Source organism: Callospermophilus lateralis, chromosome 18 (genome assembly GCF_048772815.1).
Source record: "Callospermophilus lateralis isolate mCalLat2 chromosome 18, mCalLat2.hap1, whole genome shotgun sequence".
Taxonomy (NCBI): domain Eukaryota; kingdom Metazoa; phylum Chordata; class Mammalia; order Rodentia; family Sciuridae; genus Callospermophilus; species Callospermophilus lateralis.
In genome coordinates, this window is record NC_135322.1 from 65,990,500 (window position 1) to 66,059,302 (window position 68,803).

Sequence of the window (68,803 nt, forward strand, 5' to 3'; positions counted from 1 at the left end):
TCCTTCCTTCCTTCCTTCCTCCCTCCCTTCCTCCCTCCCTCCTTCCTTCCTTCCTTCCTTCCTCCTTTCTTCCTTCCTTCCTTCCTTCCTGCCTCCTTCCTTCCTTCCTTCCTCCTTCCTTCCTTCCTTCCTCCTTCCTTCCTTCTTTCCTTTCTCCTTCCTTCCTTCCTTCCTCCTTCCTTCCTTCCTTCCTCCCTTCCTTCCTCCTTCCTTCCTTCTTTCCTTTCTCCTTCCTTCCTTCCTCCTTCCTTCCTTCCTTCCTTCTTTCCTTCCTCCTTCCTTCCTTCCTTCCTCCTTCCTTCCTTCCTTCCTTCCTTCCTTCCTTCCTCCCTCCCTCCCTCCCTCCCTCCTTCCTCCTTCCTTCCTTCCTTCCTTCCTCCTTCCTTCCTTCCTTCCTTCCTCCCTCCCTCCCTCCCTCCCTCCTTCCTCCCCCCTTCCTTCCTTCCTTCCTTCTTTCTACAGTCTTGCTAGGTTGCCCAGCCAGGTCCAGCTTGCAGTCCTCCTGATTTAGCCTCTGAGTCTCTGGGATCACAGGTGTGCACCACCATCCCTAGCACAAATAGTTTTGACTGCAGCTTTATAATCTGCACTTTCACCAGGCCGTGGTCCCAGCTCCTCAGGAGGCTGAGGCAGGAGAATTACTTGAGTCCAGGAGTTTGAGATCCTGCCTGTGTGTTCTCCCCACAAGCACTCAGGCATGTAGACGCAGCCTTCTCTTCCGTCCACTCTGACGGCTCCTGGCCTATGCAGCATCCCAGTTGTCTAACAGCCCCACTGCTGAGCGCCATCCCCTCGTCTTCTTTTAGTAAGGCAACCTTAGAGTGCACACACTCCTGGAGGTCTGAAGGCTGTCTTCACAGCAGGGGATGTGTTCCAAGTACCACATGCCTGGCTCAAGACCACGCCCACCCTCCTGGCCTGGACTGCTTGGCCATGCGCCTCGCCCTCTGTGGAAGTGCAGGAGCCTACCCGCCAGTGCTGGCAGCACGATCCTGTCTCCTGCCAGGAGTGGTGGTGGCCGTGACTGTCATCCCAGCTACTCCTGGGGGAGAGGCAAGAGGACCACTAGTCTGAGGCCAGCCTGGACAGTTTGAGACCCTGCCTCTAAGGTTTGTTAAAAGAGGCTTAGAGCTTGTGCAGGAGGGCTCAGTCCCCAGTCCCAAAAACCCTAAAACAACAACAACAAACCAGCCAAGTCTAGTGACAGTGTCCAAATAAGGGCCAGAATAAAAGGTGGCACAGAGAAGAAGCAGTGAGAGGTGAAGACAGCCCCAGGCACACAGCACCCCAGATCCCCCGAGGAGCTGGCTCTGCAGACACTGGCCTCGCTTCCGGAACTGCAGGAAGATGCATCTCTGCTGCTTGTCTGTGCTGGGAGCCCCAGGAACCCACATGACCCCCTGTTTCTGCACCCTGTTGGGTCAGCGTGGTATGAAGGGGAGAATGCACCCGGCGTCATGATAGGAACCTTGACAGAGGGCCCCTGGGACCTCTGAGCTCCTGAGCAGCACTCTGGAGGTCCACTGCCGCCCGTACAGTCTGCGTGCCCCGTGCAAAGGGCAGAGAGAGCGAGTACTTCAGCTCCGAGGGCTCACAGTCTCCGTCACAGCCTCTCAGCTCCAGCACAGCAGCATGACAGCAACCACAGATGACAGGTCACAGCTGGAGATGCCTTTGTGCCCATCACACTTTATTCACCAAAACAGAGTGGGCCAGTGTGGCCTGTGGGCATGGCCTCCAGAGAGATCCCTGTATTGAGAATGAGGAAAGCTGGAACTCACAGGTAGCCAAAAGGTCGATCTCCACCTCATGTCTCATCTGGGAATAGAGATCATGGTGCCTGTTCTACCTCCCTGGTGGGATTCTGTGAGGGTGAATGAAGTGAGAGCAGCAGAGTGCTCACCAGGCGGTCGAGGGCTGCGCACATGCACGCGGGCAGGAGGAGCGCTCCCTCTGCTCCCAGTCGGCACGCCCCTCCCTGGCATCCCGTCCGCCCCTCCCTTGGGCCCGTCTCAGCACCAGCGTGTTCCAGGCCTGAGGATGCTGCCGCAATAAAAGCAAAACAGGCCACAGCTCTGCCCTCCTGAAGTGACCAGGCCCCTGGGAGTGGACCCACAAGTAGGACATGGTTGTCTGAGGACATGCGGCCAGTGCCATGGGGGACTGAGAAGTGCAGGTGCTGAGAGCTGGGGTGGAGGGCGGGGCCATCTGGGCTCCATGTCAACCACAGGCTGAGGGCGACCAGCAGGAGCAGGGACAACCAGGGTCTGCCAATTCTCAGAAGCTCTTTGTTTTGGAGGTTGATCTGGCCAGATGAGAGAGTCTGGGAGCTTTTTTTCTTTTGCCATTTTTATTTTATTTTACATTGAGACAGGGTCTCACTAAGTTTTCCAGGCTGGCCTTGAACTTGAGATCCGCCTGCCTCAACCCCCAGAGTTGCCAGGATCCCAAGCTGAGAGTTTTGATCCTGAGCTGCAGGGAGGGTGGAGATGCCGGGAATGGAGGAAGAAGACCCTCCACCCCCATCCGAAGTGTGTCCACTGTTCCACTTCATCTTGGCTCTGTCCTGGACCCTCGTAGTGGCAACAGTTCGTCCTCTTCTCTGGCTCTTCCCTCTGCTCAGGTGCACTCCCTCCACCAGCCCAGGAACCCTGCAGCCCTGGCTCCCACAGCCCTTCCTCCCAGCTGTCCTGGGTGTCCTTCCAGAAACCAAGCACAGCCTGGCTTTACCTGGCATCCCTTGGGATTCACAGCTTTTATCATTATCCCAAAATAAACCTCCAGCACAAAACCCCAGTTCTCACATTTCAGCTTTTCCTCTCAGACCCCTGAACTCTGGCCCTGCCTGGCTGCAGGGAGCATGACAAAGAATGCATTCAGGGCCTCTGAGTCCTGGCAAAAGCTGGGCTGCTCACTGCATGGTGTGCACAGAATCCCTGGGGAGGAGCCGACCTGCTTTTGAATCTGAACTTGACTTCATGAGGTGCGGGCCCAAGGATCTCTGCCTCTACTCCCCACAGGCGAAGCAATCCCACCTGTGTCTGGGCCTGTGCACAAGGTCTTTGCTCTGGAATTGTCTCTGCCTGGCTCACTCTGACATTTGTGCCCAGGCACTGTGGGTGTTCTTGCTACACCAGGAGTCTTACACTCCTGAATTCAGTGCCCCAGAACTGTCACACCTGGGGACCTAGTCCCCACATCACCTTTTGGCCTCCAGCCTCTATATCTGCGAAGATGCTCATAGGAAAACCCCCAGAGCTTTCCAACCTGTGCCAGCACAGTGGTCAGCTCATAGCCTTCCCCTGGCAATGCCCCCCAGGGGCCAAGATTGACAGTTTCCTCGGAGAAGACGGGCAGTATTTTCTCGAAGCTCTGCGTAGAGCGTGCAAAAAGGCAACTAGCACTGGGCCTATGTCCCCACGGCGGCCCCCCCCAGGAACAGCTCTTTCTCCAGGCTTTCCGGGGTACCTGGTGCTGTGAACAGTGTGAGCAGAACAGCTCACACCAAAGGTGACTATTTTGGGAGTGTATTTGCAAATAAGAAACTCAGCAAAGTGATGATCCAGTTCCAAGCACTAAGAGATTCTAGTGTGTCCCCAGACAGAGTCATGGATACCACCATATTTTCTAATTTACTGGAAATGAAGTAAGCTACAAGTGACCCTATAAATATAGGAATAGCTTTCCAAGTTGGGTTAATGATTGACCTACACCAATTTTTATTATACTCTCAGTTAACCTTTTTTTTTTGTACTGGGGCTTGAGCAGGGAGCTTTACTACTGAGCTACATACCAACTCTTTAACTCTTTTTATTTTTTAAATTTTTTCCCTTAGTTGTTGATAGATCTTTATTTTATTTATTTATATGTGGTGCTGAGAATTGAACCCAGTGGCTCACACATGCAAGGCAAGTGGGCTGCCGCTGAGCCCCAGTCCCAGCCCCACACACCAACTCTTTTTATTTTTGATTTTGAGACAAAGTCTCACAAGTTGCCCAGGCTGGCCTTGCTTGCAACCCTCTTGCTTCAGTCACTGGGGGTGCTAGGATTCCATCTATGTGCCACTGCACCCAGCTCAGTCCTGTCTTTTTTTTTTTTTAATATATTTTTAGTTGTAGAAAGATCCCCAATGCGGGCTGGGGATGTGGCTCAAGCGGTAGCGCGCTCACCTGGCATGCATGCGGCCTGGGTTCGATCCTCAGCACCACGTACAGACAAAGATGTTGTGTCCGCCAAAAACTAAAAAGTAAATATTAAAATTCTCTCTCTCTCTCTCTCAAAAAAAAAAAAAAAAAAAAGACACAACGCTTCATTTTACTTATTTATTTATTTTTATGTGGTGCTGAGGTTCGAACCCAGGGCCTAGGCAAGCGCTCTACCACTGAGCCCCAGCCCCAGTCTCTCTCTCTCTCTCTCTCTCTCTCTGTCTCTCTCAGTACTGGGGAGTGAATTCAGGGGCACTTAGGGCCTTGCTAATTTGTTGAGGCTGGCTTTGAACTCGCGATCCTCCTGCTTCAGCCTCCTGAGCTGCCGGGATTACAGGCATATGCCCTGTGCCCATCCCCAATCTCTATTTAATAGCTGGAAATAAATTGATTTATTTCTAAAATCCAGATGGCAAGTAAAAGCTATGGAAGAACTGATATTTCTTTGATTCTGAGATCCTGTGTTTCTTTCTTGATGGGCAAAAATGAATATTTTAGCTCTAATGCTTCTCCCAGCTGGAGAAAATGGCTAACTTTGACTCAGAGACTAACTGTGGAACTCATCACAGTATCGAGCGCTCACCACAGGACATAATTCAGTTGCATCTAGTTGCTGGAGCCATGGGCCAATTACTCTGGTTTTGAGTAGATTTACTCTTCAGTTCTGATCATCGGCTTAAAAGTCGCTCTCAGAGTTGAGCATGGTGGCCACTCAGGAGGCTAAGGAAGGAGGATCACAAGTTTAAGACAAGCCTGGGCACTTTATCGAGACCCCATCTCAAAATAAAAAACAAAAATAGGGATGTAGCTCAGGGGTAGAGCCCTTGCCTAGCATGCACAAGAACCTGGGTTCAATCCTCAGTACCACAAAAGAAAAAAGTCACCCTCAGCTTCCCACTCTACAAGATTGAAATATTTCTTGCTGCAAACCCACAATTAAGAGTCAGAAGACAGGCCGCATGTGGTAGCACACGTCTGTGACCCCAGCAGCTCCGGAGGCAGAGGCAGGAGGATCACTAGTTGAAAGCCAGCCTCAGCAATTTAGCCAGGCACTAAGCAACTCAGGGGGACTCTGTCTCAAATAGAATACAAAATAGGGCTGGGGATGCGGTCAGTGGTTGAGTGCCCCTGATTTCAATCCCCTGTGGAAGGAAGGAAGGAAGGAAGGAAGGAAGGAAGGAACTTGTTCATCTATAACAACAAAACAAAAAAAAGAAAAAAGAAGAAGTCGTCAGAGATGCGCTGGGCTGTGGCTCAGTGGTGGAGTGCTTGCCTAACACGTGTGATGCACTGAGTTCAAACTTCAACACCACATACAAATAAATGATTAAATAAATAAAGGTAGCCGGGCTCAGTGGCACACACCTGTAATTCCAGTGGCTCGGGAGGCTGAGGCAGGAGGATCATGTGTTCAAAGCCAGCCTCAGCAAAAGCGAGGTGCTAAACAACTCAGTGAGACCCTGTCTCTAAATAAAATACAAAATGGGGCTGGGGGTATGGCCCAGTGGTCAAGTGCTCCTGAGTTCAATTCCTGGAGAAAGAAAGAAAAAAGAAAAGAGAGAGAGAGAGAGAGAGAGAGAGAGAGAGAGAGAAAGAGAAAGGAAGAAAGAAAGGTGCTCTGTTCATTTACAACTAAAAAAAAAAAAAAGAAGACTTCTCACCTTGGGCCAATTTCTGGGTCTCATCTGGTCCTTTTGGGGGATGTGTCTGTAGCGTCTCCAGCACTGGCCAACACTTCTGCTACCTCATTTGGTCATGCACAGGGGGATAAACTTTTAGATAACTAACAAATCCTCAGGACATAAGTAAGAAGAACCTAAGTCTCCCTTTTTTTCCTTAGTTCTGAATCTTGCTGGCTGGTGTCTGAGGAAGTGCCCAGGGGTCCCTGAAGCCGTGATGGAAGCTGGGTGAGAAAGGGTCACAGTACTCTTATAAGTAGGTGGCCTCCAGGGCCCCTGAGGAAGCCAGGCGTGAGTCCTACCAGGCCCTGGCCAAGTGAGGAAGCTGCTGGAGGCTCCTGTTCATCCAACGAAACCCTGAAGTCTGTGGTCAGCTAGGGACATTCAAACCTCCAAGAAAGGGGGCAGGTGTCCCTCTCGCCCCCTAGGGAAATCACCATCTCCACCCTTTCCCATGCCTGTGGCTGCACCTCCAGGGTGCTCCTGCCACCAGGAAGACGGGAGCAGCACAGCTACAGCAGCCACACCCAGCTTCCACTGAGGTGGGGAGAGGTGAGGCCATCCCAAGTCTTGATTCCCGTGGAGCCACCTGACATGGTGTGGGCATTCTCTTCTACACAAGACGCCTCTCAGAAGCTATGTGGCCTACCTTCACAAGCAACCCTTGAAATTTCTTCCTGTCATGGGTGCAGGATTGGGGAAGCTGAGCCTGAGCCCCAGGCTGTGCCATCTCTCTCTCCCTTCTCTCATCTCCACTTTCCTTCTACAAAGTACCAGTGCTCCTGCATCTCATGTCTCATAAGCTTGGGGAACAGGGAAAGATGTGAAAGTCACCCCACAATTGATTATAAAAACTCTAATCACACTTACATGTATCAGGCTGGGGAGGTGGCTCAGTGGTAAAGCACTTGCCTAGCCTGCATGAAGCCCTGGGTTCAATCCCCAGAACTACATAAAAAATAAATAAAACAGGGCTGGGGCTCAGTGGTAGAGTACTTGCCAGGCATGTGTGAGGTATTGGGTTCGATTCTCAGAACAGCGTGTAAATAAACAAAATAAATATCTATCAACAACTAATAAATAAATAAATAAATAAACCAAACAAAAAGATTTTAAAAATATGATTCACATGTAACAAAATCCTTTCTGCTTTGAGATTAAAAATACAGAAGGGATGATCCGACAGTGGGGCCCCAGGGGAAAACCTATCCTCCGTAAGTTCCCTTCAAACAAGGTGAGATTGCCTTGTTGCTGAGGTTTTTAAACCCAGCTGCCCAGAGTCACCAGGAACTTCAGAGGCCCGGGATTCACCTGGTCAGATCTCCAGTCCCGGGAACCTGGGTTTGTGCTCCCTGGTGATTTCCCACTTGCATTTCCTGGCCGACTACCACTGAGAGGTCCCTGGCTTGCCCACCACCTGACTCGTGGGTAGCGGACCTGGAACAGAGTGGGTGGGTGCTCTTATCTCTGGCCAGCCCTGTGTCTTCATGCGTCTACTGTCTCAGGGACAGTGGAGAGATGGAAGCAGACACACTTTCCCTCCTAGAAAGGGTCCTCTATCAAGTGTTTCATGCCCGAAGCCCGGGTCACCTTCACCCTGACCAACCCCAGCAGTCTCCTGGGGTCACCTTGCTTCGGGCCCTCCAAAGAGTTCACAGCGGTATTACTCGCTTCTCAGTGTGGGAAACCTGGCACCCAAACTGCTGAGCCCCGCCCCGCATCGCTGCAGAGTGTCCACAGCTGGAGGCCGGCCGAGAGCGAGCCCAGCGTGGGCTGGGGCGTGGACCCGTTGAGCACGGGGTTGGGGAGAGGGGTGTCTTCCAGAACGTCTCCATCAGGAATGAGTCTCTCGGCCTGGGCCTGGGTCGCCTGGGTCAGCGCCCCACCCTCAGTCCTGCCCTGGCCCCAGTTCCCTGAGCCCCTCCTCTCCAACACGGCCCGCTGGGCTCAAGTTCCCCTTCTGGTCCCCATCTCTGGCCTCGCTCCCACCGAGGTGCAGCGCCCCCTGGCCCCCACCCCAGCGCGCGTCCTCCTCCACCGCGCAGCCTCCCTGCGCGCCGGCGGCTCCACCTGCGGCCGGTGTGGGCGGGGCCACCGGGATGACGCGGCACGCGGCCGGCGCGGACCCGCCCCGCGCTCGGCGGTGCCCGGCGGCCGGGATGGGAACCCGGCGCTCGCGCGGGCGGCGATGATGGGCGGCCATGGCCCGGGCTGGCGGCGGCGGCGGCGCGGCGGCCCCGGAGCGCGCGGGGGCGGCGGCGCGGCGGGCGCCCCGGGAGCTGTCCCTGGAGCAGGTGCTGAAGGTGTACGAGCAGCCCATCAACGAGGAGCAGGCGTGGGCCGTGTGCTTCCAGGCCTGCCGCGGGCTGCGGGGCGCGCCCGGCGGCCGGCGCCGCATCCGCGACACGGCGGACATCCTGCTGCACCGGGACGGCTCGGTCGGCGCGCGGCAGGAGCCGGGTGAGCGCGGCGGGCGGCGGGGGTGTGGCCCGCGGCGGCGGGCGGCGGCTCCCGGGGTGGGTCCCTGGTGAAAGGGACCGCGACCTCCTTGGCGCCCACAGCGCCGTCCTGCTGCTGGACCCGAGCCCTCCTGCCTCCCTGGCTGCTGGACCTGGAGGCCCCCTGCCCTCTGGATCCGGAACCTCCCTGGGGCCTGGACTGCCCTCCTTGCCTGTCCAGACCCGGGGGACCCCTCATCATCCCCGTCTCGTCCTCCCGTCTCTCCGGGCCTCGAGGCCAGCTGCTCCGCCGCGGGGCACGCTTTCCTCGGCCAGACTGCGGGTACCTTGGGAGAAGTCGGGAAGCAGGCATTATGCCATTCTTGTTCCCTGCTCTCCACCTGGGCCGCTCCTCCTGGTGTTTGGTTCTGCAGCCCTCAGTCTATGGCTCAGGCAGGGCTTTGTGGGCACAAAGAGTCCTGGCCGCTCTCTAGTGACACGGTAGGACCTTCAGCCGGAAAGGACACAGAATGTCCCCAGGCTAGCTCTTTCATGGAGGGTGGGGGAGGGGCTTGCCTCCTGGGAATCTGGGCGGAATACACACCAGTTTCCTGGGTTTAATTGAGAGGGAGCAAGGAGAGTGTAAAATCTGCTTTTTTTTTTTTTTTTTTTAATCCAAAAGACCCAACAACTTAGCCCCTGAAATATGTTTGAGGTCTGTTGAAAGCGCTGCCTTTACTGGTAATGTTCTTTCCCCTGTAAGTTGTCTTCCTCCCTGGAGAATGGAAGGATTGTATATGGCGCATAGGATGATATTACCCCAAAGCTGATACCCTTTTGTGAGCACAAAGGCAGGCTGTGTGCACTGGTTGAAGCCTGGCCTCCCTCCAGTCCTCAGCTATGGCCTTGCACTTGCGCTGGAGCAGGCTTCTGTGGAAGACGCGGCAGGAGCAGGGCAAAGCCCAGCAGAGGCAGCAGACAGTGGATGCCTTTTACAGTGGGGAGGGGCCTGCTGTGTACCCCCAGGAGCCTGCAACTTTCTCCCTCAGCTTCCTCTTCCTTCCAACCCCTGCCTGTGACACTTGCAAGTTGAATTTTGCACGAAAAGCATTAATGCATTGATTTGATGGGTGGCAATAGTAAGACAGACCTCATGGTATGATTCCCACTTTACTCTCAGGTAAGCTGAGGCCCAGGCCTCAGAAGGTCCAGAATCACTCAGGAAGTGGCAGGATTCGGACTCTGCACTCATGCTCTGAACCACTGTGCTGCCATGTCTTTCAAAGTCGGGGCAGAGGGGCAGGTGCACAGGGACCTACTCTCACCGGGACTCTGCATACTCACCGAGCTTTTCCCCTGAGGCTCTGCCCTCCTTATGAGATGCTCCCTGGGCCTACCCCAGCCCTGGAGATGAGTGACACCCTAGGATCTGGCTCCCAGCTCTGCAGAGCAGGGCAGGACTGCAGGGAGTCTATAGTCTGGCCTCTGATTTTTAAGGACGAGAAAACCCAAGCAGAGTGGGAGCGGTGAGTTGTTGCCCACAACCATAGCAGCTATCCCTGGGGTTTCCTGGTGTCTCCCTGAACTGTGGGCCAGCCACGCTGGGCTTCCTATTGGTTCTGTCCCAGATATCAGAGGCCATGCTTGGGATGTGGGTCCTGTGTCTCTCTATCCCCCGGGATTCTACCTGCTGCTTACTCCCAATCGCTGCAAGCGGTCATCACAGGTCTAGTGGCACTTCCTGGCTGGGGGTCAAAGCTCAGTGTGGGCCTGTGCGCTGAAGAGCCTTGTCTCTGTTTGAATAGGGTCTCTGGTCTGGTTTCTGTTCATGAACATTCCTCACAGTGGTGATGGCTTATGACTTCTGTCTGCCTCTATTTTATTTTTGGTACTGAGGATTGAAACCACGGACACTTAGCCACTGATCTCCATCCCCAGCCCTTTTTTGTATTCTATTTCGAGGCAGAATCTCACTGAGTTGTATAGGGCCTTGCTAAGTTGCTGAAGCTGGCTTTAAACTTGCAACTCTCCCGCCTCAGCCTCCTGAGCCACTGGGATTACAGGCATGTGCCACTGCGCCTGGCTGCCTCTTTTTTTTTTTTTTTTTAAGTGGAAGAATGGGAAATGTGTTAGCCTGTGGAGTTATTTTTAAGAGGCCATTATTAAAACCTCAAGATAGGGAAAGGATTATTTTTTAAAATGGACTCAGGAAACTCCATCAGGTGAAGGTCTGTGGAGCGGAGAGTGAGCTGCTCCCCAAAGCAAGACCCGTTCTGTACACAGCAGCCAGTGGTCAGGCGGCCTGCAGTGCTCTCAGTGGATCCACCCTCCTGCCGTCCCAGGGTGGCTTGCCCCATGAGAATGTGTTCTGCAAAGTGGGACTTGGGCCTCGGCCCCAGGGCATCCAGCTTCGGGCCCAGCTTTCTTCCAGGAAGATGCCCAGGGGACAGTGGAGGCTGGTGCCCATAGGGAGAGGAGAGCAATGGCTGCCTCCTCTCCCTTTGCTTCCTGCCTTGCACTCACGCTCACTTACACACAGCTCTCTTCATTCATTTTTATTGGCCCACTTTTCTTGTTGGTGATGGGGTTCAAACCCAGGGCCTCTTGCGTGGTAAGTGCGAACCCTACCCTGGAGCTACATCCCCAGCTCTTGCCTTTTGATGCTCCACCTTTTCAGTCAGGCCCCACTCTTTATACTCGGGGCGGACTGTGGGTCTGAGCCTGGCTGTCTCCAGGGTTCTCTGGAGCAGTGTTAGGCTCCATTGCTAGTTCCTTGTTCTTGAGTGGATACAAGGACTTCCCTTTTTATGTTGTAGCCCCAGGTTCCTAACACTAAGGCCATTAAAAGGCATTTGTCCAGGCCAGGTGTGGTGGCGCACGCCTGTAATGCCAGCGGCTGAGGAGGCTGAGGCAGGAGAATTGTGGGTTCAAAGCCAACCTCAGCAAAAACGAGGTGCTAAGCAACTCAGTGAGACCCTGTCTCTAAATAAAATACAAAATAGGGCTGAGATGTGGCTCAGTGGCCAAGTGTCCCTGAGTTCAATTCCCAGTACCCCCCCAAAATAAAAAATAAATTTATAAAAAGACCCCTGCCCAGACCTGGACCCCAGTGTCCACGGGCTGACCTGTCCTTCGCTCTCGCCCCCAGCAGTGCTCAAGGCAGGCTCTGGCCTCAGGGGTCCGCTGCGCCTGGCCCACAAGTCACAGCCAGGGGTGCTGCTGCTGCGTGTGTGAGCTGCCTCGCTGTGTGTCTCCTGGCCCAGCGTGCTCCTGCCAGGTGCTGAAACGGGACCCTTTGCTCTTGAGGAGTGTGGTTGGACCTTTGGGATCAGGAAGCGCACAGCTGGCGCTCTCTGCTGCGGGAGGCCCTGAGTTCCACCGGTGGCCAGAACAGTCTGTCTTCTTCTCACAATCCCCTCTGCCCAGATGTGTGCAGATGAGCTTTGAGTGGTCTTGTCTTGGCTGGTGTCTGTAGTTATGCTGGGGAGAAGCTGAAGCTGGTCAGAAAGGTCAGATTCTGCTTCCAGAGAGAACTCCCCTTCGCAAGTCTCCTGGCTGCCAGAATATTCCTGGGGGTTCTTACAGCTGGGTCCTTGCCAGTCCTGGCCATGGCTGGAGGTGCCTGCCACAGCTATGTCACCTGCCTGGCTGTTGCAGGCCTCTTGGAGCTGTGCTCTTTGCCCTTGAGGGCCACTTGGTCCATCATGGTGAAGGTGACGGAGGCCACCCAGGAGGGTGGGAGCTTTCCTTCCTCACCGTGTTGGGAGCCGACCTTGAGAGGTGCTTGTAGGACAGGTGCTGAGGTGTGGGCCCTCCTCCTGGGAGAGCTATGTCATAAAGAGCCTCCACAGACGAGAAACCCGAAGTCCCCGGAACAGCCACCTGGATTGACAGTTGTGGGTGTGACGACGGCCTGTGCCTTAGAGGTGTGTGGCTGACCGTCTTGCCTTGGGGTGCCAGTGAAGGCCTGTGCTGCCTGACGGTCAGTGCCTGTCCCTGAGCTCTGCTTTCTGGAAGAGGGCTGCCAGACCGTCACTGTGAGGTGTGTGGGGGTGTGAGCAAGGTGCGTTTGCAGACAGATTTCTGGAGTCCATCTTCTGAGCAAGCCTCACCTTGCAGGACAGCCACCTTCTGTGTGTGTGCCCTCTCTGATGCTGCCCATGCCAGGCTGGCCCTCTCATAAATCCTGGACACGTGCAGCCCGGGTGCCTGTCCTAGCTGCTACCACCCAACCTGTGCTGTGACTTTGGAAAGGGCTCCACATGTCCAGGAGCCTGGGGGCCCCACGTCACGCGTGAGGTTCAGCTTGCTGTCGCCTTCCCGCCGCACCCTCCACCCACACTCACCAGCTGCCTGCCTGGCATCCGTGGGGGTTTCTCTGCCCCACTGGGGACAGAGCTGACTCTAGTGCAGCACCAGGAATCTTGGGGCACTGGTGCAACTAGAGTCCCCTCAGCCTTTGGGCTGGATGATCTGGCCCTGGCATGGGGCCTGATTAAGCCCTGTGGACAGACTGCCAGGGTCTGACTCTGACCCTTCAGAGCAACCCAGAGGCCTGGAAGTGGTGTCTGCTCGCTGGGCAGACCAGCACAGGGGGCCCGGGCGGCGGGAGGAAGCTCCCAGCCACTGTTTCGGCTTCTGTCCACTCCCAGGGAATCCCACTTTCCTCCTGTGCATCTGCCTTGGTCCTTCTCCAGGGAGTGAGGGTGAGCAGAAAGGAGAGTGTGGGCACCTGTGGCTTCAGGACAGATCTCCACAACCTTCCGGCTTGAGGTGACACAAACCCATTCTCTTCTCTTTTAAGAGGGTCAGATCCAGAATAGCCTTTTCCTTAGGTCAGCTATTGGCCGTCCTGCCTACGTCTGCCGCCTGTGTTCCCCCGGCCATGCCACGCAGAAGTCGGGGGCCTGCAGGCGTGCACACTCCCAGTTCCACCCTCACATCTGGGTGTCATGTCGCTCTCCATTTTTTCTTCTTTTATTTTTTTTCTATTTTTAAAAATCATTTTTTGGGACAGGGTATTGCTGAGTGGCCCAGGTGTGCCTGGGACTTGTGATCTTCTTGCCTCAGCCTCCTGAGTGGCTGGGACTATAGGTGTGTGCTATGGCGCCTGGCTCATTCTTGATGCATTTCTAGGAAATTGTTGTGTACACATCAATCTACTTCCCCTAAACACTTTAGCATGTGTGCTGTTACCAGAGCTTAGCGTTTGTAATTCCTTCTTTTGATGTGAAATTTACATATGATGGAACATGAACCCCGGCACACTTCCTTGATAGGTCTCTGCACCCCACCCTCTGCTGTCAGGGCCCCCTACGCCTGTTGAACAGTCAGAACCACCCTGGGCTGGTCCCTCCCCTGGATTCCACTTCAGTAGATCTTTGCCGGGCCCAGGAATGTTCCGAGTGGTTCTAGAACCCACATTCCACCCCAGGTTCTCGAGTCCCCTGACTTGGGTCTCCTCTCAGATCCTTCCCAGTGGACTGAGGGGAGCCCCTGGGGAGCGTGTGGAGAATCGTGCGGGTCTCAGCCCAAGGGTTGGCAGAAGTGACCCAGGAGGAGGGACACACCTGTGTCCCTTTGACCCAGAGAGCTCTGTGTTTGCTGAACAAACAGAGCTTGCGCCTTCTGAACCTCCCTGTGGGCCTCCTGCAGTTCCTGAAGGCTGACCTCCCCGGGCCCTGCTAGGTTCGCAGTTAGAGTCTGGACTGTGGAGCCAGCTTTTGTGGAAAGCTCTGAAATCACCGACACGGGTGTTTCACTCACCCTGACACGATCGTGGGGGTGGTGTCTCCCCGTAAGACGGGACCCAGGTGGTGGAGACCTGGGCTGCTGGGAGCACACAGGGTGTTTGGTTCCAAAGTCTGCTGGCTCTGGGCTCCACCCCACCTCTGAGACAGGCTGCACTGCACGTTGAATGGCACCCGTTTGCACGAATTGATTTCTTGACTGTAGAGCGTCCACAAGACCCAAATTCAGAACTTGCACAGAGAGTAGCGTCCCAGAGCCCTGTGTTATGGTCCCCACCTACTGGCCTCTTAGCTGCAGTGTAAAGTCTCACGCACACCAGCACACAGGTTCTGCTCTGAAACCTAGAGCTGCCCCTGCCCTCCCACTCCACTCCAGGATGCCCTGTCCCTGTGTGTGTGTGTGTGTGTGCGCACATTGCTAGTGTCTTGTGGTAAGAAGGTGCTACAGTGAGTGGCAGGTGGCGTCATGCCGTGTGGCAAGGCTTCGGGACGCAGACCTGCTACATTGGAAGGCCGGGGCCGTGGTTTTGAGAGACTGTGGTGGCCTTCCTGGGTTGTGGCCAGTTCTCATGTCTACCAGGCTGTGTTTCTGCAGCCTGCTGTGGCCACACGAGGCTCTGGGCAGGCTGTCCTGACTCCAGGCCCTGCCACAGTGCAGCAGGGTGCTCTGCATACCCTTCCGCCTCAGGAAGCCTCTCTCCCTCTGCTGCTGCACCTCTCTGAGGTGACGTCACCTCTGTCCTGCAGGTGAGAAAGTGAGGTCAGAAGGGAGGACACTCAGAGGCTGACAACCACAGATTGGCCAGGATCTGACCTCTCAGGTCCTCCTTGGGCAGATGGGGCAGAGGTGCAGGTACCCCTCTCACCCGCCACGCAGGGCTGTGCGCTTCCTCTGGAGGCTGCTGGGCACCTCTCCTCCAAGTGCAGTCTGTCCTTCCACCACCAGAACAGAGTGTTCCGAGAACTGCCTAGCGCTTCAGTTCTCCTCACTTGCCATTCCACGCAAGAGAATCTGGAGTGGCTTTCCTTGTCCCTTGCGAGGGCCACGGCAGGGCTCGGGGAGTGGTGGTGGAGCCTGTGTCTGGCTCCATCTCCCCCTGGAGGTCTCACCTTAGACACGTGATGTCCTGGGCCCCTGCCGCCTCGTCTGCTCCTGTCTGCTCCAGTGAGGGCCGCTCCACGCAGTCGTACCTGGACTGTTGGGCCGGTGGGTCAGGAGTGTGCTTAGGCTTGGCGGGGACCCAGCTCTGCCCTTTATTAGCTGCGCGGACTCAGGCAGATCTCTGAGTCTGCCTGAGCCCCGTTCCTCACCACAGAGGGGGATCCCTGGCACCACCCCCACGAAGTGGCTGACGGAGGCTGGAACTTGCCGGAGTTTTGTGACAGCCTCATGGAGGCCCAAGCTTGGCCTCCCCGGGAGATCTCCTTCATCCCCCACCTCAGCAGGCCGAGCTTGCTCATCAGACCCTGGAGAGCTCCTAAGTCCTGGCCACTTAAAACAATTAAGGTTCACAGACACTTTGATTTTGGCATGATTTTTTTTGCTGTTTTTGCTGATATATGAACTATTTGAGCCAGCAACACAAGCGTTGAAAGCATCTCCACAGGGAGCTGGCTGCAGAGCTAGACTGCGTGTGCCATCAGTGTGCCGAGAGCTTGGAAGGGCTGGCCACCCTTCCCGGTCAGCCCTCCTGCCCTTCCCGACCAGCAGCATGACCCAGGCGCGGGCCTCCAGGAAGCCCCTTGGTCCTGGGTCTGATGCTTCTACCTCCCCACTACTTGGAGCCAGCTGTGGCTGCCAGCTTCCCTGACGGCCCAGGAGCCTGTGGCCTGCTGCACACTGCTGGCCTGGACTGTTCCCATTAGTGCAGTGGGTGGCAGTCTCCTTTGCCTTTGGCAGTCTTCCTGGTTCTTGATGGCATTTTGAAAGTGCTCGTGGCATTCGCTGGCTCGGGCGAGGCCGTCCTGGGGTCTGTCTTCCCACGTCCACCTCTTTCTAGCAGGAGTGAAGGCAGCCGAGCTCCCACGCCCACGCGAGTGCCCTTGCAGGTCACGTGTGGGTGGGTTTCTGCATCTCATTCCGTGGCATCCTTGGAACCTGGGGGCGGGGGCTCGGGCAGCAACTGGTGGTACAGATTCTGGGGTCCCCCTGCCTTGCTCTGGCACTACCCCCCACCCCCCGCACTAGCTGTGATACCTTGGAGCACAGGAGGTCATCTCTGAGCCTCTGTCTCTTCCTCTGTGAACGGGTGCCTGAGCTACCCACTTCCCGGGTTGGATTTGGCATACATGGATGAGCACCTGCAAAATGCCACTCACTACCTGCCGCCACTCAGTATCACATTCAGCTTGTAGTGGGCCTCAGGTCCAGGAGTCGCAGTCAGAGGTGGACATTCCCAGCTAGGCAAAGCCTGTCGGCTCCTTTGAGCCCAAGCCTCTTCCGACAGTGTGACCTGGAGGCAGGCCTCAGTTCCCAGCGTCAGCCTCTCACTTCAGACCACGGCTTCTTGCCTGCAGACACCACCTACCTGAGCTGCCCCCTCCTTTCCCTCTGTCTCCAAGCAGCCTGGACCCCCGCACCTGGACCCCCTCACCAGCACTGCTGACCGCTCTTCTGGGCCGTCATGGGGAGCCCCGGGGCCTGCCCTCTCTAGTGCAGAAAGGGACAGTCATTCTTGGCACCCAGGTGCCCTGCCCAGAGCTGGCTCCTGAAGGGCCTTGCAAGTGACCTGGTGGCTCAGCTGGCAGTGAACTTTCTGGGGTTCCTTTGGAGAATGGGGGATTACTGTACTTTCCTACAGGGAAATGGCTCGGGGCGGGACAGTCCACCTTCCCGTGGGGCTCAGGGTGGCCATCGCAGCTGCAGGGGTGCTGGGGAGCCGCCTGTCTGTGGGCTCCCGGGTCATGGTGACCGTGGGAGGGGCAGCAGCCGGTCCTGGGGTCCTGGGGTCCTGAGGGAACCTGACTCGCTGTCTTTTCTTGCAGAGCCCATGACCACGATGGTGTCCCCAGCCAGCTCAGAAGCCCAGGTACTTAAAACAGTTTTAAAGACGACTGGACCCTGTGAGAGTGAACCCGCGTTGCGTGATGGAAACTCTGACCATATTACGTCCTGTAGTTGTTCGTCCAGGCAGGCCAGTGCAGCACCCAGAGGGCTCGCGGGGCCTGGAGGAAGCTGTGCACAGAGGACAGGCAGCGAGGGTCCAGCAGGTGTCAGGGCTCTGGGCAGGAGCAAGGGAGGAGTTGCTACTGACCCAGAGGGAAGTGGGTGATGACCTCTGCCTGGTTGGCCTCACAGGCACAATGCTGGGGGCTGGGTGTGGGTCTTGGGAGCAAACAGGAAAACCAGCCAAGGACCCAAGCCAAGGAATTCCCACCCAGCCCACATCTCAAACCCCTTCCTCCTCCACCCACCTGCCCCGAGGTCACGTCCTGGATTTGGTTATTCTCTGTGTCTTCAGACCACTGCTCTAATATCACACCTGTTTACAGTCAACACAGTGGCACACTCAGGGGGACGTGGGCACAGACCAGAAGAGGATATACCATCTGTTGTTGAGAACCCAGAAACTAGCAGTGTGTCTCACCTCACATAGTCCCTCACCTTGGAATACTGCCATTGAAGTAGCACATTGCCGAGTTTATTTACCAGCTCTGTTCTTGTCCTACATAGAGATTCCTCAAACAATTGTGTGTTTCCAAGACGCATCTGCGTTGCCCTGTGGTGGTTAGTCATCCCTTTTCATGGCTGCTTAATATTCTGGATAGTTTCTTATTCCCAAGTGCAGTGCTCCTGGGTGGCAGCTGCCCCTGCTGTGCAGAGTCCCCAAGTAGTCTATTACTTGAAAACTTTCCAAAGTTTTAAAAAGATTCATAGAGGAGCTAGGGCCATAGCTCAGTGGTGGAGCACTTGCCTAGCATGTGTGAGGCACTGGGTTTGATCCTCAGCACCACATTAAAATAAAGGTATTGGGTCCATCTACAACTAAAAATTTATAAATATCCACAACAACGGTGTGTGGGGATAGTCCGGTCAGGACTGCTGTTCTCAGAGGCCCCAGGTTCACTTGAGAGCAAGTAGCCTCAGCAGGGGAGCTGCCTGCACTCATCTGGACTGAGCCCACTCGGGCTGCGTGAGGTGCCCACAGGACCCCTGCAGCTTCTGACCACCCCCGAGCTGCTGAGCCTGTCCAGTGCTGGAATGCCGCAGGGCTAGAGGTTCTGAGCCTGGCCCACTGCCCAGACTTCCTTATGGGGAAGAGCGTTCTTGGCTTCCTGAGTTTCCGACGACTGGAGGCACAGAAGACCTTTCACTGACGCAGCTACAGATAAGACTGGACTGCAGCTGGCACTGTCCCCAGGGTGGCACTCGCTCAGCCAGGAGGAAGAGGGGCTCTCCTCCTGTGCCCCCAGTCTGTCCTCCTGTCCATGGGGTGGGGTGGTCTGCATGGGAAAGTCCGTCAGAGCCACACAGTGGGCCAGCCTGGAGCTGGAGGCAGACGGAGAAGGAGTGAGACGCCGACCTCCTCGCTCATCTTGGCGCCTACCCAGAGGCCAAAAAGAATCACTGGGAATTGGTGGGGACTGTAACTCCCGCCTGCCCCGTCACCGAGGCACCCAGGAGGGGCACTGAGGCCCTGCTGGAGCCCCCGTGACCCCGGGCTTCGCCTGCCTGGGCCGGGTGCGGGCTGGCACTGTCGGGTGACCCTCTGCTAGAGTTTGGTGGCTGTGGCTCTAGAGTCTAGGGTGTGGCTTGGAGCTGTGTCCCTGATGCTCGTCTGCAGGGAGCACAGACGTGCTGAGGTGGCCTCCAGGGGCCACCCTCGGCCCCACTGCCGCCTGCACTCCTGCTGGCCCTCCGCCTGGCACCGGGTTGGCCACCTGTTCTTGCTGGGCATGGCGCAGGCCCTGGCTCCCAGGCTCCCAGAGGTGGGCACAGGAAGCTAGAGGCCCTGAAGCAGGTGACCCAGAAGGTCCCCGGAGAAGGCAGTGGCCTCCTTGTGAGGGACAAGGCTGAGGACACAACAGACCCAGGTCTGGCCAAGCAAAGGCCCAGCTCTTTGCAAGCTGTGCCCAGGCCACCTGACCTCTCTGTGCCTCTCTCCCCAAACTGCGAGATGAGAGATGGTGTCGCTGGGTTGTCCACAGCCAAGCAGAAGAGTTACACCAGGCTCAGCCCCGGCTCCGACTGGGAGAGCGTCTTTGCGTAAATGCGTCCTTTTGATCCATGTCATAAAAGAAAAGCATGGAAGTCCGCTAGCACTAACAGCAGTGCCCAGCAGGTCCCCGGGAGGTCGTATGCTGGGGATGAGCCCGGGCCTGCGCAGGCTGGGGAGGGCGAGCCACGGAGGTGTACCCGTGCTTTTCATTTCATGGTGAGACAGGGGTCTAACTAAGTTGCCCAGGCTGGCCTTGAACTTGTGAGCCTCCTGCTTCAGCCTCCTGTTTGGGATTATCAATGTGGCCACCACACCTGGCAGGAGTGTCATTATTTATTTATATTTTTGCATGATTTTCTAAATAAACAGAGGTTTATTCAGGAAGTAGATACCCATTCAGGGGAGAATGTGGGCTTCTCTAGACGAGAAGTCCCACCTTGGGCCGGGGCAGTGCTATAGAGGCCGTAGCTGGGGCTGGACTGCAGGTGGCCCAGGGTGGAGCTGCTCAGTCTTGCAGCAGTTTCTTGGCACGGCTCTGAGCTTCCTCCTTCCACAGGCATGCTCCAAGGGCGTGTGGCTCAAGACTCACAGCTCTGGTCCCCGCTTCTCCTGGCTCATGGCGGTTCCTTTGAGACTTAGTATATATCATTTTTTATCCTAAATTTTTATCTTATCCCCCCAGAAACTCTGCACCCTTAGTCTTAGGGGCTGTGAGAGGTTGATCTTCCTTTCCATTGGCACTGGAGATCCGACCTAAGGCACTTCACCACTGGCCACACCCCCAGCCCATTTTGTTTTTTTCATTTTGAGACGGGGTCTCACTACGTGGCTGAGGCTGGCCTTGAACTTGCGATCCTCCTGCCTCAGCCTCCTAGCTGCTGGGATTCAAGCATGTGCACCGAGCCTGGCTAAACATCGGTCTTCTGTGGCTGCTTCAGGCTGGCAAGGGGTGATGGCCATGCCTAGTCGGGGATCCAAAGTCTCCTCCTTCACTCTTCTGAAGGAGGCAGATGCTGGCCTCAGTTATGGGACTCTTGCCATCTTCTGAACATGGAACTGGGATGATCATTTGCCAGTCCTCCCCACCCACCAAAGTCACCGGCGGGCCAGATATCTGCCAAGTCGGTACCTCTGAAGACCCTGTGCAGGTCACAGGAGATGTCAGAGAAGAGTGGTCTGAGGAGTCACCAGAGGGAAGCGGGAGCTAGACCCGGGACCCTGGGTTTCTTCACTTACCTGACGGAAGAGAATTTCAGCAGGAGTCAGACAAAGGCGCAGACAGGGGCTCCCTGGGGAAGAGATGCCTCCAGGGGAGGAGGTGGGCCACCTGGAGGCTGAGGCTGGGTGGCCCTGCTGTCCACTGCAATCAGCAGAGCTGTGGCCTGTCACAGTGCTTGGAGCACACCCCCCTCCAAGGGAGCAGGTGGGCCAGGGTGAGGGGAGGCGAGACGGGTCAGCCAGGGATGAAAGTGGAGCAGGCAGGGAGACACGAGGGTTCACTTGTCAGCTGACGGGTAACGGCCATCTCTATCCGCGGAGGGCAGACAGGCTTGGGTCCTGGGACTTTCACGGGGGAGGCTCGGGAATCAGAGCCGGGTGGTCCTCCCGAGGGTTGGCATGAGGTTGGCATGAGGTTGTGAGCCCTTCTCAGAAAGGTCCTTGGGCAGGAAAGCAAAACTTCTCTTAAAATGGCGGCCGTCCCTGGAGACGGCCATCCAGATGCTGAGCAAGGACCTTAGGCAGGGCAGGGCAGTCCCAGTGCAGCGGTGTCAGGACCCCTCCCCTCCACAGGACCTCTGGTCCCCAGGCCCCTAAGGCAGACTGGAAACAGGGTTCCCTGCCACGCCAGCCGAGAGGCGCTGAGTCAGGAGGCCTCCACCACGAGACCTCTCGGGTCACTTCCTGTGGCAGGGGTGTAGCCGAGGTGGAGAGCTGGCCTAGCATGCTGGAGGCCCTAGGTTCAGACCCAGTGCCACAAACCAAACCGACAGGTGGAGAACTCGGGGAGCCTCGAGCAGATCCAAAGCAGGCAGAACAGCACGGGGTCCCACCCGCCCTGCCTGGTGATCCCTCGTCTCACCCACCACCCACTCCAGTGTGATCACGTTTTAGGTCAGACTTCATCATGTCTGGCTGGGGGTCAGCCAGCTTTCCGCCTCTGAGACTCAAGTACCTGGGAAGCTTCATCTTGGCTCCCAGGGTCCGAGTTTCTGTCCGTGGCAGTGGTCCTGTGGCTCTGGGCCGGTGTGGCTCAGGACTTCATGGTGGGAGCCCAGGGCAGAGGAGGGAAGGCTGGGCTCCACTCTCCCTCCGAGGGCACACTCCAGCAGAAGACCTTGCAGTGGAACCTCTGGAGGTCCACACCTCTCGGTGGCACCCCAGTGAGGACGCCTGTGCGGAGCCCCTGACCCTCTGCATCTGATCAGGCTCAGCTCCCCCGGCTCCTGTGAAGGGACGGTGTGTCCTGAAGGCGCTCTGCCGATTCTGTCCCTTGGAACAGCCTGTGGGACTGCGTGTTAGTTCCTCTTTGCTGTGTGGTAGCATTCCCCGTGAGTGTCCCGAGTGCGGTCTCACTCTCAGCTGGAGAATGTTCCAGTGGCCGCGCTCGGGACCGTCAGTTCGGCACCTGGAGAGAGCTGCTGAGGCACTGGTCCACGTCTATTGGATCGCCAGGGGCCAAGCTGTGCTGCAAAGTGGTGTGCCGCGGGCAGTCCCTTCAGTCACGCACCTCACCGCCTTGTACCTGGTGTATCCCCTCGGTGGGCCGTGGGCTCCTCCCTCCTGGCCTCTCACTGGGTTGGCCACTGTCTGTCTCCCGAGCCTCTCCCTGCCTGGGAAGGGGCTGCAGCCTGCCCAGCTCTGGGGCGCCCTGCACTGTTCCCTGCCACCTGCCGCCAACCCCTCTTTGTCCTGCAGATGGTGCAGTCGCTGGGCTTCGCCATCTACCGCGCACTGGACTGGGGGCTGGACGAGAGCGAGGAGCGCGAGCTCAGCCCACAGCTGGAGCGGCTCATCGACCTCATGGCCAACAGCGACTGCGAGGACAGCGGCTGTGGGGCCGCGGACGAGGGCTACGGGGGTCCAGAGGAGGAGGAGGAGGTTGCAGACGGTGGCCCCCGTGCCCTGCGCACCTTCTCCCAGGCCATGCGGCTGTGCGCTGCGCGCCTGACCGACCCTCGGGGCGCGCAGGCCCACTACCAGGCTGTGTGCCGCGCACTCTTTGTGGAGACGCTGGAGCTACAGGCCTTCCTAGCCAGGGTCCGGGAGGCCAAGGAGGTGAGCGGTGAGCTTGGGAACACAGCGCTGAAGGTGGGGCCCACGGATGGCCAGACCCGAGGGGATCTGGTGGGTTACTAGTGGGTACCTTGCCCCTCTGGTGGGAATGCCCCAGCTGCTCTGGGCTGTGTGCCTCATACATTTTGGCCAGGTTTTCGGGGAAGGGAACCAAGGCCTAGGGAGGCAGCAACTGGCTCCTAGCCTCTGCCCGTGCCTCGGTGCTGCTGCCTTAAGCCAGCTGCCCTGATTCTGTGGGGGAGTCCTGCTTGCTGCCCCCACCTGCTCCCCAGGTCCCAGTTTCTTCTGAAGACAATGCCAATGGTAGCCCCTTCCCACACTCAGAACCACACAGATCCTTCAAGTGGGGTGGGTGGGCAGTTCCGTGGGGGTACCTGTGTGTATGTGCTGTGCCTGGCCTTGCTCTCCAGGTACCCCTCTAAGGTTGGGCCCATTTTGCAGGTGGGCAGATGCAGGCTCTGGGAGGCTGGATCCTTGCCGGGAGCTGCAGAGCCAGTATAGGGCAGGGCTGGTCTCCCTGGGCTCCCAAGCCACAGTTCTCCTCCGGGGCTGTCCTGATTCCCCCTCAGGGGTGGTGTGCAGTCCGCTCTCCAGCTCTCAGCCCCTCCTGGAGGAGTTGGTGCTGTTCAAAGGGAGCCGATGGGTGTTTGGCAGTCTCCTAAGTGCAGGGACCCTGGGCCCATCAGCTTTCCACAGAGGAGAGAGGGGTCCTGGGGGGTCAGGGAGATTGGCTGCACCCCTTTGCTTAGGTGTGGAAGGTATTTTGGGAGTTAACTGGTCCCTGACTCCACCCTCACCCTTTTGGGTGCTCTTTCCTCCTAATACAGAGGGGTTCTTGGGAGCTTCACTGACCCATGGCTCCTAAGAAAAGGCTTGAGCTGCCAGCCTCCCCTGCAGCTCTCACATGCCGAGATGGGGAGGCTACCAGCCCGTGCCCAGTACCTGTGGTCATCCCACCGTCCCTCCAGCTCTTCCTTGACATCTTAGGGTTTTCTCCCATGAACCCCACAGACACTTGGTGGTCCTGATGCTTCATCCTTCTTTGAACTGAGTCTGTGTCTTGTTGCTCAGCTTCTCACCCGACAGCAAGGCTCCTGTTTCAGCAGGAGCACACAGCTCTTATGTCGAGCCATTGGCCTGAAGTCGGGGAACTGGTGGTAGGGGCACAGAGACAGGTCCCTCGGTGGGGTGCAGCTGTGCTAGTCCAGGCGGGCATTTTGGAGAGAAGCAGCCTGCTCAGGATGGGAGAGCCACCCTCTTGCCCTTTGCCCCTGGGGCTGGCCAGGTCCCACATGGGGACTGCTATTAGAATGGCCTGTGCTTCTCTGAGCTGGCAGTGCTTCCTGGAGTGTCTCAGAGCCATTTGGCAGTAGTCTGGGGTGCAGCCAGGGTAACCGGTTCTGTCCTGGTCAAGAGTGGCTGTGGGCTGAAGGGCAGATGCTTCTCAGGACCGGGAGTCAGAGCAGTCAGGTTGCCACTGAGATGCAGGGCCACCGAGGCAGCTAGTCCAGCAGCTTTCCCCAAATTCTCAGCCCAGAACAGTCACCTGACATCCCTAACGCCATGATGTTTCCTGGCCCTCACCATAAAATGTTGGCATTTTTCCTGGTTTGGGAATGATCCTCCCGGTACCTGCTGGCAACCACACTGGCCTGCACCCACCACCTGCTCAAACAGTTTGAGGACCTAGCCTGAGCCTTGTTGCGGGAGGTCCAGCTGCAGGTTCTGAGGCGCTGGGTTCCATGTGGCCTCCTGTGGGGATCGTGGTGGAGGAGCAGCCGTGAATGTCTCAGGAGAATGCGTGGCCCGTAGCTGGCCAGGGTGCCCCTGAGGAGGTGTTGTGTGCATTGAGATCTGGGCAAAAGTGGGGAGCCCCTCACAGAGGGGCTTCCACCCCTGCCACACCTCCCTGGGTGTGGGTAAGACGGGAGGAGGTGCCACATGGGTACTGGCTTCTCACCAGCCCCTGCCCGGGAGGAGCCCCTAGAGCTGACGGACAGGTACCTGTACGGTACGCGGTGGAGCGCGTGGTTCTCCCTGGCACCTTCCTGAGCCCCACAGCCTGGTCCCCCTTTTAGCTGGTGAGCAGTGGCCATGTGGTGAGGAAGCCCGTGCCCATGTCTGCCACCTCCCACCTTCTCTGGACTAACCACATGTGTGGTCTCAGATGCTGCAGAAGCTGGGGGAGGATGAGCCTCGGGTGGAGAAGCCACTGGTGGAGCTGGACAACCTGGGACACACAGACTGGGTAAGAGGAGAGTCGCCCCAGGGCTGTGCCGGGAGGCTGCACAGGCTGAGGGCCCTGTCTGTCTCTGGGGCAGGCCCGGCTGTGGGTCCAGCTCATGCGGGAGCTGCGCCATGGGGTGAAACTCAAGAAGGTGCAGGAGCAAGAGTTCAACCCCCTGCCCACCGAGTTCCAGCTCACCCCCTTCGAGATGCTGATGCAGGACATCCGCGCCAGGAACTACCAGCTGCGCAAGGTCATGGTGAGCGCCGAGCTCCTGCCCGCCTCTGCTGGAGGCCCTGGCTCCTCAGGCTGAGCACTGCGCCCCTCACTGCACAGGCATCATGAGTACGGCAGGTGTGGCCCTCGAGCCCCACAGCTCAATGTTGTGTTGGGGACACAGTTTGACAAAGAAGATGGGGAATACGGGGATCACCCGGGAGGCCTGGAACTGAGGCTACAGGGCTATTCCACTTAAGGAACACCCAGCAGCCCTTGCATGGGCTGATGCCACTCTTGGAATTTTATGATGATTATTAATTTTAGTGCTGAGCCACATCCCCAGCACCATTTATTTATTTATTTGTTTATTTATTTATTTTGAGAGTCCCGCTAAGTTGCTTAGGGCCTCACTAAGTTGCAAGGCTGGCTTTGAACTTGTGATCCTCCTGCTTCAGCCTCCCTAGCTGCTGGAATTACAGGCGTGTATCATAGCACCCAGCTACTCTTAGAATTTTAAATGAACAAGTTCATTCATTCCTGTGACAACCCTAGAAGAATCCAAGGTACAGGGAGATCAAATGGCTGGGCTTAGAGGTGTGATACTGGAGGTCGTAGCTGACTACCTGCTGTGAACCTGTTCTAGAGACTGCTTGGTCCCAGGGAGCCGATGCCATCAGAGGCAGGTCAGAAATGAAGGCCAGGCTGCGGTCAGGGGCTGAGTGAGCCCCCCCAGTCACCAGCAGACAACCCCTGTGAACTCAGGTTAGCCCCGGTCTGAGCTTGGGCTTCTTTGCGGCAGGTCAATGGGGACATCCCTCCACGAGTGAAGAAGGACGCACATGAGCTCATCCTGGACTTCATCCGCTCCCGGCCTCCGCTGAAGCAGGTGCCGATGCTGTGCCTCCTGCAAGGCATTCCAGACCTGGTGCTGTCCTGTGTCTCACCTGCAAGGGGACCTGAGCATACCTCTGCTGAACCATGGGGTGGGCTCTGCTCCCTGTCTCCTGGCTGGAAGGTGGGGCATGGGCCCCGGGCCTCCGTCCTTCTAGAAGGATTGTGCTGGTCACCTCCCCCCATGCCTGTTGCAGGCAGAGCTCTTTTGGGTAGCCCTCCTTCCTGGAGAGCCAAGAGTCAGCGCCATGTGTCCTGTGAACCTTGAGTATCTCCCCACTCCTGAGCGTCCCTCCTACCTAGTGCTTCATCCTCTTTGCAGGTCTCGGCGAGAAGGCTGCGCCCGTTGCCACAGAAGCAGAGGACCCTACATGAGAAGATCCTGGAAGAAATCAAGCAGGAGCGGAGGCTGCGCCCTGTGGGGGACCAGCGCTTGGGCACCCGTGGTGAGCCAGGGGAGGGGTGATGGGAGAAGAGACCCCAGGTGGCCCTGGATGAAGTCCCCACTTCCCCTGGTTACGCCACAGATCAGGAGTTGGTGTCGGCTCCGTGAGCTCCTGTGCAGAGGACATCGCAGTTTCTAGTGTGGCCTTGTGAAGTTCAGCTGCCCCGACTTTACTCTGGGTTTTGACCTGACTTTGTACTTTTGGCTATGATAAATTTCAACAATTAGGCGGAAAACAAAATAAAACTGAAGTTTTGGGGTCTGGGAAAATCAGGCATTGATTCAGATGTCTGAGACCTGATCTCCCGGTAAGAGAGGAGACAGTCTTCAGTCCTTGTGCTCTGTCTCTGAGAGGCTAGCCTGCACTGCCCCTCAGGTTGGGTGTCCAGTTTGTTAGTGGCTGACCAGCCCTCAGGCTCCCGTTCTGTGAAGTAGGGAACTACGCCAAACCCTGTCTACAAGGCTGGCCGCCCGTGTCCTGTGCGCCTCCTCCCCACTCACGTCCCGCTGCCTGGCCTCCTGCCTCCCAGGGTTCGGCTCTCTGCCCTGTATCCTCAGTGCCTGTTCTGGGGATGTCAAGTCCACTTCCTGCATCAACCTGTCCGTTCCCGATGCTGGGAGCAGTGTGCAGCGCTCGCGTCCCCGAGTCCTGCTCAAGGCACCCACCTTGGCTGAGATGGAGGAGATGACCACATCTGAGGTCAGAGCCCACAGAGACTCCTGAGGACCAGAGGGGGCCACAGTGCTCAGCTGGGTGGGGCATCCACTGCCAGGGCTACTGGCCAGCGGTGGCAGGGGGCTTAGGGTCCTTATCCTATCTTGGCAGCTCAGAAGTAGCTTTGAGATCTGGGACAGTGGCCTTGGACCACTTCTTCCTACAGCAAAAAAACCCTGAGAATAGATGTGACCCATCATCTGGGGCCAGAAGGCTACAGTCCCTGGTTGATAAGAAAAGCTGTCACTATGGCTGCCCTCTGATCACAGCCCTCCCCTTCCCAGGAGGCAGGAGATGACTCCTGTGGTGGTCCTCTGGGTGGGCTCAGCTTTCTCCTGTACATCTCTCCGGGACTTTCCAAAGACCTCAGGGGAGGGTTTGGTCTTTAAGGCACTTGCTAGGAACTTTCTAGTAGATGGGAAGCCCAGCAGTGGGCAGAGGACAGCCTAGGGTGTCTGTGGACCTAGTAGCACCCCTGGGTCCGGTGCCTCGGTCAGGGATGGGCAGGGCACTGGGAGCATCGTGGCCAGTGCAGGGCTCTATCTGGTGTGTCTGCAGGAAGAAGAGTCTCCCTGTGGGGAGGTGGCGCTGAAACGGGACCGCTCTTTTTCGGAGCATGACCTGGCCCAGCTCCGGAGTGAAATGGCCTCTGGCCTGCAGCCAGCCACACAGCCCCCAGGAGGGACGGAGCCACCCCGGCCCCGAGCAGGCAGCGTGCACACCTGGAAACCCAGCACCCGAGACCAGGGCAAGTGCTGCTCCCACCTCCTGCCTGACCTTCCCCCAGATCTGCCCAGGGCAGCTCAGGCCCATGCCGTCCCGAGGGCACAGGAGCTGCTGCTCGCAATAGGACCTTCGGTCTCCCACTGACACCCCCTATCTCACTTGAGGACATTTTCATTTATTATAAAACATTTCCTAAAGAACTCGATTCTCCAGCCTCACTGTATCTCAAGGCGGCTAACACATAGCAGGGAAGCTGCCTGGCCAGACGCCAGCCAGCTCACAGTCCTCCGTGGACAGAAGCAGGAGTCCCTCGTAGGCATGTGGGTCATTCCACAGGTTCCTTTCCCGCTGGAGCACACAGAGCATCCAGTGGTGCTTGCGGGCCATGCAGGGTTAGTTCTTCTGATAGCTGTCAGGTAGCAGGTGGTCAGCCCCCAGGGATGGCCACGCCTCTTTGTTGCCTGCATGGTCCCCTGAGCAGCCCTGCAGCTTTCTGGCCACTCTCGGGACAACCCATTGGTCCTGATGATTCCCTTTCCGGGTCGGAGGCTGGGCCAGGCTTTTCTACACCGTGTGCTGCCCAGGTCTCTCCCTCGGCCAGCTGTCCCTTTTTCTCCTGCCCTGGAGCCTCCAGCATACATGTGGGCAGGGGGCCCTCCTCGTGTGTGCCTGTCAGTGCTCAGACTGCCTGCTGCACCGTGGGTGCTTAATGTTGGCTTGTCATGGGGCTCAGTAGAAGGACCCTTCAGGGTCCCATGTGGCCTCTGAAGAGCATGGACCCTGGTACAGGTCCCTACATGAGTGACATGCTTTCTACTTGACTCAGCTTGATCATCCTAGCCCACAGAGGCACATACCACCCCCTTCATCCACAGCCCTCCAACCAGCACTCCGCCAGGTGACCCTCACAGGCCTGTGTTCTTTCAGGTTCCTGTCCTGTGAGTGTCCAGTCCCAGCCGGATCCCAGCTCCCCCCAGCTCAGCAGCCTGAGCTCAGCAGGCAGACTTGAGGCTTCTGCACCAGATGCCAGGCACCTGTGGTTGGTGAGTGATGGTCCTTTGGGGACCTCTTGAGTGATCTTTATGATGTCTGAACACCAGCTGATGCTGGGGAGAGCCAGGCCCCATTCCTGGGGTCTGGCTGGTGCTGTCTGGGAGATTGGTCTTTGCTGCCACCTGCTGGGGCACATTGGCACTGTGACCCCAAGGGTCGAGTGTGTGCGTTAAGGCAGCTGTGAGCCCTGAGAGCCCTCCTGGGTAACATATATGCTGAGAGATGAGACCCTGACCTGGCCAAGATTTCCATGGTTCTCCGTCTGTCAGCAGAGACCAAGTCTGATGCAGGGTGGTGCAGATTCTGCCGACCCCTGTCCTCAGGCCCCCGCCCCAGACCTGTCAACGTATGATTCCATCAAGCGAGGTGACAGGAATGAACAGAGCTTCAGAGGCACCCAGGCAGGTGGAGGGTGCTAGGTGTGTTTGGCAGCAAGACATCCCTCTGAGAATGGGTGTGGAAATGCTTTGAAAAGTGTTCTGTGTGAAAGGAAGGTAGTGCTGTTGACTTTAACTGGAAGGTGATCCTTGCCCCTTCAGGGTTAGTCATCTGTCCTGCATTAGCATCCCTTCTCAAGCTGCACATGCCCGTGACCCCAGCCACGGGAGGCTGAGGCAGGAGGATTGCAAGTCAAAGCCAGTCTTAGCAACTCCGTGAGACCCTGTCTCAAGATAAAAAGTAAAGGGCTGGGGATGGGATTCCCTCAACTAGGGAGGCTAAGAGCGTTGGGTTCAATTCCTTTTACCAAAATTTTTAAAAATAAACAAATAAATCAATAAACGGGTAGGCGTGACTTAGCATGTGCAAGGCCCTGGGTTCGATCTCTAGTACCCTACCCCCCAAACTGTTATCCCCATTTGGCTTTTTAAAAATTAACATTTAGGGGCTGGGGTTGTGGCTCAGTGGTAGAGTACTTGTCTAGCACACATAAGGCACTGGGTTTGATCCTCAGCACCACAGAAAAATGAAATAAAGATTGTCTACCTACAACTAAAAAATAAATATTTTTAAAAAAATTATGGGCTGGGTTGTGGCTCAGCGGTAGAGCGCTTGTCTAGCACAGGTGAGGCCCTGGGTTCAATCCTCAGCACCACATAAAAACAAAGAAACAAAATAAAGGTATAAAAAAATCGACATTTGTTGTCAGGTGTGAGGGCTACACCTGTGATCCCAGCGGAGGCAGGAGTACCCCAGTCAGGGCCAGCCTAGATGAAGTGCACACACCTGTGACCCCATCAACCAGAAGGCTGAGACTAGAGGTCACAGTTCAAGGCCAGCCTCAGCAATTTAGTGAGGCCATAAGCATCTTAGCAAGACCTTGTCTCAAAGTAAAACATAAAAAGAGCTGGGGGGCTGGGGATGTGGCTCAAGCGGTAGCGCGCTCGCCTGGCATGCGTGGGGCCCGGGTTCGATCCTCAGCACCACATACAGACAAAGATGTTGTGTCTGCTGAAAACTGAAAAATAAATATTTAAAAAATTAAAAAAAAAAAGAGCTGGGGATGTGACTCAGTGGTTAAGCATATCTGGTTTCAATGCCACATACATATATGATATAATATTTTTTTTTGATAAAAAAAGGCACAGTAGTGCACACCTGTAATCCCAGCAGCTCGGGAGGCTGAGGCAGGAGGATTGTGAGCTCAAAGCCAGCCTCAGCCCTGGTGAGGCACTAAGCAGCTCAGTGAGGCCCTGTCTCTAGATAAAATACAAAATAGGGCTGGGGGTGTGGCTCAGTGGTCCAGTGCCCCTGAATTCAATCCCTGGTATGCCCACCAAAAAATTAAAATTAAAATAAAAAGAAAAAAATCAATATTTGTCATTCCTTAAAGCTTCTGAATGTCAGATCCTGAAGCAGCCCAGCAGGGCCCTGGCTGTGTCTTCCGAGCCTGCAGCTGGGTCATCAGCAGGGGCTGCAGTGTCATTTGAAGGCTGTCTGGGGGCTGCAGGAGCTGCTGCCCAGGCGGCTTCTCTCACACCAGGGGTGTGGCACTCAGAGCCTTGGGGGCCACTGAACGTCCTCCCAACATGGTGGCTGCGTCCCCCAAGCAAGTGGACCAGGGGAGAGCCAGGTGGAAGCTGCAGTGTATTTGACAATCAGGTCTCAGACATGCTTCCACTATTCATTGCACGTGAGTCACCAGATCCAGCCTGTTCCCAAGGGGAGAAGAATTGAGAACCACTTCTTGGTCCAGGAATCAGAGACATGTTTTAAAATTCAGCTTTGAAATTCTGGAAGTGCTTCTGAAAGATTTGACTATCAAAAATCAGAGCTGGTGGCTGCCAGGCTGGCTGTGGCACACACGGTGCCTCCCCTGCCCGTCGGCCATGGTTGACCTGACAGCAGAACTGGCCACGGCAATGGCACAGAGCTGGACCCAAAGCCAAAGGCTCTGGGCCAAGTGGAGAAGAAAGCAGGGTCCACATCCTCTCCCCTGCCAAGAAGCCCCATACGGACGGCCTGCTGAAGACCCAGACATGATGCCCCCCAGCTCTGTCTCTGGCACTCACAGGCTGGGCCCTGGGAACACAGCTGGCATTTTGAGCTCTGTGTGCCCAGCACCAGGCTACGGGCTTTATACATGTTACCTCAAAGGAGCTGAGATCCACCCCATTTACAGAGGAGTGAAGCTCAGCGAGGTCCACAGCGAGTTCCCTGCTGAGCACTGGGAGGTAGCACCAGGCTTACTCCGTGCCATGCTGGATGGACAGGGCACCTACTGTGTGGTCAGTGGAGAGGAAAGAGAGCTCAGTTTGGAGACTTCCAAGGGGAGGAAGACTTTAAATGGACTCTGGCAGTCTTTTTGGGGGAGGGGGGTACCTGGGATTGAATTCAGGGGCACGCGACCACTGAGTCACATCCTCAGCCCTATTTTGTATTTTATTTAGAGATAGGGCTGAGTTGCTTAGCGCCTCACTCTGGCTGAGGCTGGCTTTGAACTTGCAATCCTCCTGCCTCAGCCTCCCGAGTCTCTGGGATGGTAGGCGTGCACCACAGCCTGTCCTCTGGTGGTCTTGGTCAGCCCAGGGTGTGTGTTTTCGGGGAGCTGGGGAGCCAGCAGGGGAGTCCTGCTGCAGCAGAGCCTCCCCAGAGAAGGCGGGAGCTGTCTGACTTCAGAAAGCCACAGAGTGCTTGGCCCCAGGGAAGGGATGCAGTGGTGGGGCCCTGCCCTGGGGCTGCGTGAGCAGGACCCTCTCTGCAGGAGTTCCACCACCCCGTGGAGAGCCTGGCGCTGACGGTGGAGGAGGTGGTGGGTGTGCGCCGCGTGCTGGTGAAGGCCGAGATGGAGAAGTTTGCCCAGGACAAGGAGCTCTTCAGCAGCCTGAAGAGGGGGAAGGTAGGGCCTGGGGACAGCCAAAGGCGGGTCTCTCCTGATGGGAGGTCAGGGGCAGACCAGTGTGGGCAGGACCGTGGTGGGCCGTGGACACAGCTGAGCCCCAGCGTGCCCTCACAGATCTGCTGCTGCTGCCGAGCCAAGTTCCCACTCTTCTCCTGGCCGCCCACCTGTCTCTTCTGCAAGAGGTGAGCCTTCAGCGCCCGGCTGCAGATTAACAAGGGGGAGAGGGGTGGGCCGGCGCTGGCAGCCCACGGGACGGTGGATGTTCTGTCACATGCCATGCTGTTGAGTCCTCGAGATCGGTCAGTGCCACTGGGGAGGTATTTTTCCTTTGCGTCTATTATGGGTGGATCTGTGGGACTCGGCCTCCCCCCTGGGGTTCCCACAGTGGGCTTTAGTGGAAACAGGGACTGGTCTCTTGGGCGTCGATTTCCTTCATGTGTTGTGGGAAGCTGCCTGGGCTCTTAGCCAGACAGACAGGAGCCCTCTGGGCAGGAGTCTGCCCTTGACTTGCTTGTTGGTGGTGGCTCTGTGGGCCAGTGGGTGAGCCCTGGACGCTCCTGGTGGGCCTAGGAACTCTGTGGGCCTTCCTTCTCAGTAGCGCCACTCCCGTGTGTCGCAGCGCCACCTTCCTGTAGACCTGCACGTACGTGCAGACGCAGATCTCCTTGGCCAGGAGGACACAGGTGAGGTCTCTCTTCCTCCCTGTGGCTGATGACCAGAAGATGGCAGTCTTGGGGAAAAGGAGGCTGAGGAAGTTTGAGTTCCATTTAAATCATTTTAAACTTTAATAGCCAAGAGGCTCTGACTTTCAACCCAGATGGGGTCACAGGCACCTTCCAGCAGGAACAAGATGGCGGAATGGGAAACGGTGGTTTTCAGGGTACCGGCAACACACAGGAAGCATCTAGGTCTGGGGTCTGAGCCAGGACCTCCTCAGGGCAGGAGGCAAGGCTGAGCGCAGAGGGAGGACTGGCAGCGGGTTCTCAGGGCACAGCCGCACAGAAAGCCCCCAGAGAAGTCTCCTTGAGCCGCTGGAAGAGAGGTGAAGGGGATGGCTGAAGCTAGGGACGATCCATCCTAAGGCAGGCCCTGGCAGGCAGCCCCGGGCCCGTCTGCTCACAGCTGGCTCTGTAAATAAAGCTAGTCGGAGCACACCCACAGCCACGCACTTCCTCATTCCTCATTTAGCCACATCTAAGATGTTCACTGTCCTGCCCTTTACAGAAATGTCCGCTTACCTGTGTCCTAAAGGTTCAGTGGAACGGCCAGGCAGGGTGGCACACACTGTGATCCTAGTGACTGGGGAAGCTGAGGCAGGAGGATTGCAAGTTCAAGGCCAGCCTGGGCGACTTAGCAAGGCTCAATGAAAAATAAAAATGAAAAGGGCTGGAGATGTCTCTCCAGGGTAGAGCCCTCCTAGGCTCAGTTCCCAGGACCACGTGGCAGGGGCACATGCAGACTTAAAGGAAAGTGATAGGTGCTCAGGGCCAAGTGTCATGTCGGTGACCACTAGCTACCGCTGGAGTGCCATGATTTTGGAGCATGGGCGGAAAGGCAGGAGGGTCTTGCCACACAGGTGTAGAGTGAGTCACTGGAGTTTGGCATTTCTCCAGGCCTGACAGGTCATTAAGGAAAGACCTGAAAGGACCAAACTGCGTCCAAGTTCTTCATGGTTTCCCAGAACACAGCTGAAGAATGGGAGCAGCCGAGTGCGGTGACACCTCTGATCCCAGCCACTGAGGCTGAGGCAGGAGGATCGCAAGTACCAGGGCCATAAAATAAATAAAGAGGAACAAAACATACGAAAGAAAAAAAAAGATTTGGTTTCCAATCAGAGATTGCCAGGCAAACAAAAAATGAAACAAGGGCTGGGGATGTGGCTCAAGCGGTAGCGCGCTCGCCTGGCATGTGTGCGGCCCGGGTTCGGTTCTCAGCACCACATACAAACAAAGATGTTGTGTCTGCCGAAAACTAAAAAATAAACATTAAAAAATTCTCTCTCTCTCTCTTTAAAAAAAAAAAATTAATGACAACTGGGCTGGGGCTGTGGCTCAGCGGTAGCGTACTTGCCCGGCATGTGTGAGGCACTGGGTTCGATTCTCAGTACCACATATAAAAAAGAAATAAAATGAAGATCTATCAACAACTAAAAAATTAGTTTTTATTTATTTTTTAATATTTATTATTTTAGTTTTTGGCGGCCACAACATCTTTGTTGGTATGTGCTGCTGAGGATCGAACCCTGGGCCGCACGCATGCCAGGCGAGCGCGCTACTGCTTGAGCCACATCCCCAGCCCCCCCGATTTTTTTTAAATTAATGATAATGTATTGTTGAGTTTTTGGCACTAGGGATGGCACCCAGGGGCCTTTACCTCTAAACCGCATCCCCAGCCCTTTTTATTTTTTATTTTGAGACAGAGTCTTGCTAAGTTGCTTAGAGACTCACTAAGCTGATGAGGCTGGCCTCAAACTTGTGATACTCCTACCTCAGCCTCCCGAGTTGCTGGAATCATAGGTGTGCATCACTATGTCTGGCTGTTGTTGTTATTTTTTAATATGGTGCTAGGGATGGAACCCAAGGGCTTGCACATGCTAGGCAAATGCTCCAATACTGAGCCAAGTCTGCAGCCCCAACCCAGGGGTTTGTTGATGGAAAAATCAATGTAGGACATTCATTCCAGAGGACCTAGCCCATTGTTCTAAAAAATGAGTCTGGATGATTTCTCTCACTATGGAGAAGAGATGTGGGTGTATCTTTATAGAATAGCTTACACAGTACCTCACTTCCATTTGTAAAATATTATGTATGTTTTGTTATTTGTCTAGAATAGTTTGGAGGATGAAGGCTGCATTGCTAACAGAGATCACCTCTGTGGGGGGTAAATTGTAGCACTGATGTTTGAATCTTCTATAAGAAAACCTTTCCGTATAACATCGGGCATTGGACTACAAGCATGTTCAGTGATGCTGGAAACGGAGCATCTCAGCCAGAGGCCTGTGCTTAGACGGTGCTTCTCGGTGGGGTGGGTCTGGCACACCCCAGTATGGAAGGTGCATGAAGACTACAGCCAGATGCACCAGGAGCAAACTGAGGGGCTGAGAGGCACTGGGTGGGAGACCAGGAGAAGGAGGAAAAGAGCCAGGAGCGGACTGTGGAAGCCCAGAGCCACCCGGCATCAGGCAGACTGCACGGGTAGTCGCAGGGTCTGGGGTGGGCACAGGGGCCTGGAGGCAGTTGTGCCTTCCTGGGCCTCTTGACTGCCTCTTCTGTTCTCTTCCAGAGCCGTCTGCACTTCCTGTAGCATGAAGGTGAGGATCTCCTAGGATCTGCAGGGTCTCTCCTAGCTGGGATGGGCGTGTACCAGCGGTCCAGCCCCACAGGCAGCTTGCCATCCCTTCCTCCAGGCAGAACCTTGCCCGACACTTCCCAGGCCTGCTAGGCTTTTTAGGAAGCAGTGAGCATTCCACGTGAGGAGGTCGCCCCTCTTGAAGCCTCCTTCCTGGGAGTGCCCTCCCCCAGATCTGTTGTGCGTTTGTGGCATGGTGACATGCAGCATGCACCAAGGTGAACTGACAGTGTCGCTCAGAATCGTGTCCGCTGGCCTCAGCTTGGAAACAAGCCTGCTGAGGAGGGCCTCTGCCCACCTGTTTTCACACCCTGCTCATGACCCACCCTCGACGGGCCAACTTCCTCCTCCCCAGTGCTGAACACCGGTGTGTCCAGGGCTCACACTGCTTCCTTCCTGGTATAAAGGGGCACAGTTCCCACTCCTAAGAATCCTGTCTCACTGAGCAGAAGACACTGTTGGGGTGTACAGGAAGGAGGTCCTGTGGGTGCCACGCCTCCCTCTGTTGCAGATGAAGATGCCTTCTAAGAAGTGTGCGCACATCCCTGTCTACACGCTGGGTTTTGAGAGTCCTCAGAGGGCACCCGCTGCCAAAACCGCGACGGCGCCAAGGCGAGACGTCTTCCAGTGCGTTCCCTGGCCTGGGTGCTGCTGTCTGTGGGGGTCAGGCTTCTGCAGGGACTTGGGAGCAGGAGCAGGGGTTGGCCTCGCCTTGTGTGAGGACGGCCCCTGGAGGTGCAGTGCAGATGGCTTTGGAGGGTGGGGAGGCAGAGTGGTGAGATGGAAACTGAACTGGGTCAGGACCCAGAACTCCAGTTCCTGTCCAGAGCCCTTCTGGGCTGCTTTTTGCTAGGCATGTTGCTTCCCCAAGTCTCTGTGGGTTTGTGGTGGTGAAGGGGAGGGGCAGGCAGCAGGAGAGCCTAGGGGACCGCAGGGGCCCCCAGGACGTGTGAGCCCTGCTGGCTCCCCAGCCTGACAGTCCTCTCTGGGTCCCCACCCGCCCCAGATCCCTGCAGGGGCCTCAGTGGGGAAGTGTGGAGGAGGAGTTCCCCCACATCTACGCCCACGGCTGCACCCTGAAGGACGTCTGCAGTGACTGCACCAGCTTCGTGGCCCACGTCGTGTGCTCCAGCCGCAAAAGTGTGGATGTTCTCAACGCCACGCCGCGCCGCAGCCGCCAGACTCAGTCCCTCTACATCCCCAGCAACAGGACTCTCGACTTCCAGTGATGGCCCAAGGTGGCCAGGCCCCCGGGAAGGGACCTGGCTGCAGCCGGCTCCAGGCTGAGGCTCTGCTCCCAGTGCTGGGCCCGGCCGCCCACCGTGCTCCTGAGCTGTGCATGGACAGACACATACACAGATGCCTTTCTATAATAAACACATAGCCTATATATTTATACACACGGTATCCTGGCCCCGTAGTTCATTTGGGGCCAGGTCCCTCCAAGACCCTGGCGGGGCTGTTTCCTTTCAGGACTCCTGGGAGGAGCAGGGAGGGGAGGGGAGGGCAGAAGGCTCTAGATGGTAGGCTCCAGGCCTCTGTTCCCGTTCTTGTCTCCACCTCAAGAGTGAGAACTGGTAGTCTCCCCTCCCTGCCCTGGGACGATGTCCAGGCTGGGATACGGCACCTTGGTTCCCAGGTGGAGCAGAGCACCCTGCCCGTCTCTGCTCTCCCCAGGGGGTGTGTTAGCCAGCTTTCCACAACTGTGACAAATATCTGAGACCAACAACTTAAAAGCAGGAACAATGTATTCTGGGTCCTGGTTTCAGTCAATGGTTGCTGGGCCCACCACTCTGGGCCTGTGGTGAAGCAGCAGCATGGTGCACAGCATGTGGCAGAGCAGAGCTGCTGACCTCCTGCTGGCCAGGGAGCAGAGTGAGAGGAGACCTAGCAGGTCCCCCAGTGAAGTCCCACTTCCTGAAGTTCCTACCATCTATTAACAGCATCACCGGCCTGGAACCAAACCTCCAACACCTTGCCTCTGGGGGCGCCTGAGATCCAGACTCCCCACTCCAGGTCTCCAGAGGCAGGTGCCCGTCTCACCATGCAAAATGCATTCAGTTGGTCTCCAAGAATCCCCTGGTCTCCACAGTCCGAGCATTCCTCACAAGTCCAAGATGCTGCAGGTATGGCACACATGCCTGGAATCCCTGCTATCTGGGAGGCTAAGACTGGACCATTGCAAGTTCAAGGCCAACCTAGGCAACTAAGCGAGGCCATGTCTCAAAATACAATAGCTTAGTGACAGAACACTTGCCTAGTGCTTAGGATCCCATGGGTTCAATCCTAGCAACACATGTACACATCCAAAGTTCTTCTGAGACTCGGGCAAACCTTTACTGTGAGCACCTATTTAAAAAAACAACAAACCTGGTTACATATGTCCAGTATATCAATGGTACAGGGTGAACTTTCCATTCTGAAAAGGAGGAGTGAAAGAAAACCACAGAAGGATCAGACCAAAGAAAGACCAAAACCCAGCAAGGCAAACACTGAATCCTGTAGCTCCACGTCTGGCACCTGGGGCATACTGTGGGGGTGGGTGAGGCCCTAAAGGGTTTGGGCTTTGCCATCTGCAGTCCAGAGGGCCACTCTCTTGGGCTGGCTCTGCTTGCTGCCTGCAGTTTTCATTGGTAGATGAGCCATGCTCCTGGCATCTCTACTTCTCTCGCAGCTTCACACACCACCCTCCTGGGGCTTCATGCTCCGGTCCCCACCCTGCCACACACTGTCCGGCCCCATCACTCCGGGCCTGTGGTGAAGCAGCAGCATGGTGTGCAGCATGTGGCAGAGCAGAGCTGCTGACCTCCTGGTGGCCAGAGAGCCAGGACCCCAAAACTCTTGTATTCAGCATCCCTGCAAAACCAGCATCACAAAGATGATGCCAAGATCTGCCTCCAGCTGCAACAGTAGCAGGGCCCACCTGGACCGTGTGGCCCTGGGTAAGCAGTGCACACTCTCCTATGAGTTTATTCTTTTACACCCTTGAGCCTGAGATAGGTGGGGTCTGGCCGATTCCTGAGGTGCTCTCAAATATCTTTCCTGTTGTTCAGATGCAAATGCAAAGTACTTGTTTGTTTTGGTGCTGGGAATTAATTTAGGACCCTCCTACTTGCTACCACTGAAATACAAGCCCAACCATTTCTTATTTTTAAATTTTGAGACAGGGTCTCACTGAGTTGCTGAGCTGGTCTTGAACTTGCCAACTTTCTGCCTCAGCCTCCTCCCAGGTAGCTGGGATTACAAGTGTGCTGCTTTAACTTTTTTTCCTCTAGTACTGGGAATTGAACCCAGAGGTGCTCTACCACTGAGCTACATTGCTAGTCCTTTTTTTGTTTGTTTTGTTTTGAGACAGGGTACTGCTAATTTGCCTAGGCTGGCTTTGAACCTATAATATTCCTGGCTCAGCCTCTCGGGTTGCTGGGATTATAGGTGTGCACCACTGTGCCCAGTCTGGCATTTATTTATGTTAATGAATGAATTTTTGTGATACATGGGATTTAACCCAGGAGTGCTCTACCACTAAGCTACATCTCCAGCCTCCTTTTTAATTTTATCTTTTTGGGGCCTTTTTTCAGGGTAGGGGTACTGGGGATTGAATACAGGGGTGCTTTACCACTGAGCCATATCCCCAAACCTTTTCATTTATTTATTTTTTTAAATTTTGAGACAGGATCTTAACGAAATTGTTGAGGGCCTCACTAAGTCTCCTGAGTCATGGGAATTACAGGCGTGTATCACCGTTCCTAGCTTATTCTATCTTGAAACAGGGTCTTGCTAAGTTGCCCAGACTCTCCTCCAACTTGCAATCCTCCTGCCTCAGCCATCCAAGTCACTTGGATCACATGTCTACGCCACCGTGACTGATTTGGCTTTGCTTTAACTTAAATCTTCAGCAATCACAACTTTTGTGGCCCAAATTACACATGGTTCTTTTCTGGCCAAACTGCAAGTTTTTCAAATCTTTCTGCTATGTTTTTTTGCACACAATTCTCATGATAACCCTGGCCAAAATCAGCCAACAATGCCCATGCTGTAGCTTGAATGCTGTGCTGCCTTGAAATTTCCCCCACCAAAAAAATAAAAATTAAAAAATGACACTAGTCCATCACCTTTAAATGCAGCCTCACACAGTCTCAGGGCATGGACAAAATGTAGACAAATTCTTTGCCAGAGTGTCATCCGTGTGGCCTCTGGTCCAATTCCCAACGGTCCTTGTTCACCTGAAACCTCATCAGTGTAACTGGGAAGGAAGGTTCCACTCCTTGTCACGCTCCACAAAAGCTCAGGAGACAGACTGCTGAGAGGAAACAGCCTCGAAGCCGCTCTGTCTCAAGTCTCCATCTTTGGGGGCTTATGAGAGCAGTTTTTAGAGGGGGGAATAAGGGCACAGTGGTTCAAAAGGCAGAAAATCCCTCTTCTAAGCGCATGCTCACTCTGTTGCCTCCTCATCACATTAAAGGGAACCTTGACCTGCTGGGGTCAGTGTCTGCATTTTCTTTTTGGATTCACAATTACCTTTTGAGCCGAGGTGAGGAAAGACTTGGCAGAGGGCTTTCTTTAGAATTTACAACACCATGAGGAGATGGGGTAGTGTAGGGAAGAGGTTGACAGGGGAGGAGAAAGTAACTTGAAGGAAAACATCTTTCCATGGGAATTGAAGGGAATACTCTTGTTTGTTTAAAAACAACTTCTCAGACTTATGGTGACATCAACACAGTCTTTAATGTCTACATTCCTATCAGCATTCTGGCTAATGCGCTCCAACCAGAATTGCCCGTTATTCTCAGATCATGCATCCCAAGCCTTTTCTAGAATGCTTCTCTTAATTTTCAAGTTCCTCCTGGAAGCCAGCTCCAGAGGCTCTGACCCCACTTCCCACACCGACTCTGTGTGCTGGTCAGCTTTCCACCACTGTGATCGACTGCCTGAGACAGACAACTTAGAGCAGGGAGCATTTACTTTGGCTCACAGCTGTCTCTGCTGCTCATACCTCTTGTTACTTTTGGATCTGCAATGTCCCCCAAAGTCTCAGAGCTTGGTCCCTAGGTGGTGGCACTTTATCCAAGATTGCTTGGCCCCGACACTTTGGATCTGTGGTGAGGCAGCACATCATACTGGAGGGCACACAGCAGAGCAGAGATTCTCACCTCATGGTGGCTAAGAAGCAGAGAGGGAAAGAAGGAGCTAAGGTCCCAATACCCTCAAGGACATGCCCCCAGTGAGCCACTTCTTCTGAACAGGCCCCACCTCCTCAAGTCTCCACCTCTTCTCAATAGTGCCACCACCTAGGGACCAAGCTTCAAGACTTTGGGGGACATTCAGATCCAAAAGTGACAAGAGGTGTGGGCAGCAGAGACAGCTGGGAAGGCTCTGAGGGGTGGGGTTATCCTGGGAGGCACTCAGGCACCCTGGGTCTCCATCTGGGGGGCCAGAGGCCAAGCCTGTTCTCTGACCTGCCCTACCACACCTGGTTCCATCCTGACCACTCACTCCTCGGTGGCCCCAAGGGCCCAGTGACACTGGGTGGTCTAGTACAGGGAGAAGCAGCTCTGTAAACAGGTGCACATGGCCACTCTTGGCCTCACAGCCTGGGATATGCACAAAGACTGAGTCATGGCAGTTGGAATATTTCCTCAAGGCGGCAGCTTGGCGCTGAAGGGCCACCTGTCTTTCAGGACAGAGACAGTCCTCCCTGGCTCCACTATAAGGTGCCCATCACAGAACGAGGTCCCAGGGCCCACTTCTGTCCTTAAAACCCTGGTCATCTTAGGGTTGCACGCAGAAGAGCTGCTGAAGTCACTGGCTGCACCCGCTGGTCCAGAGGACCCTTTGGTCTCATTTCTCAGCCTGTTGCCCTCATTCTCCAAGGAGATGATGTTCCGGGGCTCATGGGAGCTGGTGGCTCCAGGCAGGCTCTGTGCTGAGCACCTTCCTCCTCACACACACCCTGAGGTGGTATGGCCCTCACTGCACCTTTCAGATGAGGAAAGTGAAGTATCTGGACGCTCACTCAAGAATATGCTAAGACCTCAGCCGAATCCTGTTGACTCCAAGTTGTAACATCTGCCCAGGGCTGGAGGAGACCCAGAAGGATATGACTGGGAATAGATGGGCCTGTGGGAAAGAATATTCCTATCATTTGGGTTCATGAAATTCAAACACATAAAATTAGAGCAGCCAATAAAAATCACCAACTCCCACTACTTTGAGCCCCCTCACAGACTGCATATACTCACATTTTTTAAAATTTATTTTTTAGTTGTAGTTGGACACAATACCTTTATTTTATTGTTTCATGTGGTGCTGAGAACCGCTGAGCCACTACCCCAGCTCCTTGTCCCCATATTTTTATTCTTGTTTAAAATTAAGAAAACAGGGCTGGGGCTGGGGCTCAATTGGCAGTGCCCTCACCTGGCATGTGTGCGGCGTGGGTTCGATCCTCAGCACCACATACAAACAAAGATTTGTGCCCGCCAAAAACTAAAAAATAAATATTAAAAAATTTTTAAAAAAGTGGGTCTCATCCCATTGCTGGCTTTTCAATGTTAAAAAAAATAAAATTAAATTAAGAAAACAGGCAGACAGGGTTAGGAATTTTCCTGTCAGAGCTGGTAATAAAAAGATTATGTTTAAAAATTAATAAAAATTACAAAGCTCACGTTTGTGCAGCACTCTCAAGGGTAGATGTTCCTGGGAGCTAAATACTATTGCCATTACTTCTTGATTCTACAGATGCAGAAATTGCACCGGGCAACACATCTATTCACATTGCCAACCCTGGGTAGACCCAGGTTCTGATCCATACAAGCAATGAAAGCCCGTGTACAATAGTGGAAACACATCTTGGGCTGAGCTCAGGGGAGCTGCCTACAGCACCCACACAAAGCTCTTCCAGAGACTACTCAGGCAGTGAGTTCCAAGGCAAAGTCAAGGAGAGCAACCAGTACTTCCGTCTTCAAAGCCAGCCTCAGCAATGGCGAGGCACTAAGCAACTCAGTGAGACCCTGTCCCTAAATAAAATACAAAATAGGGCTAGGGATGTGGCTCAGTGGTCCAGTGCCCTGAGTTCAATCTCCAGCAACAACAACAACAAAAAGATCTGAAGGAACAAAACTGACAGCTTCCATAACTCCTATTCCAGACTCCTTCAGGCTGGTCTCTAGAAGTCTTCAGTCATTGCCCAACACTTCGCTTGTCCCTTCGCGCTTCGTGGGGTGGAAGGGTGTCTGGGAAGCTTCTCGGTTTAGATGTGCTCACTCCTATTCAGTAGAGAACTGTCTCTCTGCCGCCTGAGGCTGGCTGAGAGGGGGCGCGGAGCCCACGACACACAGGTAGACCACACGTGACACGCGGTCGCCAGCAGACCGTCTCCTTGACCGCCCACGCGCCACAGTCGCCCACCTGCGCGCACCCCTTCCTCCCCGACCCGCCTACCAGGGCCTCCAGCCCTCTGGGTCTGGGTCTAGGCAACGGCTGCGGGTCGCTCTGAGCCTAGGCGCCCCAGGTCCCATGACAACACGTCATCTGTACCCAGCACACTCGAAAACCCAAAGCACTGTACTGCAGCCAGCCGGGGTCGGCCGCGCGGGGGCGCCCAACTCTCGCGAAAACTCGCCCGGAAGCGCCTGCACCTTCTTTGGTGCTAATGGTGACAGGGAAGAAGTTGCGGAGAGCCGCAGCGCGCAGGCGCGACACGCCAGCCTCGCGCCAGCGCGCCCTCAGTGCGCAGGCGCGCCGGCCGCTCTCTTTTCTGCTCTTCCTTCTCTTTCTCTCTAGACGTCAGGCCGTCGGGTCCTATGTCGCGCCGGGCCCTCCGGAGGCTGAGGGGGGAACAGCGCGGCCAGGAGCCCCTCGGGCCCGGCGCCCTGCAGTTTGTCCTCCGTGATGATGATGACGCAGAAGAAGAAGGACCAAAACGGGGTCCGGGAGGCCGGCGCCCCGGGGGCTCAGGGAAGGAGGGTGTCCAAGTCAACAACCGGTTCGAGCTGGTGAGGAGCGGGGCAACCTGTGGGAACTGGGGGCGGGGGGCGGAGCGTGACGTCATGGGAGGGCGGGGTGGGTGTAAAGTTGGGTCTGTACTGCGGTGAACTGGTGGGCGGGGTCTTGATGTCATGGGTGGGGCCGGGCCACGGGCAGCTCTGCAGCGGAGGGGGCGGGGACATGACGTAAGGGGCGGGACCGGGGCGAGCGGGGGCGGTGTCGGGGCGGGTAGGGTCGCAGAGGAGAAGGTGGGGCGGTGCCGATTGGGGGCGGGGCTAAGGGCCAAGTAGGCGGGGCGAGCTGTTAAGGGACCAGGTGACGATACTGAGCTGCATTGGGCAGGGCGGGGGCTTTGCTGAGAGTGTGTGGCTCTGACCTCCAGGGGTGGGACTAAAGGGGAAAGCTGGGGTGGGTTGACGAAATTGAGCTACAGCGGGGAGGGTGTGGCTTCTGTACGGTGGGAGGGGTTGTGGCGGGCAGGACGGGCTAATGGGGGTCGCAGTGAAGGGGGATGAGTGATGGGACTGCGCTGCTGCAGGGAGGGCTGCTGCGGGGACGGTGGTGTGTGATGTTAGAAGTGAGGCCGGGGTGAGCAGGGGCGGCGTCAGAAAGGAGGGGGGTCCCTTCACTGCAGAGGGGAGGGTGGGGCAGCGGCGTCCAGGGGCAGAGTGCCAGGGCAGAGAGCCAGGGCAGAGTGCGGCTGTTGACTGCGCTGCAGTGAAGGGGTGGGGCAGGGCTTCGTGATTCGGGTCTTCCTAGATTTCATAGTCTAGCATCTCCAAAACCTTTCAGTTTATTCATAACACCTCTGCCTAACCGGGAGGTTGCATCTTGCTCCTTCCTGCCTCCCTCACCTAGGTGTCCGCTACAGGGAGGTAAAGGAAAGTGAAATGCCCGCTGGTCCCACGATGTTTTCCCCTTAGCACTGGCCTCATCTGTAGTTTCTCGTTTGTATGGGTTATCTGATAGTGGTTTCTCTGATTTCCCCGAGCTGGCAGGTAGCATGACTGTTTTGCTCACCTTGGATCAGTCTCAGTTGCCCCTGAGTTTTTATCGAGTTGGCAAGTTAAAAGGCTATAATGTTAAAAGACATTGTGGACTATGGAAATTGTCCTTAGATAGTTTGGGGATTTGCTTTAAAAGTTATTGACCTTGCCACTTAAGAGCTGGTCTAACCCCATAGTCTGGTGGAGGTGGGACTGAAGTCCCTTCTTTGAATTCTCTGTCTGTACCCGACCTCTTCTGTCTCTCAGCCTGAAAGTAACTCTCCCCACTTTCTATTTCTTTCTATCTTTTTTATTATGGAAAATTTCAAACACAGAAACTACTATCTGCCTTGGACTTTCACTCCCTTCTCTCCAGGGATGATTTAAAAACATCCCAGACAGCACACCACTTGCCCTTAAACTTGCCAGTCGTGTTTCTGACAACTCTCAGGATGCACCACTTTTCATCCTGTCCCATTATTACCAGCTCAGGATCAGTTGTGAAGTCTGCCACTTCACAAACCTTTTGTCCTTATTCAAATGCCCTCCAGATTGTCTTTAAGAATAACTCCCAGGCGGAGGGCATTTACATGTTCTGGGTATCACTCATTTCTTCCTCACAGTCTGTTGATAGCAGCGGTGACATCTTCAATTTATACTGGGCCGTGGCTCAGTGCTGGATCCCTTTTGGAGGCAAGGGCTCCGTCCCTAGCACTGCAAAAGAAGAAAACAGAAAAAAAAAAAACAAAACCCACATACACATAATTAAATTTAGGCTTTTTAATTTGAACCTTGTGCTCTCTAAACCACAGAATGACATTGTCCCTGCTGGTGAAAATTGGTGGGTGAATAGAGAAATAGACGTGTTCAGGGTTATGGAAAAAAAGGAGATGATTGTATGTCTGAATGGGAAAAAATGATGCTTATGTGAACCCCTCCTTGAAATCACTCTGGTCCAAGAGATTGGCTTGGGGCTTTGTGATTGTGTAAGCCTTCTGCCTGTTGGGTGGGGTGTTTTGTTGGGTTGTTGTTTAGTTTTGACTTTTGTACTGGGGATTGAATCAGGGGCATTTTATTACTGAAGCAGGGTCTTGCTAAATTGCTGAACGTCTCACTGAATTGCTGAGGCTGGCTTCAAACTGGTGGTCCTCCTGCCTCAGCCTCTCCAGTTGCTGGGAGCTTGCATTTTGGTGCTGGGGATTGAGCCCAGGGCCTCATGTATGCTAAGTATCCTCTTCCACCAAACTGCACCCCCGGCCCCTGCTTTCTGAGGGTATTAGTATCACTGGCTTAGGTCTCCTTCCCAGTCTCTGGATTTGTGCATGAACTCTGTATCTGTATCCATGTGTCCAAATGCACCTGACCTTACAGACTAGGGCTTACCTGCTCCTCAGGCTTCCCTGTCTCTGTTGAAAACCCCATGCCAAGACCAGCCACCTGGAAGATGTCCCTGGTCTCTTGACATTTGTGCAAACCATTGGAAAGTCCTGCATGGCTCTAAGTGCACAGGGTCGTGACCCATTCTTCCCAGTCTCCACCTCTGCTTGTCCAGGCTGCCTAGACAGCTCTCCTCACTTGCTTTTCTAGCCTGCTCTGCTCAGCCACACTGCCCTCCCTTTGCTGCCCTCTATGCCTACAGTTCCCCACATTCAAGTACCAACACATGGCTGGATCTTTCCTCCCACAGAGGCAGAGTCTCTTCCCCGTCACACCCCCATACAGTCTGATATGGTCACAGTTGCCCTACAGTCCCATTCCCTCTATTCTGGTCCTTTTCCATCTCCTGGCAGTTACCTGCGAACATACTGTATACATTACTTGTTTGTTCTTTGTGTTTTGCATGGGTTGCTTCCTGGGGCTGAAGTGTCTGCTTCCTGAAAGGACTTTGTTGCTAGCTGTGTGTCCCCACCCCTCAGCAGGCATGCACAGAGCTCCTCCTGGAAGACCGAAGGCATGTCTTCCTCAGGGTGCAGGCTCCTGGGCTGTAGAGTCAGTGACTTCCATTCCAATGTGGGATCCACCTCTTCTGGATGTAGGCGCATTGATGAGATACTGATGAAAGCTTTGGGGGTGCTTTCCTTGGCCTTGTGGGATTGAGGTGAAGACATGCTGGGTCCTCGTGGGCACTCAGCAAGCACAGAAATGATGTGATGTTGAAATGGAGGAAGCAAGAGAGCTTTTCTAGAAGAAAAGCCTCCCATAGGCCTGGTCCCCACCTGCCGCCTATAGTGTGGACCTTGGTATCATGCCTGGCTCATGGGTGTTCCTTTGGCTTTGGTTAGAAATCACCTTTACTGTCTCAGTCAGGGGGTCCTAAAGACAGCTTACTGAAGTTAAGTCAGATGAAGTGCAGTCAGATGCACCCCAGGGGTATGTAGTGAGTCTTGACAGAGGTATGCACAGCATGAGTGCCACACCACATTCTGAGAGCTTGCCACCTGCAGCCTGTGCCCCATCCCTGCGTGTGTGTGAGTCCTGCCTGTGCCTGCATTTCCCACCCGCAGAGTCTTCCAGAATGTGCTCTTTCCTTCTGTCCTCGCTTGCTTAGCCTGTGCTTTTGAGCTTCATGCAGGCTGTGGGTTTTCGCGGTCAGCTCCTTCTTGCTGAGTAGCAGTGTATTGCAGGGTGTTCATCCGTGGTGTTGCAGGGGTCTGTCTCAGTTCTGGTTGGGGGCTGCTCTGCCTGGAGCTGCTGAGCTCTGAGGACAGGTGTTTTGTGGGTTTGGGTTTCATTTTGGCTGATGGGGCATCTACAGGGAGAAGTGCTGCATCGGGAGTGGATGCGTACACCTGGACCAGCAGGTGCTGAGCGCCCCGCCAGCGTTTCATCCCACCTGCCTATGGGCTGTGCCAGGCTGAAGGCGCTCCAGCCTCCAGGGAATGGGTGTTGGCAGCCTGTGCCCCCAGCCCTCAGCAGGGACAGTGCTCCTCACTGGCTGTTGGTTCACGTTTCAGTGAAGATGTTGCTGGGTGTCTTTCCATGTGCCTATTGTCCATTTGTTTGTCTTCTTTTTATTAATGTTTTTTAGTTGAAGGTGGACACAATATCTTTCTTTTGCTTTTATGTGGTGCTGAGGATCGGACCCAGGGCCTCGCATGTGCTAGGTGATCGCTCTACCGCTGAGTCACAACCCCAGCCCCTGTTTGTCTTCTTTTGTGAACCGTCTCTTCACATTTTGCTACCTGTGGTGGATTCCCAGGCTGCTCCGTGAACATGGAGCGCTGACCCCTGGGCAGACATGTGGCTGCTCATCTTGCTGCTGCCTATGGATTTCCAAAGAGGTTCTCTTCAGTCAGTTCAAGTGTTCTATGGGGTTTTGCCCTTATAACTCATAGGTGGAAATAATAGGAGTGTTTTCACATGCACAGGCCCTGGTTTGATCCCCAGCACCACGCGTATGTGCCTGTACACACAGCATTTGTCAGCGTTCTGTATGAGGAAGCAGAGGTGTGCACGACATGGAGCTGCTTCGTGACTGCACTGGCCTGACCTCATAACCGACCTAAGTGCTGTGGTGGGTAGGCTTGCCTACCGGGGGCATGTAACCTGACCAGTTGGCCCTCCATACCTGCAGCTCCCACCAACCGCAGGTCGAAATGCGTCTCAAACTCACAGCTGTGCTGCTTGTGTGTCATCGCTCCCTGAACAGCACAGTGTGCAGGCTACTGAGACAGGATTTGAGTTAGGTTAGGTATGTGGTGATGCAGAGGAGAGGCAGAACACACAGGTGTGCACAGGCTCTGTGCAAACACCACACATTCCATAGAGGGGACTGGAAACACTCCCCCACCCCCCTGCACACGCACAAATGCTAAGGGGTAACAGTGCAGTGCAGCCATTGAGCAATGATGTTCTGCAGCAGGACGTCTTAGTGTTTGGGACCAGTGGCTGCTTTGACATGCTGGTGGAAACCGGATACCTAAAAATCATGAGTTTACTTTATTGCATTGAAAAATTTTCCCTCAGTCCCTTTCAAAGAATTATGTGTGTATGTCTGTCTTGTTTTCGTGTACAGTATAGTTGCTGTTCCCTGATGGTAATTGAAATATGTTTAAATTGTGCTATTAAATAACAAAAAAAATTTTTTTTAAATGAATTTCAGTGTTCAGGCTGCTGCTGTTAGGCTGGAATAAAGACTTGAAATGCTGTGGTGGTTTTAAACTTGCCAACACTGTGTCATCTTTATTTTTGATAGTCATTTGATTTTTTTTTTCCTTTGGTACTGGGAATTGAACCCAAGGGTGCTTAACTACTAAGCCACATCCCCAGCCCTTTTTGAATTTTTTTCTAATAATTTTTTTTTAGTTATAGGTGGGCACAATATATTTATTTTATTATTATTTTATTTTTATGTGGTGCCGAGGATTGAACCCAGTGCCTCACGCATGTTAGATGAACGCTCCACCACTGAGCCACAACTGCAGCCCCAATTTTTTTTCTTTTGAGACAAGTTCTCACTAGGATGCTTACAGCTTTGATAAGTTGCTGAGGCTGGCTTTGAACCTGCGATCAGCCTCAGCCACTAGGATTATAGGCATGTACCATCACACCTGTGATAGTCATTTTATTTTATTATTATTTTTTTAATATTTATTTTTTAGTTTTTGGCGGACACAACATCTTTGTATGTGGTGCTGAGGATCCAACCCGAGCCGTGCGCATGCCAGGCGAGCGCGCTACCGCTTGAGCCACATCCCCAGCCCATTTTATTTATTTATTTTTTAAATTTATTTGGGGCTGGGGATGTGGCTCAAGCGGTAGCACGCTCGCCTGGCATGCGTGCGGCCCGGGTTCGATCCTCAGCACCACATACAAAAACAAAGATGTTGTGTCCACCGAAAACTAAAAAATAAATATTAAAAAAAAAAAGCATTAAAAAAATTTATTTGTCCTGAACTTCTCAGAAGATGATATACAGTCGAAAAATATATGAAAAAGTGTTCATCATCACTAGCAATTAGAGAAATACAAATCAAAACTACTTTAAGATTTCATCTCACTCCAGTGAGAATGGCATCTATTATGAATACAAACAACAAGTGTTGGTGAGGATGTGGGGAAAAGGGAACACTCATACACTGCTGGTGGGACTGCAAATTGGTGCAGCCAATAAGGAAAGCAGTATGGAGATTTCTTAGAAAATTGGGAATGGAACCACCATTTGACCCAGCTATCCCTCTCCTCATTCTATACCCAAAGGACTTAAAAACAGCATAATACAGGGATGCAACCACTCAATGTTTATAGCAGCACAATTCACAATAGCTAAACTGTGGAAACCACCTAGATGCCCTTCAACAGATGAATGGATAAAAAAAAATGTGGCATATATACACAATGGAATATTACTCAGCAATAAAAGAGAATAAAATCATGACATTGCAGGTAAATGGATAGAGTTAAAGAAGATAATGCTGAGTGAAGTTAGCCAATCCCCAAAAGCAAATGCTGAATGTTTTCTCTGACCTAAAGAGGCTGATTCATAGGTAGGGAAGGAGAGCGTGAGAGGAATAGACAGACTCTAGATAGGGCAGTGGGGTGGGAAGGGAGGGAGGAGAGGGGGCATGGGTTTAGAAATGATGGTGGGATGTTATGGACATTATTATCCAAAGTACACGTATGAAGACATGAATTGGTATGAATATACTTTTTATATAACCAGAGATACGAAAAATTGTGCTCTGTATGTGTAATAAGAATTGTAATGCATTTCGCTGTCATATAGAAATAAATTTTTAAAAAACTTATTCTAATTAGTTACACATGACAGTAGAATGCATTTTGACAGGGGCTGGGACTGTGGCTCAGTGGTAGAGCGCTTGCCTAGCATGCATGAGGCGCTGGTTTCCATCAGCACCACATAAAAATGAAATATTGTGTCCATCTAAAAACTAAAAAGTACATTTTTTTAAAAAAGAATGTATTTTGACACATCATACATAAACGGAGTATAACTTCTTGTTTTCTGGTTGTACATGATGTAGAGTTTCACCGTTCATGTAGTCATATGTGCACATAGGGTTATAATGTCCGATTCATTTTACTGTTCTTCCTACCTCCATCCCGCCTCCCTTCCTTTCACTCCCCTCTATCTAATCCAGAGCGCTTCTAGTCTTCCTCGCCACCCCACCCCCACTTGCTATGAATCAGCATTCACATATCAGAAAAAATATTCCACTTTGGTTTTTCAAGATTGGCTTATTTTGCTTAGCATCATGTTCTCCAGCTCTGTCCATTTATCAGCAATGCCATAATTTCATTCTTTTTTAAAGCTGATTAATATTTCATTGTGTGTGTGTGTGTGTGTGTGTGTGTGTGTGTGTGTATCAATCACATTTTCTTTGTCCTTTCATCTGTTGAAGGGCACCAAGGTTGGTTCCATAGTTTAGCTATTGTGAACTGAGTTGCTATGAACATTGATGTGGCTGTATCATTATAGAACTTAGTCCTTTGGGTATAAACTGAGGAATGGGATAACTGTGAAATGGTGGTACCACTCCAGATTTTCTGAGGAATCTCCATGCTGTTTTCCAGAGTGGTGACAACAGTTAGTCATTTGATGTTGATTGCGGCAAGAACAAAACTCCCTGCTGGGCATAGTGGTCATGCCTGTAACCCCAGTGACTCTAGAGGCTGGGACAGGAGAATTGCCTCATCAGACTTGAGGACAAAATCATTTTAACATGAACAATATTAGAAAATTATAATCCTGGGGCTGGGGATGTGGCTCAAGCGGTAGCACGCTCGCCTGGCATGCGTGCGGCCCGGGTTCGATCCTCAGCACCACATACAAAAACAAAGATGTTGTGTCCGCCAAAAACTAAAAAATAAATATTAAAAATTCTCTCTGTCTGTCTCTCTCTCTCTCTCTCACCTCTCTCTTAAAAAAAAAAAAGAAAAAGAAAGAAAATTATAATCCTTACAATACGCCCCCTTTTCTTTTAGTTTGAAGTATTGGAATTGAACTCAGGGGTGATCTACCAGTAAACTATACCCCCAGCCCTCTATTTTTCACTTTGTCACTGAGGTTGCTCAGGCTGGCCTCAAATTTGCCTTCCTCCTGACTCAGCCTCCCAAATAGAGTCTCTAGGGTGACAGGCATGGCAAGTTGTCTTCACGTCTGGCTCAGCTCTACTTTGCCACATACACTGTGACCCCTGTGCAGAAATGCCCTCGGCTTGTTTCTCCAGATAAATGTCGAGGATCTTGAGGAGGACCCGGTAGCGAACGGAGAGAAGTCTGATTGTGTGTTAACAGATGCTGCAGTGTCAGGGAACAAAGGAAGGGTTCAGCGTGGAAACCCAGAGACCAGGCGGGAAGGAAATGTGGCCAAGGCTGCACCTCCGGAGCAGGTATGGGGACCCCGTGGTAACAAGGAGGCTGGCATGTCAGGGAAGGGCTATGGCATCCTGCCACGTGCCACCTGTGTCGGCTTTTTCTTGGAGGTATAATTTTCTGAATCTGCTTTGGCTGATTCCGTGGGAACCCTGATAAAGTTTGTGCTAAAGTCCTGGAGATCATGGCAGCCCCAGGGGTACTGCATGCAGGTCCCTGCCCTGCCTGCTGCCCACTGTGGTCCAGGCAGCTCTGTGCCTTCTGGGAGCAGCCACTTCTGGTGAAGCGTCCCTGAGGAGCTTCTTGCTGCCCAGAGGAGCTGGCCCAGTCAGGGGCAGGTGGGCGCCCCAGGCAGCCTGGACCAGCTCTGCAGCAGGGCAGGGTGGGAGAGAGAGGCCACACTGACAGCAGGGGGTACGGGCAGGGTCCTGCTGCAGAAGGATGTGAGGGGCCGCAGGTGCTCCAAGTGGTGCTGGCTTGCTGCTTTGGTTCTCAGTTTTTAAGATTTTGCTTCTCTCTCCATTGATTAAAACATCTTATTTTATTAGTCTAATGCAAGTGGAAAACTCCGGAAGAAGAAAAAGAAGCAGAAAAATAAGAAAAACAGTACAGGAGAAGCCTCGGTATGCGACCAGACTTGACTGGCCCCTGCCCAATCCCTCCGTGCCCCTTGGGCCGTGTCCCTCACGGTGGTGCTGGGAGAAGACCATTTTATTTGATGTCTTCATTTTTTCCCATCAGGAGTATACCTATCTAAGAGGTCAAGGACAAAGAAGAGTCACCTACAGTTTTGCTTGTGATTTGCCCCTTTGTTCCTTGGTTGTCATGGCCTGTTCCTAGTCTCAGTGTCCCAGCTGCCCTCTGCAGGGAGTCCCTTCCCAGCCCTGCTCCCTGTTGCTGTTCACCAGCCTTCATCCCGCCAGTGCACGAGGGGTGCTGAGTGTGGAAGCCCACAGACCAGATCCCCCTCAGTCAGCACGTTTCCGTTCTTCCTTGATCCTGCTTGTCTCATTGTCCGTCCTGAAGAGAGGTGCTAGCTTTGTTGCTGTTCAGTTGGAGTCACAGGTCCCAGTTCCATTCACCTGAGGATGTGAGCTCACCTGTGAGACATGGAGTGTGGCTCTCTGGCCCCATGGTTCCCAGGGCCTTCTGGATTAGTGATTGTTCTGAGCTTCCTCCTATAATACATCTCCTCCTTCTGAATTAGACCATCTTTTAGAAAGTACATACCAAATAACTTTTCAAAATAACTCCTTGTTATTGGTTGTCACAGCACTTGGAGTGAAGCCAGAGTGGTGATTAACAGTTCCTTCTGGGCTTTTAGGAAAGTGGGATGGAGGATATCGACCGCATCTTGGAGAGGATTGAGGATGGCAGTGGGCTCAGCCGCCCGGGTCCCCCCCCACTGAGCTCCAGGAAGCATGTCCTGTATGTGGAGCACAGGTATGGCAATAGTTTTAAGAGTTCATTATTAAACTTTTAGGAAGTAGAAAAAAGGAGAAAGAAGTAAGGAAAAGACATCTGTGTTTCAAAGGACTTTTTTTTTGGTACTGAGGATTGAACCCAGGGGTGCTTTACCACTGAGCCACATCCCCAGCCCTTTTTATTTTTTTGAGGCAGGATCTCGCCAAGTTGCTTAGGGCCCCACTAATTTGCTGAGGCGGTCCTCAAATCTCTGATCTTCCTGAGTCGCTGGGATTCTACACGAGCATCACTGCACCTGGCCCCTTTTTATTTTTGATTTTGAGACCGGGTTTTGTTAGCCTGTTTAGGGCTTGCTGAATAGCTGAGACCAGCCTGTAACAAGGAGTCCTCCTGCCTTGGCCTCTGAGTAGACGCAGGTGTGGCACCATCACGCCCAGCTCAGGACTTCCAAACAGCTTGCCTTTGTATGTCTCATGAGGCGTTTTGAGCTGTGCCAGTGTAGTGTCACCCTTGGACGATCACCCATCTCTTGGTCTGGTGGGTGCTTAATGAAACTTGATCTTTGCCAGCTTTGACAAGCAAGCTGCCTGTGTTGTTGAGGCCCTCCACTCCGTGCTCCCTGTACGAAGCCTGGCAGATGAACACTGGACCCGCAGGGGAGACCTACCCCAGGTTCTCTCCTAGCAGTGACCTACTGCATCCCTTGGGTGCCCCATGGGGCCAGTAGTGTCAGGTTCTATTGCAGGTGGCAGATTTAAAGAAAGCAGGCCTAGAAATCACCTTTCAAGCCAAAAATCATTGTTCTTTGGCTGGACTCTTACATAGCTTTCTGCAATTTCGAGTCATTGTAGGAAAGCCTGACTTGATTTTTCTTCCTCACATTTCCCACATTCTAGACACTTGAATCCAGACACAGAACTGAAAAGGTATTTTGGTGCTCGAGCGGTCTTGGGGGAGCAAAGGTAAGGCCCACAGTAGCTGCATTCTCAAGCTGTTTTTACCTGTTTTCATTTCTATGGGTGGGGGAGCCATTGAAAACCCTGGGGGAGAGTACTGAAAGCCACACTGGACAGGTGGAGCCCTTCCAGGGCCTGGGCGGGTCACTGAGATGCCAGGAGGCCAGGCTGTTTCACACCTTCTCAACTGTGCACCCCATATTTTTAAAAAGGTCCTACAAGCTGTTAAACTTTGAATCCTGAAATTTTAGCCAGATCCATTTTGTTTCTCCACCAGCAGGAAAAATGACAAAAAGTTTGGGTTCTGAGATCGGTTTTATGTCACCTAACTCGTTCCTGGCTAGTCAGCTTCTGCAGTGGCAGCTGATGGTGAGCAGGCAGTGGAGTGTCCCTGGGCTTTTCCAGGGGAAGTCAGGGCCCATCCTGGGACTTTCTGTAGGAGGTGGGAGTTCCACTCTCCATCTCCGTACCGAAACATCCGGAAGCTTGTGTCTTTTTAAGTATGGGTTTTCTGATTATAGAGCTAAATACTTTTTGTTAAAGCTCTGAAGCAGTATAGAAATGTCCCCTCTTATTCCGTTCACCTGTGGCGCAGGTGCCCAGGCCTTTCTGCACGCCTCTTGAGGAAGCTCTGCTGGCTTTGGCGTGTTGGGGTCCCAGTGTCTTCTGTGCCTGATGCACAGGGTTCTTTGTTAGGCCAAGGATAGGCGTGTCCACACCTTGGCTGCAGCCCCCTGCATTCATGCAGCCCTCTGAGAAGTGGCCCACTGTGGGTTTCCTCGAGTAACTGCGCCTTGCCCAGCTGCCCTCCCAGGAACGGTACAGCCGAGGCCCACCTGCACTCGGTCGTCCTCAGCTACATCCACAACCACACAGTGCATTGAAACTGCGTGAGGTGTGCACGTGGCGCCCTTGTCTGACTGGTGTCTGATGGGTCATGAGTGGGCCAAGGATTGTTTTCAGACTTCGTTTGTTCCCACTTTCCTTGTGTTTAACAGTTTTTGCCTTGTATTTTTGTTTTTAAGTGTTTGAGGACTCATGGGTTTCTGACTTCTATGTGTTTTGGGTTATTTGTGAAAAGCACTTACACAAACCACTACCTGCGCTGCTCAGGCCGAGTTCTGCCGCTCAGCCCAGCTCTCTCTGCCTGCCCCTGTGTTACATTTTTGCATCATCTTATTTCTGTAAATTATAGTTATTATCAGTCATTAGTTAATAATTACATTTGTTTTTTAGTTTTTGTGGTGCTAGGGAGTGAACCCACAGCCACACACCTCTGAGCCACACACCTCTGAGCTGCCCCCTGCACATATTTCAGTTTTATGTATCTATTTTTGAGGTGAGGCCCTCTGTGCCTCCCAGGCTGGTCGCACACTCATGAGAGTGCATGGGCCTCCCCCTCAGCCTCCCAGGCAGCCAGGACCACGGGTCTGTAACCAGGTCAGCTCACTTACTACCTTTATAGTAGCACACTTTTTTGTTGTTTGTTTCTTCAAAAATCTAAGTCCTACTGAAGTATGTGCAGTGAAAAGCTGTGGTTCCCTCCTTCTTGGTCCCCTGCCCCTTGTCCTGTTTTCAGAGAACAGACCTTGGCTCCTTTCCGTTCCTTCCTCCTGGTGATCATTCAGGTTCCATATAGCTGTGCACTGGTCTCTGGGGGAATCTGACTTCCTGCGGAGACAGATGGGGTCTGCTCCCCCCAGCGTCTGTGCTGTCTCCACACCCCATGTGTCGCGCCCCTCGGGTGCTCCTCCTGACCCTCCCTCCAGCACCCGTCAGGGCTGCCTCCTCCCCTAGACTTCTGGCTGGCAGCCCACCTCAGACAGACCTGGCGGAGCCCCGGATGCTGTGGACTCCAGGACCTGGTGGTTTCCTTTCCACTGCTTGCTGCGTGTGCAGAGTTGTGCCATGTTGTGCCTCTCAGACTCTGGCCATGCTTTTCTTTTTGTGTATTTGTTCTTCTCACACAGTTTTCATGTCTCTTTTTGAGAAAAGGAAGATGCTGTTCTGTCCTGCTCCAGGTAGTCCAGCTCCTTATACCTTGTTCTGTTTTAGTGAAATAGGGCACTGCTGAAAAGCATAGAGGTTGGTCTACACACACCCCATCACTCAGCTCAGGGCCAGCCCTTCCAGGCCTGGCTAAGATGCCACCTGGCAAGGGAGTCAGACCCCCAACAGCAGCTAAGAACTCTTGCCCAAAGGGGGCCGGTACCCTCAACTTGTCGCTCACACGAGTCGCAGGGAGCTGGGCGCCTGAGGACCCTCAACACTCTGCTCTCGGTCTTCTCCCTTGCAGAAATATGCCAACTTCCTCCTCAGTTTTCCTTCTCAAAGATTGGAGTCATATTGCTGGGGTCTGGGTCAGAGGTCCACTTCCCTAATTGGCTTCTGGCCACGGCCAGGCATTCCTCCTGTGCAGCCTGTCCCACAGGAACCAGCTTGTTTGCTCAGGGAATTTCAGTGGCCCTGAGCTCCTGCTCTGCACCATGTTCTAGGGTTTCACTTTTGTTTCCTTTTTGTCCCTCTTGCCTTCGTGCTGGACTGTTGGCCTCCCTGTTCCCCTGGACCTGATGGTAGCTTCTTGCACAGGTCGCAGCTGGGGTCCCCTCTTCACGCAGCAGTGCTTTGCTCTTCCTCCCTTTGTGCCCCCTGCCCACCGCTCTGCCTCCAGGGAGAGCTGGAGGGATTGGGCAGCTAGCCTGGCCTCTGGCCCGTGGAGGTAAAGTTGTGCCTGTCTCCTCCTCCCCAGGCCGCGACAGAGGCAGCGTGTATACCCCAAGTGCACGTGGCTGACGACCCCCAAGAGCACCTGGCCGCGGTACAGCAAGCCAGGTGAGTCTGTCACTCCTGCAGCAGGGGGCTGGCACGCTGGCCTCAGTGCCTTCCGGGTGGGCCTTGCAGCACCATGTGCAGCTGCGTGTGAGGTGTGGTGTTCCTGAGGGCGCAGCAGCCTGTGTGTCCCCAGCTGGCCTGGCCTGTGCAGAAGCTCTCAGCTTCCTTGCTGTCTGCCTCGTCCTCTGGGTGCCATGCTACAGGAAGCAGCTGAACAGAGGCTTGCGTTTTTAAGTGTCTTTTTGTGTGTGTGCTGGGACTGAGCCCGAGCCCTCCAAGCCACACATGCCAGGCTGGGCTCTGCTGCTGAGCTGCATCCTCAGCCCGTGAGTTTGTTTTCACATTATGATAATTTGAGGGCTGGGGTTGTAGCTCAGTGGTAGAGCGCTTGCCTAGCATGTATGAGGCCTTGGGTTCGATTCCTAACACCACATGAAACTAAATAAACAAAATAAAGGTATTGTATCCATCTACAACTAAAAATATTTTAAAAAATCAATAATGTATGATAATTTTACGTTTATTGCAAACTGTCAAGTATATATAATTTAAAGAAAACAGCCATGCAGAAGGTGCAGGGTAGGAAGTGAATGCCCTCTCTGGGCATCGGCTGCACAGAGTAGAGAAGCATCCAGACAGCCCTCTGCAGGTTGATGGGGCACATACTGTAGAAGAGGTCATGAGTGTGTGGAGGACATGTGTGGAGGATGGTAACCAACGCACCTCACCTGCTGTGCCTGTGGGGGTGGGGATTCTAGAAGAATCCCCTTGGACTCCCAGTGAGGATCGCCTGGGAGTTCGGGTCCTGTGCTTGTAGGATCAACCCTGATGCCTCTCATGTATCTTCTGTTCCCACCAGGCCTCTTGCCCTTCTAGCAAAGGAACCCGAACATGGTAGAGATAGGGGCTCATTGTCTCAATCTGCAGGACTTGGACCTTGGGCCGGGCTCTCAGGAGGGAGTAGCTAAGGGGAAGCCAATGAGAACCATTGACCATTTAGCGGTTGTCTTAGCAGACTGAGTTTCAGGTTAACCAGAGGAAATTGTCCCTCCACACAGTCACACAAAAGGAGCAGAACCATGTCTGGTCAGGGGTTACCCGTGGCCGAGGCCTCTGACCTGGCACTGTGCCCACTGCAGGCCTCCTGCCCCAGCACTTCACGGCCACCCTGGCTCCTGGTCCCAACCAAACGTGATTTGGCAACCAGATGGACCTACATGCGCCCATCCCTGAGGCTTGTTGTCCTGGCCATTTCAGCTCCATCCTTTCCCGGAGCTGGATCTGAATTCTATAGAGAAGCGAGTCTTTGTGGAAAGCAGACGGAGGCCAGCTCCTGGGACAGCCCAAGCAAGCAGTGGGAAGCAGGCCCCAGGTGTTCCGAGAGAATACTCGGACATCAGCCTCTGGCCCAGAGGCAGCCCAGCCCCAGGCCTGGGTGACCTGTGTGAGACCCCTCAGATCGAGTTGGTTGGTATCACAGAGTCCTTTCTGAGAACAGCACAAGGGAGCCTTGGGGCTACTGTGCTCTGTAGAGGCGCCGTGTCCTGGCCTCCAGCACAGCCTCTCTGTGCACTCTCACCTGCCAGGTCTGTCTATGCGGCTGTTGGAATCGAAAAAAGGCCTTTCCTTCTTTGCGTTTGAACACAGTGAGGAGTACCAGCAGGCACAGCACAAGTTCCTGGTGGCCGTGGAGTCCATGGAGCCAAACAACATTGTGGTGCGTGGGCCCTGCAGCTGCCAGTGGGTGGAGGGCGAGTGCCCGGGCAGCTGCTCCCTGGCAGTGGGGCCCCCGGGCTCGAGGGGCACTGTGGAGACTTGGCACTCAGGTGCTCTCCCGCTGGGAGCTGCGTGGAGTGGCACTTCCCAGGTGCTGCCTCTGTCTTGGGCCTCACTGGGGAGGTAGGGGGAGCATGTAGATCCTGCTGGCCCCACGTCCCCCACGTAGCGGGGGCGGGAACCTGCTTGCTTTCAGTCCTCTGTCCTGAGACCTGGGAGCCAAGACAGCCCCACTGGGCAGGCAGGGTCCCCAGTTCCCACCTGGAGCCAGGTCCAGTGCACACCTGGAGTCCAAAGGGAATTTCGTCTGTCTCCTGGTGTGCACAGGTCCTGGTGGACTGCAGGGGTGTCCTGTGGGTCCCTGCCTGTGACCTTCCTCCAGAGCTGCCCTTCTTTTCTGGTAGGTTCTGCTCCAAACAAGCCCCTACCATGTGGACTCACTCCTGCAGCTCAGTGATGCCTGCCGCTTTCAAGAGGATCAGGAGATGGCTCGAGACCTCATAGGTGAGACCCAGTAGGCAGTGCAGCCTGCCTGTTCTCGCCACTAGAGCAGATACAGGTGGCAGGACGTTGTCGTGTAGCACTTTGTGAAAGGTGTGTCATGCCTGGGTTTAGTGTGTCCCAGAACTGCAGTCCATCCAGGGCATGTTCATCTTCCAGGAAAACAGCCTGCCATCTACTATCCTCCCCCAGGCCCCAGAACCCTGGACTTCTGGTCAGACTCTCTGTGGCCCGACCTGTGTGGGGAGCCATTCAGTGGAAGCACTGTGCATGGTCTCTGCCCATGGTTGTGTGCCCCATGCGTGGTGTGACCCAGGTTTGCGTGTGCTCTTGGCTGGATAGTACTCCCCCTTTGGACAGACGTGGTTGGCGAATCCGGCATTAGTGGTGGTTCTGGTTGCTCTTCCGTGTGTGCGCGCGCTGCTGTGGGTGTCTGGGCCCTGTTTGTATCACCTGGGGACTGGGCGTGAACAGGACGTGCGGCAGTTGTGCCCCATGGTGTCGAGGGCGTTTCTCACTCAGGCTCACAAGTTCTGTGGCTGCAGTTCATGCTGTGGCACCAGGGAAACCTAGGAGGTCCCATTGCAGGGTTCCGATTCTGTGACCCCTTCTTTCCAGTGCTTCCCTTGTTTGGGGTCTTGGGAGTTGCAGGTGCCTACTGTGGCTGACTCCTGCCTCTGTGTTGCTGCCCACAGAGCGAGCGCTGTACAGCATGGAGTGTGCCTTCCACCCCCTGTTCAGTCTCACCAGTGGGACATGTCGGCTGGACTACCGCAGACCCGAGAACAGGTGAGCCGCCTCTCCTGAGGGCAGCCCTCCCTGTGGGCCTGGGACACTTCTGCAGGCCTCACAGGCCTGTGTCTTGATTCTTAAATCAGTGATGCTTAAGTCAGATTCAGCCCGACAGAGCAGACCTGGGTCTATGCTCTGCTTTATGACATTTCTGTCCTGACCACCTCTGGCATCAGCCCCGAGGCAAGCCTGCATGACCGCAGCAGTCTCCCTACTGTCCTGGGTGTATTCTTGCTGCTCTGGGCAGCACTGCTTGGCTGTGGCATGGCCCCCACCTTATGGCCACCGTGCCCTGTCTCAGTGCGCTGCACCGTGCACTCTGTCTAGACTTTCTCCACTGCTTTCCTCTTCTAGTAAACTCTCAGTTCTAAAAATAAGTCCACAGGATGACTAAAGTCACACAGCTTTATGTACCCAACAGTAGCGCCATTGAAATCTGAGGGCAAATTAAGATCATAATTATAACAGTTTTTAGCTCATTTCCCTTGAATAACAAGTAGCAAACCAAAAGCAAGATAATGATTTCAAAAAGCTTGGTTTTCAGGGAGCTGGGGCTATAGCTCAGTGGCAGAGCTCTTGCCTAGCACATGAGAAGCACTGGTTTGATCTTCAGCAGCACCACATAAAAATAAATAAAATAAAAAATATTCTGTCCATCTACAACAACAACAAAATTTTTTTCAACCCTTTTTTTTTAATATTTATTTTTTAGGTGTAGATGGACACAACACAATGCCTTTTTTTTTAATGTGGTGCTGAGGATTGAACCTGGGTCCTGCCTGTGCTAGGCGAGCGCTCTACCGCTGAGCCACAATCCCAACTCCAACAACAAAAATTTTTAAATAACTTTCAGTACGTTGGTGTGTGTTCAGCTCTTCAGGCACACACAAAACTTCTCCCCAGACACAAAAGGCATTCGCAGACTCTGTATGAGGACCTGGACGCTGGCGTGGAGCCAGGTGGCCCTCAGAGGCTGCTCTGCTATTTGCTGCCACTTGAACTCACAAAGACCTTTTTGGATGTAGGAGCTTCTACCTGGCCCTCTACAAGCAGATGAGCTTCCTGGAGAAGCGTGGCTGCCCGCGCACCGCACTGGAGTTCTGCAAGCTCATCCTGAGGTGAGTGTCCACCAGGGATCCACTCCTGCCAGTCCTCACCACAGGGGCTTCTGGGCTGCAGAGACCCTGGGCCCTGACATTTTTCTTGCTCTCTTTGCTCTTCCCTCACTGTGCTGCCTGCGAAGCCTTGAGCCAGACGAGGACCCGCTGTGCATGCTGCTGCTTGTCGACCACCTGGCCTTGCGGGCCCGGAACTATGAGTACTTGATCCGCCTCTTCCAGGAGTGGGAGGTAGGTGTGCGCTTGCAGTGTGACTAGTAGCCATGGCGAGGCCGTGAAGCAAAGCCAGGTGGGTTCCAGGGTCCTCCTGCCCTTTAGTCTCCCTCATCTCTGCTGCTGAGCAGGATCAGGTCTTCACAGAGGGAAGCAGCCTTGCATCAGAACCCAGGATGAGCACACAGCTGCACCGAGTGTGCGTAGAGATGGTGCTTAGTAATGGACAGTCAGGCAGACCACAGAGCTGGGCATGCTAGGCACAGAAAGGCACAGCCACTCAGTGAGGGAGGTTGTGATGCAGGGCTGACAGGGACCCTAGGTCCTGAGTGTGGGGACGACAGTCTGGGTAGTCACGATTGGTCACATGTTCCAGGTCAGAGTCGCACATAAACGCCACCTGCCATCCTGGGGCCCCAGACCCAGGAGAGTGGGGTTTGTCTTGGGCTCCACTGAGTGCCAGAGAGCATGCACTGTCTTGCTACAGGTGGAGTGTGCACGCAAGTCGAAGCAGCAGTGCAGGTGTGTTGAGTCAGGCTCCACGTGTGAAGATCAGTCTCACCTCTCGCTTTAGTGTAGCCGCTGCAAACTGAGTGGGACAAACAGCTGAACAGAGCCTGTCCAGGGGGGCTCAGGCCTAGGAGGGGATGACGGGGAGGAACCTGTGCTTGTTCTACTTTTCCGCTTGAACCTTTCACAGTACAAATTTTTCATGAATAAAGAAAAACATTTTTCATAAAAAATAAGTAATGAAAAACAGGTAATCATTTAAAATCACATAACCTTTTATACAGTTGGCCAAGAAGTCTCACTTCCAGGGATCTAGTTTACAGAGATTCCAGGAGCTCATGAGAATGGCTGTAAGAAACCCCCGGGGTCCCAGAACCAGCCACAGAGGAATGTTTGTGGTGGTTTGTAAGGTGACAGAACTCTGTGGAGACGAGCATTCCCTGTTAATGGAAAAGCATGGAGTGAATCATGTCTGTTACGTCGCAACAGAGAAAGGCAGGGAAATGCTTGAAGAGGGTAGTGGCCCCTCTAGGTGGGGCAGCCGTAGCTTGGCTGCCTTCACTCTGGACCCTGCTGTGTGGCGAGAGGGAGTCCCTCCTGTCCCCCACAGTGCTGAGCCTGAGGGGCTCAACAGGGCTCTTTCCCACTGACGTTGCCTTCTGCACATTGAAGACCCCCAGGTGGAGCAAGTCCTCCATCCAGGTGTGGGGGCGGCCCACTTTGTCAGCTCACTGTGGTGCACCTGTCCTCACAGAGGGCAGGCCCCTCACCTGGCCTCTTGCTCCCTTGTAGGCTCATCGGAACCTGTCGCAGCTCCCAAATTTTGCCTTCTCGGTTCCCTTGGCATACTTCCTGTTGAGTCAGCAGACAGACCTCCCCCAGCATGAGCTCAGCTCTGCCAGAGAGAAGGCCTCCCTCCTGATCCAGCAGGCACTCACCATGTTCCCTGGAGGTAGGTGCCACGCTGGCCTGTGCAGTGGTTCTTCCTGAGGGTGGAGACCTGGTCCCAGCCCTGCCTTGTGCTTAAAGAAAGATGTGTTCTCCAGCCAGCCTAAAAACTGCTCATGTTGCAGTTAGCTGAGTATCCACCTCAGCGGGCCAACTGCCTGCCAGCCAGGTGGGAGGGGGCCATGGGGAGAGGGACAAACTGTGTGTCCACCTACTTTGCTGTTAGTTGCAGGGCAGGAGAGAGATACAGGGTATGCACATTGGCGTTTGGTGTTAGGGAGAGAAACAGCAGCAGAGGGTTGAGCGGGGCCTGGACCTGATCCAGAGGCAGTGTGTGGTACGGCCCTGCATTTCCAGGGTGCCCCCCACACACTAGGCCTCCGTCTGCACCCAGGGCAGGCCCAGGGGCTGCTGCCTACTCAGGCGGCGGGTGGCGAACCTTCTCCACAAGCACGCAGGAAGTGACCCTCTAGAGGAGGCCGTCCTTGCGCTTGTGGGTAGGAGTGTTTGTGACAGAGGTGTGCACACACTTGGTGACTGCCCCTCTGAGGGGAAGTCCCAGAGTCAGCACTGCTTTGTTGGCTCTGGGGTTCCCAGGGCCCTGACGAAGCCATGGAGAGGCCCCAGCACTGGGTGGACTCCAGCACAGGTAGACCCACCTGCAGTGTCCAGAGCTCCCTGTCGGGAGCAGAGCCAGCTCACCAACTCAGGGCTCAGCCCATCATCCTAGCAGCCACCTCTGTCCCCCTCGGGTTCGATGCAACTGGGAGCCCTCGGTAGGCCAGCCGAGGTGGGGGACGCGGGGCCACGGGGCCCACGTTGTATAACAGAGCTGCCATGGCTATCTCACAGGAGAGACCCTACTGCGGCTTGTCCCTGGGAGGCAGTTGGTAGGCCGGCTTTCCCAGCAGCTGCCTCTGGCAGGGTCTCGGCCTGTGGGCAGTTAGGGAAGCGCTGCCTACTCAGCCGGAGAGTACTACGTGTGGACAGTACTAGAGCTGGAGAGGCCCTGACCCAGAGGACTGGACACCCAGAGCCCGTGACCATGTGTTGGCCACCTTCCTTACCCTGGGGCCCTGTGGGGTCACCTCCTCCAGGGCACTGGCCGACCCCACTCCCACCAGTCCGTCCTAGGGTCTGTTGCTCATGCTTGAAGGGTGCTGGGCAAGTCTCCCTGAGATGTGGAAGGGCACTTGGACAAGGGTCTGCCTCCAGGGAGCAGAGGTACCTGCTCATCCTTTGTGGACCCCCATCCTCAGCCACTCCCCCTGCAGCAGCTCGGAACGCTGGTCAGACTCAAGGACCCGGGGCCTTCCAGCCTCTGTTACGTCACGACTCCAGTCGTGTCTGGGATCAGGGCCCACAGTGCCCGGGTCCTTGTCCTGGGCCACTGGGCACCTGAGCCTTTGCTTCCCCTGCAGTCCTCATGCCCTTACTCGAGTACTGCAGTGTGCGGCCCGATGCCACCGTCTCCAGTCACCGCTTCTTTGGACCAGATGCTGAGATAAGGTAGAGCCTTGGTGCCCTGCGGGGATGACTCCTGGTGGGCATCCTCGTTGCCTGCTGGGGCCCTCACTTACCCTCAGGGCAGTGGAGGGGTGGCAGGGTCGGGGTGTGTGTGTGGCCCTCTCTCCTGGAAACCTGCTTCAGCCTGGTGGCAATCTCGGAGACAGGAAGCCCCTGGGATGTTGGTTACTGTCCCCTCAGGAAGGCCTGGAGTCTGTGTCCACATATGGGTCACCTAAGTCTGAGGAGAAACACTGGTGGGTCAAGTAAATGGCCTCTGGCCTAAGACATGAGGTTCACGAGATGCCTTTTGAGAGGAGTGGGCAGCAAGACTTAAGGTCAGACAGCATGACCCACAGGCACTGGCTGTGGGCAGAGGGGCTCTCGTTGCTGGTATGTTCCACGTTCTGCATTGGCACATATCACCTTTTTCATATTTCTCATAAAAAATAGAGAGCATCAGCCAGGTGTCGTGGCACAGCCTATGATCCCAGCAACTCTGGAGGCTGAGGAGGGGGATCCAGCCTCAACAACTCAGCGAGACCCTGTCTCAAAAACTAAAGGGGGCTGGAGTTGTGGTTCAGTGGTGGAGCACTTGCCCTGAGCTTGTGAGGCGCTGGGTCTGCCCTCAGCACCACATAAATGATAAATAGAATAGAGATGTCGTGTCCATTCAGAACTAAATATATATGAGATACGAAAAATAAAAAGGCTGGGGATGTGGCTTAGTGGTAGAGTACCCCTGGGTTCCATCCCCAGTACCAGAAATAAAAAGAAAACATAAATGAAAGAAAAACATGTTATGGGGGTCCACACCAGAATCCCCGTCCCCTAGACAGCCTTGGTCCTCTGCACTTGCTCTCTGCAGACACACATGTACACTGAGCAACTCAGTCAGCTGAGGAGCCCAGACCTGTGTGCCCTCCCTTCAGGAGGTGGACTGTCCCTCAGTAGCTGAGAGACAGCCTCTTTTTGCTCCAGAAGGTCCTGCTGGGGGATCTGCTCACAGGCCTTGCTCCCACAGGCAGCTCCCTATCCCTGACCCAGGCCTTGTTCCCACAGCCAGCTCCCTATCCCTGACCCAGGCCTTGTTCCCACAGCCAGCTCCCCATCCCTGACCCTGGCCTTGCTCCACCCAGCTCCCCATCCCTGACCCAGGCCTTGCTCCCATAGCCAGCCCCCTGCCCTGACCCAGGCCTTGCTCCACCCAGCCCCCCATCCCTGACCCTGGCCTTGCTCCACCCAGCCCCCCATCCCTGACCCTGGCCTTGCTCCACCCAGCCCCCCATCCCTGACCCTGGCCTTGCTCCACCCAGCTCCCCATCCCTGACCCAGGCCTTGCTCCCATAGCCAGCCCCCCATCCCTGACCCTGGCCTTGCTCCACCCAGCCCCCCATCCCTGACCCTGGCCTTGCTCCACCCAGCCCCCCATCCCTGACCCAGGCCTTGCTCCACCCAGCCCCCCATCCCTGACCCTGGCCTTGCTCCACCCAGCCCCCCATCCCTGACCCTGGCCTTGCTCCACCCAGCCCCCCATCCCTGACCCTGGCCTTGCTCCACCCAGCTCCCCATCCCTGACCCTGGCCTTGCTCCACCCAGCCCCCCATCCCTGACCTTGGCCTTGCTCCACCCAGCCCCCCATCCCTGACCCTGGCCTTGCTCCACCCAGCCCCCCATCCCTGACCCTGGCCTTGCTCCACCCAGCCCCCCATCCCTGACCCTGGCCTTGCTCCACCCAGCCCCCCATCCCTGACCCTGGCCTTGCTCCACCCAGCTCCCCATCCCTGACCCTGGCCTTGCTCCACCCAGCTCCCCATCCCTGACCCAGGCCTTGCTCCCATAGCCAGCCCCCTGCCCTGACCCAGGCCTTGCTCCACCCAGCCCCCCATCCCTGACCCTGGCCTTGCTCCACCCAGCCCCCCATCCCTGACCCTGGCCTTGCTCCACCCAGCTCCCCATCCCTGACCCAGGCCTTGCTCCCATAGCCAGCCCCCCATCCCTGACCCTGGCCTTGCTCCACCCAGCCCCCCATCCCTGACCCTGGCCTTGCTCCCATAGCCAGCCCCCTGCCCTGACCCTGGCCTTGCTCCACCCAGCCCCCCATCCCTGACCCTGGCCTTGCTCCCATAGCCAGCCCCCTGCCCTGACCCTGGCCTTGCTCCACCCAGCCCCCCATCCCTGACCCTGGCCTTGCTCCCACAGCCAGCCCCCTGCCCTGACCCAGCTGGTGAGTCTGTACCTCGGAAGGTCGCACTTCCTCTGGAAAGAGCCTGCCACCATGAGCTGGCTGGAGGAAAATGTCCGTGAGGTTCTTCAGGCAGTGGACGCTGGGGACCCCACTGTGGAGGCATGTGAGAACAGGTGAGACACTGGGTAATCGTGCACGGCAGCCCCTCCTGCCCTCTCTGGGCACCCTCTGATGGTAGATGCTGTGGGCCAGAGTGGCTTCATGTCTGCTGCCGCTGGCGTAGCCCTGCTCTCCTGTGGGTGAGCACATGGACCCCAAGGCTGCTGCCACTGTCCAGGTGGGATTGTAGGTGTGGCATGGGTCTGCCCATGTTCTGTCCTGCTTACTGCTGTGCGCCTGGTTCTCACATCTGCTGTAGCAGGTGCCAGGCTCACACCTGCTGGCAGAGATAGCAGCAAGCAGCAGCCCTGGCCCACTCCCACCCACGGTCTGGCCTTTGGCCCTGTCAGCACTGTGGTCTGGGGACTGCTGTGGCCAAGCTGGCCACAGTGAGGACTCTGTGGTCTGTGCAGAGTCTCCCCTAGCTGCCCAGAGGAAGTCCCTCTGCTGTGGAAGTAAAATTGAAGAAATAATGGGAGAGTGGGGGCCCTGCACCCTGGCCCTCACAGCCAGTGTTCACTGTGCACTTGTCTGATCTCCACCCTGGAGGGGACGTTTCAATGGGCAGGAGCACGTTCTGCTCCCTGTGCAGCTTCTCCACCCCGCTGTGTCCAGCAGGGGCAGGCCCCTTGCAGCAGCTGTAGTGACACTCGGGTCCTTCAGAGACTCACTCAGCACACCATGGACTGACTGCCTGGCCGTCTGGGGGTGAAGCTGGAGATCCTTGGGAGATGGAGACCTGCCAGGGAGGAAGGGCTTGGCAGTTTGCAGGGTGGGCACTGGTTAATCTGCTGCTGTTTGCCCTGGCCTCAGGCGGAAGATGCTCTACCAGCGTGCACCCAGAAACATCCATCGCCACGTGATCCTCTCGGAGATCAGGGAGGCTGTTGCTGCGCTTCCCCCGGTAAGGAGGAGGGCCTGATGGTGGCTGTGTGACCGTTCCCCTCCTGCTCCTGGTAGCCCACAGGCAGGGGGGCGGGTGAGGCCAAAGGTGGCATGAGTACCTTCCCTCGGCCTACTGGGGTGCTGGTCAGTTCAGGCCCCACGTGCCTTGCTGGTGGCCAGGCCTGCATGCAACACTGCTGAGAGCAGGCTGCTGTGGGGGGTGGGTAGGAGGAGGCAGATCAGGGCGTCCAGGACAGGGGTCCCTGGGCCCTCGACACCCTGATTCACCTCAGCTGCTCTGCTGACCCTCAGGACGGCACTGCAACCTCTTCTGGCCAGGAGGGCTTGTTCTGATGAGTAGTGACAGCGTGGTGCTGGCGGAGAGGGTAGAGAGGCCGGGCAGGGCTGTGCCGGCTTTGGGTGACTCGTGGTTCAGCCTGTGCTGTGTGGCTTGGGCACCACAGTGAGTTTGATCATGGCGTGCGTGGGCACTTCCTGTGTGCCTGACCTTTCCCACCATGCCCCTGCCCAGGGGCAGAAGGCCAAGCCTATTCCCCTTCTCTGTTGAGTGACCTGCCCCAGAAGGCTCTAGCATCACTGTTTCTTTCTCCCCTTTCTAAAGGATGTGACCACACAGTCTGTGATGGGGTTTGACCCTCTGCCTCCCCTGGACACCATCTACTCCTACGTCAGACCAGAGAGGTAATGCCCTCACCCCCACTGTGCTTGTGCAGACCCGGTCAGTGCCTCGGGCGCCCCGGGGCTCGATGCCCACCGAAGGCAGCCCAGAAAGCCAGCGGCCAGGCACAGGGAAGAGGAGCAGCAGCGACACTCAGGACACACTGCCCTTGCTCATACCCACCAACTCTGAGCGTGTCTTTCCAGGTTCTGTAGCAGGTACTAGAAATGCAGTGGGAAGCAGAGTAGGCAGCCACTGCTGTGGTCAGCTGCCGTGGCAGGAACAGATGTGACTTGTAGAACCTAGAGATAAGGGTAAGGTCTGAAGCGCACCGAGAGATACCCAGAGCTGCAGGAAGGCGGCAAGAAGGCCCGTGAGGCTGGGCTAGGAGAGTGGGTTGGTGGGACAGGAAGTGACAAAGAAACACATCAGAGCCCGTCTCCAGGCTGCCCCCGGAGTGTGGGCAGCTTTCAGAGCCAACAGGAGCCCTTTCACCTTGACTTCTGGTGTTATGGCCACACC

The 68,803-nt window shown here is 54.8% G+C and overlaps 2 protein-coding genes across 3 annotated transcripts in view; both read left to right on the top strand.

Annotated features, from left to right (window-relative positions):
• The first annotated feature begins 8,085 nt into the window (after positions 1-8,085).
• Positions 8,086-36,879, top strand: Spire2 (spire type actin nucleation factor 2). The gene is made up of 15 exons (XM_076838267.2): positions 8,086-8,344; positions 17,058-17,101; positions 22,148-22,507; positions 24,693-24,773; positions 24,847-25,011; positions 25,771-25,857; positions 26,185-26,308; positions 26,838-27,007; positions 27,581-27,770; positions 28,676-28,791; positions 32,004-32,138; positions 32,256-32,323; positions 35,424-35,451; positions 36,001-36,116; positions 36,496-36,879. The coding sequence occupies exons 1-15, from the start codon at positions 8,086-8,088 to the stop codon at positions 36,716-36,718; spliced, it is 2,166 nt and encodes a 721-aa protein (XP_076694382.1). The 3' UTR covers positions 36,719-36,879.
• A 6,316-nt stretch (positions 36,880-43,195) lies between these two features.
• Tcf25 (TCF25 ribosome quality control complex subunit) overlaps positions 43,196-68,803 on the top strand; it is a 27,192-nt gene continuing 1,584 nt past the window's right edge. For both annotated transcript variants that reach the window (XM_076839599.1, XM_076839600.1), the window contains exons 1-16: positions 43,196-43,480; positions 51,649-51,810; positions 52,342-52,416; positions 53,118-53,236; positions 54,115-54,180; positions 56,924-57,006; positions 58,593-58,723; positions 59,187-59,286; positions 59,979-60,072; positions 61,101-61,193; positions 61,319-61,424; positions 62,709-62,868; positions 64,286-64,373; positions 66,573-66,731; positions 67,531-67,621; positions 68,225-68,304. In XM_076839599.1, coding sequence (XP_076695714.1) covers positions 43,289-43,480; positions 51,649-51,810; positions 52,342-52,416; positions 53,118-53,236; positions 54,115-54,180; positions 56,924-57,006; positions 58,593-58,723; positions 59,187-59,286; positions 59,979-60,072; positions 61,101-61,193; positions 61,319-61,424; positions 62,709-62,868; positions 64,286-64,373; positions 66,573-66,731; positions 67,531-67,621; positions 68,225-68,304 — 1,799 coding nt within the window. In that variant the 5' untranslated portion in view covers positions 43,196-43,288. The remainder of the gene's footprint in view (positions 43,481-51,648; positions 51,811-52,341; positions 52,417-53,117; positions 53,237-54,114; positions 54,181-56,923; positions 57,007-58,592; positions 58,724-59,186; positions 59,287-59,978; positions 60,073-61,100; positions 61,194-61,318; positions 61,425-62,708; positions 62,869-64,285; positions 64,374-66,572; positions 66,732-67,530; positions 67,622-68,224; positions 68,305-68,803) is intronic.

Coding starts and splice junctions, on each gene's coding strand:
- Spire2 (XM_076838267.2), top strand. CDS start 8,086: ATGGCCCGGGCTGGCGGCGGCGGCGGCGCGGCGGCCCCGGAGCGCGCG. Junction 8,345..17,057: donor CGGCGCGCGGCAGGAGCCGG/GTGAGCGCGGCG, acceptor CTTTTCTTGCAG/AGCCCATGACCACGATGGTG. Junction 24,774..24,846: donor ACCTGGGACACACAGACTGG/GTAAGAGGAGAG, acceptor TCTCTGGGGCAG/GCCCGGCTGTGGGTCCAGCT.